At 37.7% G+C, this 66,392-nt stretch overlaps 3 protein-coding genes across 3 annotated transcripts; all 3 read left to right on the top strand.

Annotated features, from left to right (window-relative positions):
- Positions 1-21,254: 21,254 nt before the first annotated feature.
- LOC116325977 (5-hydroxytryptamine receptor 3A-like) lies at positions 21,255-37,763 on the top strand. The gene is made up of 11 exons (XM_031747058.2): positions 21,255-21,291; positions 24,486-24,551; positions 26,224-26,391; positions 29,388-29,428; positions 29,537-29,646; positions 30,746-30,915; positions 31,026-31,183; positions 34,908-35,118; positions 35,187-35,312; positions 35,483-35,556; positions 35,970-37,763. The coding sequence occupies exons 1-11, from the start codon at positions 21,255-21,257 to the stop codon at positions 36,201-36,203; spliced, it is 1,395 nt and encodes a 464-aa protein (XP_031602918.2). The 3' UTR covers positions 36,204-37,763.
- Positions 37,764-48,442: 10,679 nt separating this feature from the next.
- LOC116325978 (5-hydroxytryptamine receptor 3A-like) lies at positions 48,443-50,728 on the top strand. The gene is made up of 7 exons (XM_039616778.1): positions 48,443-48,481; positions 48,971-49,140; positions 49,260-49,420; positions 49,579-49,789; positions 49,885-50,064; positions 50,154-50,257; positions 50,501-50,728. The coding sequence occupies exons 1-7, from the start codon at positions 48,474-48,476 to the stop codon at positions 50,726-50,728; spliced, it is 1,062 nt and encodes a 353-aa protein (XP_039472712.1). The 5' UTR covers positions 48,443-48,473.
- A 2,179-nt stretch (positions 50,729-52,907) lies between these two features.
- Positions 52,908-62,663, top strand: LOC116325979 (5-hydroxytryptamine receptor 3A-like). Its single transcript, XM_039616777.1, has 11 exons — positions 52,908-52,944; positions 54,376-54,444; positions 55,769-55,932; positions 56,206-56,250; positions 56,389-56,498; positions 57,158-57,327; positions 57,456-57,613; positions 59,150-59,360; positions 60,754-60,924; positions 61,108-61,169; positions 62,505-62,663. The coding sequence occupies exons 1-11, from the start codon at positions 52,908-52,910 to the stop codon at positions 62,661-62,663; spliced, it is 1,356 nt and encodes a 451-aa protein (XP_039472711.1).
- The last annotated feature ends 3,729 nt before the right edge of the window (positions 62,664-66,392 follow it).

Here is a 66,392-nt window from a genome sequence, read left to right as displayed (position 1 = left end):
ACGGCCGTGTCTTTTAATCTTGTCAACAAATCCTTAATCACCTAAATGTGCCATTTATCATCTTGTAAAATGTTCCTCTGCTTCTGTTGCACATCTCCCTGACACTCTCTGTTTCACCTGCCCTGTGCAGCTGGTCCAACCCCTGCCTCCTTAAACTGGGATGTTTAAATCTCTTTACCTCTGTTGTGAACTTTACACAAAGTTTGTGGTAACAAAATCAAACTGAGGAGGAGGATCTCGTTTGAAAAACACACACTCAGGAGACAAAATAAAAACAGTCTGCTCAAAGCAAAAGCAGAGCCCTCACAGTTGGTAGTACAATACACTGTGACGACGTACGTATTAGATACCCTCAGTCCCCAAAGCATAAATATGATAAAAATGGGATCACCGAGAATATCCTAAAAATGGCATTGAGGGGGTGTTACAGTGAAAAAAGCAGCCAAATTTTCATCTGAAAATGTTGAATTTTAGTAAAAACAATGCTCTGTAGTTTGATACTGTCTTTACAGACAAAGCGGATGTTTAAAGCCTTTGGACGCCCATTTGATGAAATGCACTCATTCTCCTTATCAGCTGGAAACATTAAAGCCGTAAAATGGCTTTTTTTGAACGGATAAAAACTATTGAACAACATCGATGTTAGTCTGATCCAAAATTTGAATGTACGTGTGTTGAAAGTGTAGGTCTTGTTGAATTATTAAACATACTTTCTTTAATTTTTCGAGCCGCAAAAACCAAAACTTTTAATTTTCTTCTGCTTGAGTCTTGGCCTCAGGGTAGCTCTACTCATCATTGCTGAGTCAGTTGTCTGTTTGTGCTACTTTTTTCAAGGAGCAGTGGATTATTGGTAAAGGGTGACTTTATGTGTTTAGTTACTTAAGTGTAAGTACTGTGGAAAGTTTCACCTTACATACATAGGGCTGACAGTACAGGTTCTGAGGTAACTGTTTACAAAATGTTATAATCTATTCAAAGGTTCTTTGCAATTTTACGTTGATAAACATTATCCTTAACATATTTGGTCCAGCATAAAGTACTATGGCCATCACACTGTCATTTAGAATTGTTTAAATAACTCGTGTCTTAAGTCATTCCATCACACAGAAAATTAAAAAAAAAAACCCACATGGTTCACTTTTATATCACAAAATGTTAGAAATATAAGTCGTTCATAACAACCTGAAAGGTTGAGAGATTAAAATGCAAACCAATGAACGCTGAAGTAGAAGACTATAATGTCACAGAGCACACGGTGTCTATTATTGTGTAGACATGTATAAATAAGAGCTTAATTTCTTAAGAAATAAACAGGTGGAGTGGTTTTTATCAAAAGTAGAAGTTACATCTGTGGCTAAACCATTGTCCCCAAAAACTTTAAAAATCTACTGTGTGTGAGGCTGTGTAAGTAAAGCATGCCCTTCACACCCGCGTGTAACAAACCATTTGTTGGGGGTTGTGGATTTGACACCTCAGCATTGTGAAAGTGGGGAAACATGTTTGTGGCTGAGGATAAGATTTCTGCTTACAACTTAGAATCTCAGTTCTAAATGAAATTCAGATGTTTTTTTGTATTTTTAAGTGTGGCTAATGTATTATTTGACTTCTAAGGCACACACACACACAAGAACAACAACAACAACACAGAGAAGAAGAAGAGGGGGTAGTTTTACTATGCGTCATAAAAATGCAATCATGCATCTTCCAACTGTATCTTTCTGTTCTGGCTTTAGAATCATTGGTTGTTTACTGATCCGTACTTTGGGAGTCATACTGTTGTGATACTGGGGAGAAAAAGGGTAAGGTTTGATAGACTAAAGCATTACACACACACACACACACACACACACACAAAACTTCAAAACCTAGAGAGTGAGTGAGACTGCTAGCTGTGTGGTTCAGCAATAAACTTATCTACAAATGTGTTAGTAAAGAAACTGCAAACTATAAAAGGAATCTGAATTTAAATAGAACACTAGTATAAGGTGTCTATGGAGCAAATCTCCTTCAACGTTCAAAATGACCAAAGTGAGGCCTGCAAGCGTTTCTCTCAGTTGGTTGTGTTTTAGGAAAAAGCAGCTAAATACACTGAGACTGCTCCACATTGTTAGCAAGTTAACTCTGGATGTCTGTGGGTTTGTCAAACTTGTAGTGAACAAAAGCAGAAAAACAGTAAAAGATTCAGACGGTGAAAGTCTGGTTTATTTCATGAACACAATGAAACATTTTACAGTCCACAGAGCAAAGTAGCATACATGATAAATAGATACACATAACACGGACAGTGAGAAGTAAAACTCATCGTCTTACCACATGTTATATTCTGTAAGCTTAAAATAAACCACAGAAATTAGAGTTTAGTGTTTTAAAGTCATCTATTAAAAACATTACTGAAGTGACACTTTAACGATGCTTCATATCACAGTGTTTATGATGATAAAACATGTTCTCTCATTAGCAGATGTCTGCGCTGTCGCTTGTCATGAAAATGTCCAGAGCCTGGGTTCAGCTTCCTCTTCAATTACCAGTGATCATTAATAGGGCCACAAAAGATTTGTTACATTATCCCCATAAACAACATGCTTTTATAGAAATCATTGTGACACAAATATTTAGATTCTTGTTTCACAATTTGCATGAACTCCAAATCTTTAGAGTTTCATATTTATAAAGTATCGCAAATAATACAATAATACCATTGTATGAGCTACACTTCTTGTAAAGATGATTGGAAACACGTTTGAAAAAGCTCCTGCTGTGACCTTCCTTCTGTGAGGGCACCCACACACACACACTCACGCACACACACACAGAGAGAGAGAGAGAGAGAGAGGGGAGATCATTAATACAAAGCATTGGAGTCGGTTTTGGATTTTCACTTGTTGATGGCTTTAATATGAACAGTCACATAAAATTCATTCCAATTTTTTGCCTTTGCTTCAATTAGGATGTTTCTTTAAATCTACAACACCTTCCTTTTCGAAAAGTTTACTGACATAGTAAAGAAGTAGCTAGGGAACTCTGTAAGTATGAGCAACAATAGCTTAAGGACACTATGTCCAATAAAGAGGAATTCATCATCTGCAGTTCGTGAAAAGCGCAATATTAAAAACAATTCAGCAGACCCTCAGAGTGCGGATACATACTGTTTTCAGCTGTAGAGGTACACTTCATGCACTTATCAACATGTAGTTTAGAGGCTTGCATTAGAGTGCTTTGGTGCTTGGGTATCTTTTATTTAGCATGGTTGTACCGTTGTGAATGTAGCTATATAAATAAATACGCTCAAGAGTCTATCGTCGTGTTTGACATGCAACTAAAAATTCGAAAATATATTTTTAAATCAGTAACTTTGCAAATTTAGAGGATTTGTTTTCGGACAACATATGTGTCACATTTTAAACAGGGTTTGTATAATCAGCACTGACATACAGACATTTATGTGCTGGGTATAACAGACATGCTTACCGTGTGAAAGGCCCACCGATGTCTTGGAGCAGAGAAACACGCTGTATTGTTGCTTTTCTCTGTTGTATAAGCAGCGCCCGTAGGTCAGAAACGCTGTGTGCGGGTAGCACAGTCGGCTCCAACGCACATCCAGGCATCCGTCTGAAAGAAAGGTGTCGCTGCAGCTAGGCTCTCAGGATAGTCATGCTTTTATTTATATTTGCATTCTGGTGCATTAAACTAGCAGCCTCTGTGTCCCGCTTGGATCATCATTCGAAAATTCAGATATTTAAATAAAATGGCGAATTGGCTAGTCATGAGGAAAGAATATGTGTTTGTTTGTTTTAGAAGTATCACAGTTTATTTCTAAAGGAATACATGTTATTTGTGACACTGTTTGAAAACTAATAGCCTCTGTGTGTTTCAGAGCCCTAAAGAAAAAAGCAAAATACCCCTAAACTAGTTAAATTAAAAGTAAAATGCTCGTGCTGATGAACGAAAGTGTTATGCTCTCAAGGACCGATGTGAGTAGTGAGAGGAAAATACAGGGTGTTTGATTAGGGCGTTTTTATATAGGTGTGGGGCTTGGTTTCAGCTGGCCTCTGAGATGCAGAGATAAAGGTGTAAACAAAAGGTGATGCCTGTTTGGAGGATGGTCAGTAGAAAGTGTAATGGCATGATAAAAGGTGAAAGTGTAATGGTGGCACCGATGGACCTGGCACCGCCGGACCCCTCAGTGAGTGTGGCTGATTAGGGTATTTTATATAGATGTGGGGCTTGTTTCAGGTGACCTCTGAGATGCAGAGATAAAGGTGTAAACAAAAGGTGATGCCTGTTTGGAGGATGGTCAGTAGAAAGTGTATGGTGGCACCGATGGACCTCTGCCATAAGATAAAGGAGACTGTTTGTATTGAAAACTATGGCAGTACAATTGAGATGCTCTTGATAAGGATGACCTCTTCTGCTGACTGTAGGGGTCTAACTGTAACCCCCTCTGTCTAGCTGTTGCAGAATTAAGAATCCCTGTTTATTTCTAAAGGAATGCCTGCTGTTTGTGGTATTCTGTTTGAAACTATTAGCCTCTGTGTGTGAATATGTGTTTTAGAAGGTGGAAAAACTTTCTGTTTAAAACTATTAGCCTCTGTGTGTTTCAGAGCCCTAAAGAAAAATACCCTAAACTAGTTAAATTAAATCATCTATGTCTAAATAACAGAACTCTGAGACCTATACAATCCTTTAAAAAGAGTTTAATTAAAACACATAATGGTTTCATTAAATAAAACGCTATTAAACACATGTAAACACATATGACCTCTGAACTCACAAGTCCGTTCACGCGCAAAGTCCGTTCGCGCGCAAAGTCCGTTCGCGCGCACACATGGACGCGGAGGGGGATGCGGGTGGGGGGGCAAAAAAAGCTATAGCTATATTACTACTGAGGTGAGCTTAATCATAGCAAACATTCCACAAATCACCCTTGCTTGCAGTTTTAGTTGTGTTGCATTAATCTTTATGCCTAATGTTTTTCCAGAGATTAAGAGACGCAGTCACCATGCCTCTGTTGATGAGGTATCCTCTCATGAAACACCATCTGTGTCTCTGTCCCGAAAGGTTAGGAAAAAATGCAATTTTTTTTTTCTTTTTGTAGGTGCATTTTAGAAGCTCCCGAAAGGGATGCTTGCATTGCAGAGATTATCCTGTATCTTAAACTGTATATCGGAGGCAAACATTTTTTATTAAATCAATATAGAAACAAACCAGTGTGTCAAATGTTAAAGCTATCATGAACCTTATTGGCCTAACATCTTATTGATTGCCTTTCTACAAAACCACTCTTTCAGGGCAGCAGCAGTAAACTGACGGAGGTGTCCTTTGCTCTGGAAAAAGTGTCAGATGAGCTGCAGGAGACAAGGAAAACAATGACTTTGCTCAGCAGCAACAGGAAGTATGGCTACTGGACCAGAATGGCTAAAAAAATCAACAAGGTTTTCATAATTTTTTATTTGACTGCAGTCACTGTGTTCTTAGCAATTATGGTTTCATTGTGGAACAGTGCTGAGGATAAGTAGGGCTAAAGTTAAAAAACCTAAAAAAAAAAAAAAACCTAAAAAAAAAAAAAAAGCAAAAAAGAAAACACACAAACTTATTTCTTGCTCTGTGTTATATATTTGCAGTTAATGTCTATTTGTCCAAAACAAAAACATTTTAGAAACCAGAAAAATTTCTGAAATTGAACTCTGATCCTGAGTGTTAGTAGTGTTGTGATCAGTGTAAGCTCATAGTCAAAAAGTAATGTATTGCACATATTACCCAGAACACTTTTCTTAAAATTAATGCAGTAAATTACTCCAAGGAAAAAATAATTAATTATACTGCTGTTAACATTATTTTAATCTTATTCTGTAAAATGACCTGAAACACACTCTTTCATAATTACCATTTAAAAGTATAAACTGAGGCTACAGTCCGACACAGCAACACAAATCCCTATCGCGACAAGGACACACATATGATCTTTTTCTTAGTATTTAGGTATGAACACAAAGCTGACAGTACAAGCAAAGATGAAATCCAGCACAAAGATTGTAAAAAAAACGATCGCCACAGTGATTCTAGAATTCAGAGAAAAAAGTACGCATTGTTTCATGATTTATGAGATGGAGCATTAGTTGTATATTCATAGAGTTTATTATTTAAGTGTAGCTCCTGACCTGATGCTTCCTTGTACAGTTTGCCCTTGTCGAGTTTGAGTGTATTAGCTAGTTCCAGTTTTATTTTTCCTACTTTATTTATTCTTGTGGTATTGTGTTTAGTTCCCCTCCTGTTTTCACTCTCTGTATTTGCAGTGTATTTATAACCTTGACCTTTCTTTGATTTGTATTAGAGTATTTTGTATCAGTATACTACTTTTTTTACCCAAAGAGCTTTGTTTGTTTAATTAACATGGAAAGCAAAAATCACATCATTTAGTGGTCATTAAAGTGTGTTGAGATTTATTTATTTATCACATTTAATATATTTAACTTATTGATGATGATTTATCTCATAAATTGTGAAACAATGCTGACTTTTTTTCTTGGAATTCTGGATGAAAAAAAGACGTCCCCACTTTTTGTTTTGTTTTTTCCAATGTCTCCAGTTCTCTTTCATACATAAGCTGGTTTTAAAAGTTAAAAAATTCTAAAAAGTTCTAAATCATTAGTTTCAGCCTATCTGAATAAAAGACTGAGTATAACATGTTCTAATATGCTAGTGCTTTCTCAATAGAGAACGCAGGACATAATGTTCAGAGTGAAAATATAGCGGATTGTTATTGTTACATATTTATTACATCATTATTAGAAGAAAATTAGCCTTTTCTCTTACAATTGCAAAAGAAAACAACAAACAAAACAAAACATGTACATATGTATACAAATACATATACGTAACAATTACACATCAGTCATATAAAAAGGTTCTGTTCAAAACAAATCAGAGGTGTTTTCATACTGGCTTTGGCCAAACTTTCCTTGAGCAGTGTCTTTGCATGTTTTATGTACTTGTATACATGTATCCCATAGTCCTTAATTATGAGTCTGTTTGGAGTAGTATGTTTAATATACTCATCTTAAGGATATGATAAAAGGATATGATAATATGCACTTGATAAGAAATATACACAATGTTGATGTTCTTTTAAATACATAATGAATATGTTTAAAGTATACTGTACTGGAAGTTTAGCCTTTAAACTAAAATAAAATAAAATAAACAAGTAAACATAAATACGTGGCAATATGAAGTAATGTACTTGTGTGTGCTGTATATCCTTCATTTACATCTGCATCCTACTAGAACATTGCAGTAAACGTTAGAAACATCTTGCTGCTCCTTTCATTGTATATTTTGTGTGTGTGTGTGTGTGTGTGGCACAACCAACAGATTTAGAGTAATTAGAGTGTAAATTTCCATGAAATGAGGTGCTGCAGGTAAAGGCATGTTTTTAAATACACAAATTGCATAATTTCTCCAAACTTAACTACCTTTCGTAGCAGTACATCCTGGTTTGAATCAAGGTGACGAAGAAAACGTTCATGTTCTCCCGGCTGCTCTCCTTGGAAAGTGACAGTATCATGGAGTGAGTGAGTGTCCGCTGAGTCTATGGTAGCCTGATCGTTCTATCATATACTAATAGAATGATGGACTCACTCATAGGACATGTGATGCGGAAAAAAACTAAACTAGAAATACAGTCTCTAATGCTGTGAGTTGGAGGGCAGAGGAGATGCAGGAGATGCATCTCAGACAGAAAAAAATGCAGGACAGTTTTCCAAATCTTTAATGAATGTATGGTTTTATGATAAAAGGCAAACATTTTCAAATGCGACAGCTTTTACTGATTTTACACACTGGAGAGATGAGACATTTTTAAAAAGGAATAATGGAATGTAGATCATTAATTTAAAATAAGCTGCTCCAGATGTGATGAGCTGAGAAATGATTGGCGCCAAAAATAATGACCTATTTACCTTTAAAAGGTACTTGTAAGGATGTTTGTTTCCTAACATTAGTTTTGTTTTTTGCAACAAAGAATAAAATACAGTCAGTCTCTGATCCTGCACGCCACATCCTCCTTGTTTCATGATTTGGTTTGGTCCAGGTGCCAGCGCTCTTACATTATGCTGAGCATTGGAGCACTAAGACAGTAGGATGGCCCTGTTAAAAGTAAGATCTGTGTTTCAAAAGAGAGAGAGACAGATGGACATTAAAAAATTTCTTAAAAAGAGCAAAATCTCATGAGGTTCATGGATGTACTGTAGTAGGACATGAAGAGGGTTGGTGTGACAAAAGAGGATGCTAAGGATAGAGGTCCACATTCAGAGGTGCAACCTACCCACCAAGTCTGTGGTTACGAAATAAAAACTGTGTGTGTGACGTATAGCAGAACTATAAATATGTATTTTGCCTGGCAAGGCTTTCAGAACTGGGGTACGTCTTGGTCTCTGCGAAGACGTACCCCTGTCGCCAAAAGAATTCAAAAGAACGGAATTTAACACTATCCAGCACAGTGGTGAGCCCATAATATGTTCTGTTTGCATGTGTTTTTCATGGTTTCTTAATCACACCATCATATATCATGACATATATTCCATCTGTAAGATAAACAGAGTTAGAATTAGAATTCATTCAGATTTACCTGCTTAGAGCCTTGTCACATGATGCTGACGTAGACACAGTACAAGTGGCTATTCATCACCATGACAAAGAAATTATACCTGAACCCCCAATTCTGCCATTAGCCACATTTGTTCACACACTACCAAGTTGTGATCACACATATTTCCAATTTAACCTTCATAATGAAAACAAGTTGCTAACAAAAGTTGCTATAATTTAAGTTCATTTGTTTATCCATTTTCTTCTTATTCAATTCAGGATTGTAGGGAGGCTAGTATTTAAATCCTTAAATACATCAAGGTGATGAATTCATGGAATGTAGGTGTGACGGCCAGTTGAAGGATGGGAAAGAGCCAGTCCATCTCTCCACCTAAGAAAGAGGCAAGAGACATAAAACAAAAGGAAATAAAACCAGCCAAAAGTCTATTCATTTTACAGACAAGCCGCGCTCATAAAATTTTCATACTAGCTCTCACAATGGAATTATCTTGTTATTATTAAACCACCAGCTTCTACCTGAATAAAAAACTTATAGGCAATTAATTTAGGTAAAAATCAGATAACTGCAAAGGTAAACAGCTAATGGTAATATGTCTATCTGCCAGGTCATTTTTATTATAACTGCTTCATATTTTAATGTTGTTGAAACAACAACATTGTTTCAACAACTAGTTGATGTTTTCAACATCAGCTAGTTGCACTGCTTGTCACAGGAGTCATTTTTGCTTCCAGCAGGATGCAAGGGGCTGAGTACTGTATGACAGCTGCTTATTCATTTCTACTCCAGGCTTTTTTGTTGTTGTTGTTTTTACTTCAGCATAATGTGTCATTAATTCATTGTAAAATGACATTCTGTAAAAATACAGTACAGTGTACTGTATAAATGTGAAGGAATTTTCTCTGTTAGTTATCTACAGGTGTTTTTCTGTATTTCTTAAATATTGCATTGCGGTAGTAAACCCCGAAAGGAGGCAAATTGTAAGAGGGAGGCCAGCCATTGCACTGACAGGCTTCATTTTAGTGCTAAATATTAAAGCTTTTATTAAAATAACGTTTTTCAAAAGACTCAGTGTTTTTATTTAGAAATAATTGTTAATATCTTTGTTAACTGGATCTGCCAGATAAGTCTGGAATATTTTGCTGTCTCTTTTTGAAAATAATCATGATTTAAGTTTAATATGACTTAGCCAATACTACAATTTTTATTTTATTTTATTGTTTATGATAACACTAGTTTTAGCCGCGAGAGGCTTGTGTTCAGTCATTTTAGCATACAACTCAGAGTAGCATACATTGCATTAATTCGCATATGCATTGTACAATAATTTCACCATGTCAATAGGAGCTATCAGTTCGGCATACAGATGACAGACAGTAAGTAAATTATGTTTATTTTAATATAAGCACATTCTTCTTTGACTTGACAGAACACTGGATAAAGCGCAGTATTCATAAATACTATAATTAGCCACCTGCTTCTCTCTGGGCTTTACACAGCTGTGACTGCAAGCTGGCTAATGAGCTAAAGTCAGTGTTGTAGATCAGTGTTTCCCAACCACTTGTTGTGCCGTGAGAAATGATCAGGTGTGCCGTGGAACATTATCTGGTTCCACCTGATTAGTTCTCTAAGCCAGTGGTTCTCAAACTTTTCACAATGAGTACTACCTTATAAAATATATGGTTCTTCAAGTACCATCCTTATGACCGACATTAAAGTACAGTAGTACCGGCCTATTTGACACCACATTCAGTTTACACAGACAATTTTATTCCATATATAAATGTTATTTATTTTAACTGTCATAAACAGGATGTGACACAGGATGTGACAAGTGATAATAATAACAACTGTACTGCATATCAATATTCACAGCAGGTGGGATTATCCTGGTGAACCCTGCTTCTGGGTCAAAACTACTCTGCATTTATTAAGGCAGTTGTTTAAAAAAAAAACATGTTTTAATGGTTTGTATTTTGTTTTATTTAATCTGAACAAGCTCCTTAGTTTTCTGTCTTCATTTATGTTGGAAATGATAGCAAAGCTGTACGTTTTAATTTATGCCCTGGCAGTTAAGCTGCCGGATTTTTGGCTTCACGCCGCTCCTTCGTGGTTCGCGCACGTCGAAGCTGTTTGCTCTTAGTGGCGTTTCAGCCAATGACATGAAAAAAACATCATGTGGTGGCCTCGCTGGAGCCTCTGTCCACTCGCCATGTGATGACCTTTCTCAGAGATCCCCCCATCCAAGAGAAATACACTGCTCTCCGATGCAGAGCAGGGCGAGAAACTCCTCTCTCTTTCGGGCCTTGGTGATGGTACCGCTCTCGAGCTCATGGAGAGCATGCTGTCCTTAATAGGAACGGAGCGGATTCCTCTTCACTCACGTCTTCCTCCGACAGATGCCGATGCGAGCTGGCCTCGCCAACTCCCCCGCTGCTGGCTGCGAAGGATTACCGCTGACTCGCAGAAGAAGTGGATCGCAGTCTCCTGGCTACTAGGAGATTCGGCATCCAGGCGATAGTTCCCGACTCACCGACGGCACCTCCCGCGCCCCCCGCCCCCCGATTCTTCCGGGGGCCTCCAACTCATCGATGGTGGCTGGGATCGCGGCACGGCGGTACCGCGGAAAAGGGGTGTTTTTACCATCAGCGTGACAGCGCCGTGCCTTTGCAGTTTTAAGGATTAGGGAAACGAGCTCACCAGCTCTCTGTAGCGGCCGCGACGGCAGGCAATAAGGAAAGGCTACTGTTCATAGAGGACTCACACTGGGGGAGATGTTTTCTGGTTGACTCAAGCTCCCAAAAGAGTCTCGGGAACTCTCGTGTCGTCTTTGCATACCTCCACAATGGCATATTATTTAAACTTAAAAAAATATTTGGAAATTTCCCGCGTACCACCAGAGAGAGCCCAAGTACCACTAGCGGTACGTGGTACCACAATTTGACAAAGACTGCTCTAAGCGATCGGCATGAGTAACGGGCAGAACAATTACATTCTCTTCCACTAGAGGGCATTACAACTACCTGCTCTAATTAAATGGGTTGCCAACTGCCAGTAAAACAGAAGAATACAAAGAAGAAATTACATAATAGTCATGCTGTGAGTTAGACAACGCAGCGCGTAATAACAATAGATAAGTATTTGAAAAGAAAAAGTAGCCAATCTGACCTGGGTCCTGGAGAAAATTCCGACCCTACCATGAGTAGTGGTCAGAAGAAAGCAAAACAGGTGTACCAGGGCAAAAACCAAGCCAATTCCGCTATACCTGGTGCGTGGGGAAAAATCATCAATATGCTTTTTGTGACAATTTTTTTTGGGTGGTGTGCCGTGTGATTTTTCTAACGTGAAATATGTGCCATGGCACATATCCCCAAAACACTAATGTAGATAACTGGGAAAAGTTAAAACTTCATGGTTCTACTTAGCTATAGACAGGAAGGAATAGTTTTAGGACTCTAATAAGTTCTATAGTAATACTTGTGATTTACAGTTGCCTCTACTTTAGACTTTAAAGGGTTTTGGGCAGAGTTTCACTAAACCCAGTTTTAGCCTCAGACCTGCCTGGCTGATGCAGTTTTACCTCAGCATATTTATCATTATGTCCATGTTGTAGCACATAGAAATATTTAGTTAACATTTTCAAGCAGACACATTTTCCCTGCAACTATGTCTTCATTCTAACTTTTGCTGAAAATGTGATTTATGTAATGCTAAGCAAGTCATTTGAAGTATGTGGCTTATTTTTGTGACACTGTTAAGCTAATGTAATTGTATTATAAATGTATTGTGATTAAAGTATAATATAAGCATAGTGCTGGTGTGTAGGGCTGTTATATGCCTTATGGGGATACTGCTGACACATTAGAAATTGTTACATCCGTATAAAACTTTTAGCCTAACAGTAAGCAGAGATATTTCAACATTTCGATCCCCTGCACTGGAAAAATATCCCTTACTTCACCTATGATCACAGACTTTGATGAAGAAAAAGCCTGATCACCTTCTATATAACAAGGTGAGTTTAATGTTATTATTGATTGTAGTTTTTCGATGTATATATGTTAGTTTGATTATAAACTGCTTATATTGCAATTGAAAGCTGTTATGTGTATTATAGTAAAATTAATAATGACAATACATAGCAGATCTGCCCAAAACCAAAACACTGTTCTTTCTTGCTGACTTTTAATGGTGACGTATACAAATCCATTAAATTCACTTTATTTTCAAGTCATTTTCCACCTCAATTTTCTCAGTATTAAGCTTTGTAGCTTCACTCAGTCTATTTTTTAGCTTAAAAGTAAACAAGAGCAACAAAAAACTTTTTTCTTTTTGTTGAAGTTTTTTCTGCTGAATAAGTCCTGACCAAGCTTCATTACTGAGATGGGGGAACAAAACAGCGACATGTTCACCCAGAGTGATTAAGTTCCTGTATGAACTAAAAAGCTTTAAACGACCAGGAAAAGCTGAGTTTATTTTCTTTAAAGCTCAGAGGAAACTTGATGGACTGAATATTTAGACTGCCTTCTGGACTTTGTCACACTGGTACCAAGAACACATCTGTGCACACATGTGCGCACACAGCGTCTCACTTCATGCTTGCTCTTCCCCTAGCATCTTGTGTCACTTAGCAGTTTAAAATTATTATTGTCTTATTTGTTGAAATTTAGGGTCTGTGAGCACAAGCAGACATTTTTGCTTGGGAAGTAAACATGACCTCATTTTCAAAGGTGTCTCTAACATTTAATGGTTGTGAAATGTGTCAAACTTTTCTCCCCTCCCTAAAGTTAAACAGCTGAGAGCATCTAGAGCACAGCGGCGAAAAAGGTGTGCACTGAGGATGATTTTGAACCATGGAGTTTAAGGATTGTCACTACTGAGGATTTTTATAGAAAATTAGAAAATAAACCCCAAGTGTGGACACAGATCCTAATTCACTTAACTTTTAAACTGTAAACAGCAGCTTTCATGAGAACAAGCACTTACTGTACTTTGTGCCCCGTTGTCTTTGAAAAGCAAGAGCAGACAAAACAAATCCAGTAAATGCACTTTTATCTTGTTTGGTATAGTAATCTGTCTTTATCTATTTTTATTTTATTGTTTTATTCTGTGTTTTATTATTATATGGGGAACAAGTCAGGCTTGTGTTGAGAGGGCTGTGGTCATCCATCTGTTTTGTTCTAATAACCCATATTTCAGGAGCGCCTTCTTTACATCTGTTCAGTTGTATAATTTTCCATTGTATAGTTGGAGTAAATGTCCATAAATAGTACAGAGAGTGTACTGTACATCTACAGAACTTTCCATTTTACCACTTATGGAAAGGTCAGTGAACTATTCTAAAAACATAATTTTTAATCTATTTTCTACAGTGTAACATATGCACCATTCTTCAAGGGGCATGCAAATGCCATCTCATATCGTATTGCAATTGATTCAACTGTTGTTGTATCCTTCCCGCTATAAGACATGTTTTGCTATTGATAAACCAACATTATATGCTGATGCCTAATGGAAAAGTATTATTTTAATGTCCTTTTAAGATATTTGCCCAGTAACCTAAGTAGAGCCGATAATGTCAGTAATTGACTAAAGTGGATGCATTTATTGTGGTGAAAGTAAATTCCAGCATGAAGGGAACTTGGAAATTGCCGCGAAAAATTTTCTGCTTGAGGAGGGAAAAAAAACATAGCTGTCTTGCCTTTCTTAAACATGACCCAGCTGGCTCTTCTGATGGAGCACTTAACTGTGGTCTCTCCCACTTCCCTGTTCTTTCATGTTGCTATTGGGACTGTATGAACTTCTGAAAGCTTTTACCCACATCCTGAAATCTGTGGCTGAACAGATTTTGAAGTTCTGTATGTGGCTTAGGACCATCGACATGGACACTTTTTACAACCAGTTCCAAAAGAGTTGAGATGTTGTGTATAATGTTAACAGAATCCAAATTTGGAATTATCTCATAAATCCAACTAATGTTTTTCACAACTAAAGATAGATAATATCATGTGTTTAAACTGAGAAACTGTACGATTTTAAGAAAAGAAAACTATTAGGTCATTTTGAAAATGATGGCAGAAACATTGCACAAAAAGTTGGTAGTTTTACACTGTAATAGTACAAAGAAACAGCAGGGGGAAAACTTCTCAAATCATTAGGTTAACTGGCAAAGGGTCAGTAACAGGTTGAGCAGAGATTCAATCAGCAAGAATGGTGTCTATAAATTGTGGAACAGAATAATGTTCTGCAATGTAAAATTGCTAAGACTTACCTAATATCAAAATTCCACTACATTAAAATAGGTATGATTAACTGGGTATCAATACATTGGCAGAGAAACATTTCCAGACACCAGTGGGCTTCATTCACTATTGTTCTTACAAACAAAATAGTTTTCATAGAAAAGTCATCAACAGAAACATGATCTATGTACAATGGCCAGTTTGGTTCTTACAGCTGTGCCTATGTTAATGAATGAGACTCATTCGACTCGATCCACAGGCCTATGCTCTCTGCCTACAATTTGTATTTTATTCCAATTCAAACAGTAGGCAGTGATTTAATACTTGTTGATCTCTAATCTGGAACATTATGTCTGCAGCATAAATAAGTATGATGATCTACCCAAGGGCGTAGATTTGGCATGGACGGAAGGGACATGTCCCCACCAATATCCAGCGATTATTGAATTGTCCCCACCAATAATTTGATCTCTTCGAGTAAAGAAAAACAAACCCGATAGAAAGAAAAAAAAATGATCTGTCAACATCTCATTCACCCAGAAAGAGTTAAATTACGTTCTCTACTGGAGTCCTACCTCATGTGACAAATATGGCCAATGTGATTGGCTGTGCCTTTCGGGGAGCTCTGTTTAGTTTTAGTAGCGGCAAGCCTGCGCTGCGAGGACCTGCAAGGAGGAGAGGAGGATGGCAGCACAAAGGAAGAACCTGGATATAAGAAAGTATTTTTCAAAGAAACCTGTAAGTCACTTAAAGCCAAGTTAACTCATAAAATGTGTCCGTCATAATAACATTACAGGCTATGCTAGGCTTTGGCCCACATCAGTCTAAAATTGTATGTAACCATGAATAACGTGTTTTGGAAACTAACTGCACAACATGCAGCACTATTAATTATCCTAGTCTCCCAGAGTAGCATTTCTAATTTTGATTGAAACTGTCAGAGAAAATGGCAGCCTCGAGCAAGCCAGGATATTAGTTTACAGAGGCTGTTAAAATTAGATGTCTAACGTTAAAATGTTGGTGACAAAATATTGCATCCTAATGGTACTGACATATTCATAGGGTTTATTTTTGAGACAAAATATCATGAGGTAGTCATGATTTTGCAAATATTCCACCTTGTAGTGCAGTTTCCACAAATTGTTTTAAAAATGCACTCACCCTACAAACATTACTGATGAGTCAAGATCTGCACAAATGGACAGAAACACTGAAGCAGCTCCCCATTTTATTCTTATTGTCATGTATATCCTATTTGTCAGGTGACAGAAGAACCAACACAAAGCTCAGAGAGCAATGGTGACACAAGATCACAGGTGAAATTGGATGATGACTTGGTGGTTCATTACTGTATTTGAAGCACATGTGTGACTGCATGTATTTGGAATGTCTCACTGTTATTTATCAGGTGACAGAGGCAGCTCTGCCATTTTGTAGCTCGGACAGAGGTGAAGAGGCAAGGTCACAGGTGACTGACTGATGATTTGGTGCTATAGATTAACTGGTATTTATTATCATGACAATTGTTAGGCTGCTGATGTAAATTGATTCATTAGTGTATATTTGACAAAGAATCTGAATTGACATGTCTCACTTTTTATATGGCACGAATCAATGTGTTATTTTATCAGGTGGCAATATGTCCTAGTGCAGTCAGAGGGGAAGAGCCAGGGCAAAAGGTGAGGCACATCAAGCACATAATAATAATTTTAATCTGAGGATAAAACACATGAACTTTTCAGACCGGAATCTCACTGAACCTGAAAAGAAGGTTTTAGCCAAAGGACTCAATTTCGCCATTTCTCCGCAACAGTTGCCCATAGTGGACCTCATCACAGCCACAGAAACCGCCATACGGATTAATAAATTATCACAGACAGAAGCAGAGCAAATCAGGATGAAAGTCTCAGCCACCCTCTCCAGTGCCAAAGTCCCTCCGTCTAACCTCACACTACAAGAAAAGAAGGCCGTCGCTTCCCTGAGCAAAGACCACAACATCACTATATTACCAGCGGATAAGGGAAGGTGCACCGTGGTCCTAAACACAACAGATTACCACACAAAGATCACTACTCTCCTCAGTGACAACAACACCTACGAGCTTTTAAAGCGAGACCCCACAAGCAGCTACAAAAGAAAGTTATAGCTGCCTTCAAGACCTTGAAAAGACAAAATCATTGACCGCCTCAAATATCACCGCCTTTATCCAGGGGATGCCATACCCTGCATTTATGGACTTCCTAAGATCCACAAGGAAGGGGTCCCACTCAGACCCATAGTCAGTAGCATAAACTCAGCCACTTATAACATTGCGAAACACCTTGCTACCATCCTGGCACCTCTCGTGGGGAACACCCCACACCACATCAAGAACTCCACCGACTTCACCGACAAGGTCCAGAAACTTACCCTGGATCCAGATGAAACCATGGTGTCCTTTGATGTAGTCTCTCTTCACTTGCATACCCACCACGGAAGCAGTGGAGACTGTCAGAAAACGACTACAAGAAGACAGCTCCTTGGAAGACAGGACCAACTTCACACCCGATCAGATTTGCACACTGTTAGACCTCTGCCTTACCACAACATACTTCAAATACAACGAAGGCTTCTACAGACAAAAACATGGCTGTGCCATGGGCTCCCCTGTGTCACCTATTGTAGCCAACCTTTACATGGAGGAAGTGGAAAGAAAGGCTCTTGGCTCTTTTAAAGGGAGAGTACCCAGCCACTGGTACAGATATGTGGACGACACCTGGGTCAAAATCAAGACACAAGAAGTGGAATCCTTCACTGCGCACATTAACGCCGTGGATAAAAACATCAAGTTCACCAGGGAAGACACAAAGGATAACTGTTTGCCTTTCCTGGACTGCGCTGTGCACATTGAAGAGAATGGCAACCTCAACATTGAAGTTTACGGAAGCCCACACACACGGACCAGTACCTCCTCTTTGACTCCCATCACCCTCTGGAACACAAACTTGGAGTAATTAGGACCCTACACCACCGGGCAGAACTTGTTCCTCTAAGCCTGAAGGAAAAAGAAGGAACACACACATGTAAAGGAAGCACTGAAAACATGCGGTTATCCTAACTGGGCGTTCATAAAGTCAGCAAAGAGGCACAGAAAAGAAGATCAGACACCAGCGAGGGAGGATAAGAAAGACAGACGCAACAACGTTGTCATCCCCTATGTAGCGGTGTATCAGAGAAACTCAGGAGAGTTTTCTCCAAGCATGACATCCCAGTGTACTTCAGACCCAGCAACACACTCAGACACAAACTGGTTCACCCGAAAGACAAAACTCCAAAACACAGACTGAACAACGTGGTGTATGCTGTACAGTGCAGTGAGGAATGCCCGGACCTCTACATTGGAGAGACCAAACAGCCACTTCACAAGTGCATGGCACAACATAGAAGAGCCACCTCCACAGGACAAGACTCAGCAGTCCACCTGCATCTTAAGGATAAAGGTCACTCTTTCGAGGATGCCAATGTTCACATTTTGGACAGAGAGGACAGATGGTTTGAAAGAGGAGTGAAAGAGGCCATCTATGTCCACTGTGAGCGACCATCTTTGAACAGAGGCGGTGGTTTACGACACCAACTGTCTGCCATCTATAATCCAGTTTTGAGTTCCCTCCCCAGACGCCTTAACGCCCACTCACATCCTGGGCCATCTGACCTCAGGAAATCACATGATAGGGTGGGGCCAGGTTTCACAATGAGCTCACCCGAAACCCTGGCTGATTAGGTCCCACACCCACTTTCACACCTTGGCGCATGTGATTTGAGGATCACCAGGGGGTCCTTTGTCCCTCCTTGGGGGGATACTCCCACTGGGTTTAAATCTGGGACTCTCGGCCATTTGACCTTAGAACTGAAGAAGCTTCTCGGATGAGAGGTGAAACGTCTTCAAGCAATTCAAAGAAGTCCAGACGCTTTTCTTTGCAAACTCCTTTGACATGTACTGAGGCTGAAAGAAGCTTCAGTGCTCTCAGAAGACTAAAAACATGGCTAAGGTTAACAATGACTCAAATGAGATTAAACAATGCTGCTGTATGCCATGTCCACCAGGAGAGACTGGACAGTATAGATGTAAAACAAATATGCCAGCAGTTTGTCTCAGTTAACGAGAGGAGAAGGCATGTGTTTGGCTCCGTCACATAGTGGACATTGAGTTGTTGTGTGGGGCACCAGTAGTCCATGTCTGTTGCTGTAACAGTAGTTCATGTTTAGAGTAAAAAATCCCAGCTCACTGATTTGATCGGGGCAATAGTGTGGCTAAAATGTTGCATAATTTTGCCGAGAGATCTTTTACTTTGTGGTTATCTTAGATGAGTAGTTTTATGGACAAAAGCCACCAGGTCATTCAGTGTTCCCTTAGCGCTAATGTATCAGAGATGTTGGTGTAGTATAACTGAAGTAATGTTGTTAAGTCCTTAAAGTCATATTCTTTTATTGTCATGACTCTATTTTTATTTTTGTATGATACCTGATTTATATGGAATATGGCTCAAATAAACTAAAGTCTTAAATACTTAAGTAATTTAACATTATATAATTCACATATAAAACTATGAATTGTAATTTTAAATGGTTTAAAAGTATGCAGAATAGCATATGTAGGCAAGTATATTTCTCCTTCTTTTATCAAGAAGCAAAGACAAAAAGGGGGGAAAACAAGAAACAGGGCAGGGTTCGATGGTTGAATCATCCGTCCCCACCAATGCCAAAACCAAATCTATGCCCTTGGATCTACCCCAGTACCCCATCTTTGTGGTGTTGAAAGTTACCTGTTTAACATGAAATCCTGCTGCATAGCACAGACCTCTCAGTGCTGAAAACTATATAAATCACTTTGGCTCGCGTTAATACAGATCTTACTTGCTGTCAAATCTTGTTTATTTAGGGGTTAAGCTAGCTTGGAAGTTGTAGTGGGTTGAGCTAACTTATCTCAACTGTTTATATTTGGTTTTAGCAGCAGGCAAGTTATTTACTTGGAGGTCTTTCTTTTTACCTTTCATTATCAGGTATGTCAAATTTTGTGTTGGTGTTTTTTTTCATCTTGTGTCAAATATGTTTCATGTAAGTTTGTACTTTATGTTTAATGTAAAAATAAATACGAGCCCTTTTCTACAATTCCCCTGCGGGAGAGGAGCTGGAACGGGCAAATTATTTACTTGGAGGTCTTTCTTTTTATCTTTCATCGTCAGACACAACGCAAGAACACATTGGTTACATAAAGACATCAGAGAAATATATGCCTACATCCAGATAATATCTTTTTGGGGGAAATACCTTGCTATTTTACCGAGACAATAGTAAACAACAGTGGTGTGCAATACTGCAGATCTTGGTAATAATTTAGCACCAGATACCAAAACTGATACTTATACTTTTAACTTATAAAGGCAGTTTATGCAGGGTATCTTTCAGGTTTTCATGCATTTTGAAACTGGAATTTTTGGAGACCTGAAATGTAAATGTACCTGTCTCTAAAGCACAACTTATGTTGTTTAAATGCAATACACCTCACAGTCAACACAAAAAGATTTAGACATTTTTCATAACTGATGTTTGAGCAATTTTTTTCATTAAAAAAGCTATTTTGCACAATTCAGCAGGCTATATATATATATATATATATATATATATATATATATATATATATATATATATATATATATATATATATATACACTGTGTGTGTGTGTGGGGGGGGTGTTCAATACAAATACCAATGTTAGTTACGATACTATCAATATTTGAATTGATCTGCCTTCCTCTAGTAAACAACATACTGTATCTATTACAACAGCATGGCCTCATAATAGAAGAGTCAAGGTATTGCAGAATCCAGCAGCTAGAATTCTTTTACATCCATTGAAATTTCACTATGCTACCTCAGTACTGAAGTCACCTTATAAGTATAATATATGAAATGCACTATATAAATAAAATATCCATTGGACAGTCCTGCCTGCAGTCCAGACCTTTCACCAAGTCAAAACATTTTGTGCATCATGCAAAGAAAAGTCCTTGAAAGAGTCAAGAGTGTTAAGAAGATAGAATCTTATACTATGTCTGACAAAAATGGAACAACATTCTGCTCCCAAAAGTCCAATAACTGGTATTTTCAGTTCCTAGATTTATGGACTTTTAAGAGGGGATGCTATACAGTGGTAAACATAGCCCTGTCTCAGCATTTGAGTTGCTGTCATCAAGTTCAATTAATGGATCAAATGCACTGAAAAGGCTGTTTTGTTGGGATCAATAGAGGACAATTGTTTTTTACATTTGCCCTGCCCTAGAAGAGGGCAGGGCACTAACAGTAATAGAACAGCAAGCATCTCGAGAAACCAGAGGACGAGGATGCTCATTAATCTCTGAAAGCCATGATGATAGCAGGTTTCTTCTTTCTGATCTTCTTCACAGGTAAGCTGATAATTCCATCTAGCTTCATAGAGATGATTTATGGTGCTTTTGAAATGTAAGTAATCAACACTTTAGTTTAACTTCATAAAAGTAAGTAGTAATTGTGTAGTTCAGTATAAAGACTGTTTTCCTCTGAAACCAGCCATTTACCACCAAAGGACAGAAATATCCTGTTGGTAAATTACACATTTTTCCGGCTTCTACTAAAACCAGATTTTTAAAAAAGAATATTAATGGGTCAGGGCTTTTAAACACATTAATAAAAACAAAATGCATTTGTGGGAGGAAGACAAAACAAAAAGCAAGATATTTGATTAAAAATTCAAACATGTGAAAATAAAGTAACAAGAAAAAGCACAGAATGGCATGGAAACACACATGCTACCAACTGAGAGGAAGAACAAGACTATTTACACACAGAGTAATCAGTAAGTGAGCAGGAGGTAAACAATAAACAGCTGAAATCAACAGACAATGGCAGGGGAGGAAATATAACTCCATGTAAGACACCGGGGACAAATAATTATGAAAATTTTTTAAAAGGATGTAAACAACCAAGACTAAATAAAGTTTATCTTAACCATGTTGTTTAAAACAAGTGATAGTGTACACTTGGGAACAAAGCAGACATGGAGACAATTAAGGCAGAGCAGACATTCACAGAAGAAAGTGTGAAAAGTCTTTGCTTTTGTCTTTGTTAATCTGTCTTTGTCTCTGTAATGCTGGGGTTTGTCGATCACTTTAAAAATGGACGGTGTGGAGGAGGGGTTGTTTAATCGAGGTGCACAAGTGGTTCACCGAACTGACAGGCTGAAGTTAACTCTGTTCCCTCTAAATGTGCTTTTTGTTCAACGATTTAGCTGTACAGACCAAAAGTGGAATCAGCTGTCAAAGTATATCTCTACAAGATGCGATCAGCACTATTATAAGCAATTTTAAGGTATGACTTAACCACCATTTATATCAGGATTAAGTCTTTTCCTAGTTATACCCAACCAGTTTATAACATAATAGGTTACTACATGTAACTGCACAACCACCTTAAAACTCTACAATTTCTTTGTCTCCAGCTTTGTCTTTTTCTCCTCGTATACCAGCACTGATTTAGAGCTTTTGTCTAAATGACAACACAATCATTCAGGACAACACTGCAACAAGTATGTGAGCCTTCATTGGAGAGTATCACCCTTAAATCAAGGTTGCCTTTTCATTCAGCTGCCTCTCAAACGCACATAAAACCTGTGCTTGCAATTTTGTATTGCTAGGAAGGATGTTTAGCACTGACTGACATAAACTGTACAAACTGCTTGCTTTAGTCAGGCACTACAGAGCGCCATTTATAAAAAAAAACGTCTGTCAAGGAGTTTCTTTCCTAAATAACCCAACTTATATCTCATTCAGTTTTGCAATTATAGGTTGTATCCAGCCTTTAAGTCTGACGTCATCAGCCGTGTCTGGGCCCAAACGCCGCTGCAGGTCCCTAAGTCAAACAATCACTGCAGCATCACTCAGAGTTTAAAAAAAAACTGTCTAAATTCTTTTGTCTGTAATAAAATGATCAGTGTGGCTGCTCTAAGGTGTAACAATTAAGTTTAACATCCAGGCATCAATGAAAACAAAATGTATGAAATTTAACAGCGTTAGAAGTTAGCAGGGAGTTAGTTCGCTAGTTTCCATCCATCCATCCATCCATCCATCCATCCATTCGCTTCCGCTTATCCTTTTCAGGATAAGCGGGGAGGGCGCTGGAGCCTATCCCAGCTGTCATAGGGCGAGAGGCGGGGTACACCCTGGACAGGTCGCCAGTCTGTCGCAGGGCCAACACACAAGGACAGACAACCATTCACACTCACATTCACTCGCACATTCACACCTAGTGACAATTTGGATTATCCAATTAACCTATCCCCTAGTTTCCATCCAAATATAATATACCATGTTCAGACTGAGAGATTTCTGAAACAAATTAAGACGTACAGCTCTGCTATCACTTCCGACATAAATGAAGCCAGGAAGGTTAAACAGCAGTGACGTTTTGTAGGGTTACTCAAGTTGGACTAGCTGGTATATAATGATGTACTGCGTGACCGCTAGCGACACAGCTATGTTAGCATAACATAAACACAGTGAAGCTGGAGGATAAATGCTAACTTTTTTCCACTCAATAAAAGTTAACGTGAGGGTTCCCGATGGTTAGGGACAAGGTTTCATCACATCATCACTTAAAGACCAGATAGTTTTCTTTAGACTTTCTCTATGCACACACACACACACCTACACACACACACAGATATTTATATATGGAATGAAAGTCTGAATATACTGAATGGAAACCGATATTGGAGGCTCTGACACCATCTTGTGTTTATGTAATATTGCTTTGTGTTTGTGTAATATTGAAGCATGTGATGTCGCTACAAGAAGTAGCTCTGTGAATAAGTCAGCAGCATTCAACTTAGGTACTTTACAAGATCAACTGTGGCATACGTGGAATTAAATTTGAATTTCCTTTTCTTTTTCTAAACTTAACAATTTTGTTTTGTGCCAACAGCTAACCAGTAAGTCAATGTATAACGAAAATGGAAATTAAATGAATCATTAAGTGAAATACAAACTATAAAGGTCCAAAAAGAATAACTGTGTAAAGCTATATCTTCCTTGGCCTGTTCAACAGCCAAGTCTTTATAGAGTTAAGAGAATTCATGGGGTCTGTATATTGCAGCCAATATTTCCACTGCCTTTACCACTGCTGAAGGTCAGTTAAAAATTGCATACATTTGAATGAATTCAAGGTAAAAATTCATCACCAGTAACACAATAGTAAACCCTATTAGAAGTATGAGTTTGGTAAGTGGGGGCATCTAGAATTGTATAGAAATATGTATATAATGTTATGGAGGGTCTGGCATCATCTTGTGTTTTATCTGTGTAATATTATATCATGTGATTTCGCTACAAGAACTGTGTATAATGAATTAAGAAATGTGATGAAGTTAAATATAGGATGAGGTAAAAAAAAAAAAAGTAAACCCTACTCATGAAATAAGTTATATATTTTATAAACTCTAAAATTACAAATGTTACAACATTTAATGCAGTAGATGTGTATGTTTTTAATCACTATTTAACGAAACATCCAGATTTCATTAATAAAGGGGAAAAAACTGACATGTTCTTGTACTCTTTTCTGCCAGGTGGAAATGCTTTCACTGTAGACCTACACGATGATCAACAGATGCCCAATGACACCATTACTATGGGTACAGAAAGAGCACTTCAAAAGTTGTCAGGAATTATAAATATATGCATTTTAAATTAATTATATAGCCAGTTAGCTTTTCTGTTTTATAAATGTATTCATTACTTCTTTTGACTATCTAGATTATATTATTAGATTATATTTATTGTTTATATTGTTAATTTAGTACTTTCTATAGTAAGAAACAGTATATATGTCATAAAGACAGTACATGTATATGAGAAGCCTGTTTGTCACACACATATATTTCAGATCATCAAGCAAATACAACATTAACATTACAAACAATAACCAGAGTAACTACAAAATGCAGTTTTTAATGATGATTTCGGGGGGCGGGGGGGGTGTTAAGTTATGGGCAATGTACCATTGTCCCATCCTCAGCAGCAAGAATTGCAATCAAGCGTCAAGCAATCACTCTGGGGGAATTTTGGTTCACTCTTCTTTGCTGAGTTGTTTTAATTCAACCACACTGGGGTCTGATTTAAGTCTGGATTTGCAGTATGCAACTTCAAGTCTTCATTTTATTATTTGAACCATTCAGAGAAGTACTTGTGTGTTTTGGATCAAATACTTCACAGTCCAAGTCTGGTGGCTAGAAATTCTCATTTTGGGTAGAAAACAGAAGTTATGGTTCTATTGATAATGACAAGTAAAGCAGGAAAGCAGCCCCAGACTGTCACACTACCACCACCATGTTTCACTGTTTGTATGATATTGTTGGAAGAGGACCAGGTTTGTTTGGAGAACCTTTTTTCCCCTTGATAGATTTCTTATTTATTCAGGTTACTGATCAGAAACAAGTAAGTGTGACAAATATGCAAAAAACTAAGAAATAAGATGGGAAATAAAGACTTTTTCATGGGATTGTACATACATACAGTTGTTATATACACTCATCATATGCAATAGTATCTATTTATTTATTCCAGGTGGAAATGGTTTATTGCCACAAGATGTTGATCAGCAGACATCCAACGGGACCTTTAACAGAGGTACAGGTCTATTTTTAAATACATGTGCAATAATTTGCTTTCTCTGCCAATTTATTTTTGATTCATTAAGCAGACTATCTGAAAATAAACTTCAGATTCAGTCAAAGATTCAGTTAAATTTTGTGAAAATAAACTGTATTTATAATTTTCCATATTTTGTTGTAGATGACTATCAACAATAAAGGGTAATGTGCAGAGTGGTAATGATTAAATTGATTACTAAAGCCAAGCTATCCCCCCCCCCCCCCGAAGTAATAGTCTCATTACTTCGAGACTAGACTACTGTACCTCCCTTTATTTTATTTTGGCCCCCCACACTCTTTTCTTAACTGTTTCCAATTAGAATAGATAGAATAGAATGCCTTTATTGTCACTATACACTTGTACAATGAGAATCTCCCTATTGCCATTCGTACTTCTGATACTATTCAGTCTTTTAAATCTCACTTAAAGACTCATCTATTTACTTTGGCCTTGACTCAAGTTAGTTGATTATCATTTGGCAGGCTTCTATGTTTGTCTTGTGTTGCTGTTGTCTCACTGTTGGTACTTGCTCTTAATTTGTGAAGCACTTTGATCGACGTTGTTGTTTTTAAATGTGCTATATAAATACATTTTGATTTGATTTAAATTAAATTGTATGGATATCATCATTAAAGTGTCTTGATGATGTTTCAGAAAAAGAAGAGAACAATAATGGAAACTGTGGTTATAACGCTGTTGTAAAGTTTCTAAACCTGAACAAAGACAATAATAACTACACTCTGACAAGGCCTGTGAAAAACTACAAAACTGTTACAGAGGTATTACATCTAATGAAAGTTTTTGGCATCCTAGATATGGTAAGTAGTTCAAGCTGTGTGTGTGTGTGTGTGTGTGTGTGTGTGTGTGTGTGTGTGTGTGTGTGTGTGTGTGTGTGTGTATTCTTTTCTATTTTTGCTCATGAAGCATCATTCCCTTCTGCTAAAAGAGAAAACATTAATTCTTTACTCTAGTTATTTGCTATTATTAATGCTCTATACTTATAGCTATTATTATTACCGTATTTTCACGACCATAAGGCGCACTTAAAAGTCTTAGATTGTCTTCAAAAAGTACGGCGCGCCCTATAGTACAGTGCGCCCTGTGTGTTGTAATGAGGACGTAGTAGAGAACACCATGAGAACGCTAAAGGGTGAAGTGTGGGCGTTGACTGTAGCGGTATATACGATCGCACATACCTGTATAAAAGAACAGGTATGTGCGTTATGCAGGACATCGTTGTTTTAACAACCCTGAAAATGGCAAAGAGACACGCTTACGAAGCACAGTTTAAACTGAAAGCCATCAGCTACGCGGAGGAACATGGAAATCGAGCAGCGGCGAGAGAATTTAAGATTAACGAATCGATGGTTCGCAAATGGAGGAAGCTAGAAAACAAGCTCCGGCAGGTCAAGAAAACGCAGCTGAGTTTCCGCGGACATAAGGCGAGGTGGCCCGAGTTGGAGGAAAGACTCGAGCGGTGGATCATCGAGCAAAGAACGAGCGGGAGAAGCGTTTCGACGGTCACCATTCGGCTAAAAGCAGTTTCACTAGCTGAAGAGATGAACATTGAACATTTCAAGGAGGCCCGTCTTGGTGCTTTCGTTTTATGAAACGGTGCCATTTTTCCATCCGGACCAGGACTACGGTAGCGCAGCAACTTCCAGCGGATTATAAGGAAAAGCTGGTCATCTTCCGCTCCTACTGCAGCAAACACATCGGTGACAAAAACATCCAGCCCAGCCACATCACAAACATGGACGAGGTCCCGCTCACTTTTGACATCCCGGTGAGTCACACTGTGGAGAAGAAGGGGACCAGCACGGTAGCGATACGCACAACGGGGTATGAAAAGTCTTCTTTTACTGTTGTGCTTGGCTGCCATGCTAATGGACAGAAACTGCCACCTATGGTGATTTTTAAGAGAAAGACTTTGCCTAAAGAGAAGTTTCCAGCAGGAATCATCATTAAGGCAAATGAAAAGGGCTGGATGGATGAGGAAATGATGAAAGAGTGGCTGAGGGAGGTGTATGTAAGGAGACCAGGTGGTTTTTTCCACGCATCACCATCGCTCTTAATCTGTGACTCTATGCGTGCCCATCTCACAGCCGAATTCAGACACAGAGGATGAGGACTTCGATGGGTTTGATTGATGATAAAAATGTGAGTACCAAACTTTGTTTTGCTCCTGCTTTATTTTTAAATACGCACACTTGTATGCTTGTGTGTTGTTGATGATGACGATTACCGGTAATAGAAATGTGAGTAAGGTACCGAACTCAGGTTTGCTCCCGCTTTATTTTTAAATACGCATACGGTACTTGTATGCGCCCTATAATCCAGTGCGCCTTATGTGTGTGTTAAATACAGTAATGGCACACATAACTGAGACTGCGCCTTTTAGTACAGTGCGTCTTATGGTCGTGAAAATACGGTAGTTAATACTGTTGTGGGGTGTCTTCAAGTTTTGGCCATCTGCTTGCACTCTGAAGTTTAATGATGAAAGATATACATTGCTAGGTTTTTAGAGCCTTACAAATTTTGAATTTGTATTTTATAATAAGGAAAGGTATTGTGTTTTACATAAGGATGGGTATCGTTTAGGTTTTATCCAATACCAGTGCCAAACTGGTACTTTTGAAACGGTGCCGGTGCTTAAACGGTGCTCGAACTGGTGCTTAAAGAATGGAGAACACAAACTTTGTCCAAAAACCTCTCATGTTTAGCTATTTTGTGTAAAACGATAACAATGTTAGCCTTTTCTGCAGCTTTAGGGCATATATGGTCTCACTCTTGCCTGGAAGCAGTGCTTAAACAATGGGAAAACACAAACTTTGTTCAAAAACCTCTCATGTTTAGCTGTTTTCCACTTTTTCTTTGGTCATTTTAGCCTTTTTGGCCAGGGTGAAGGGAGTATCTGCCATCAAACAACAAGACAGCCGCATGTAACTATGACGGTCTTTGCAAGTTCACCTTACATGCATTAATGTAATAATGTGGTTAGCGTACTCAACGTAAATTACACACGAACAACATTAAGCTACTCGCCCAGAGAAGAACAGCTACTGCTGCTGCCATCATCATCATCATCATTTCTGCTACACTGGCAGGGCTAGGGGCCAGGACTCTACTCTTCGGGTTCTTGGGGGATGTTGATAACTCCGGGTCCGATAACAGGCAACCCACCCGCAGTAGATGTGCTCGGTGTGAGGTCTCGCAACAAGCTATCAAATATGGTGCATTTCTCGGCTTTTAAAAAAATGCTATGCGTCGCCAGGTTTGTCGTCAGATTCAAGGTGTTACCTCCTTTGCACAGTATCAGCTTAAAGCACTTGTTGCAGGCTGCTGAGTTTGCATCTTTTGCTGTGAAGTACAGCCAGACTTTTGACCGCTTCGCCTTGGGCATTTTTAATCTGTAGCTCTGCTCTAAAAGAACGTACGTACCTGGGCCCGCCTACTATCCTTGCAAAGGTAAAATGATTGGCTAGAATCCAAAGTGTATGACATCTCAGGAAAAAAAAAGCACTGAAATAAAGCACCGAAATGTGCGCTGCTTTTCGGTCTGGTTACTACCGTTTATGTCAGAACCGATACCGGTACCCATCCCTAGTTTTACAGCGCTTTTGTTAGCTACAGTTTGCTAATTGCATCGCTGGCAAGATATAAGATCCACTGTAAATAAAGAATTGTTATTTCCATCTGGAATAAAAATTATTTGGGTCTGTTTTTGGGACCTCTTCACCATTTCTGTGACCACATATGGAATACTCAGGCACCTAGTCTAATCTAGTGTCACCCTTGATTTCTTTGCTCACAGAAAGAAACCGAACAGATCTTCATTTCTTATATTTGGGTATTTTTGGTAAGTTTTTCATTAGAAATACACAATTTCAAGCTATTGTTGAAATGTGGATTTCATCTATTTTTCTTGCTTGCATCCCTCCCTTCTCTTTTACAAAACCTTGTGTAGAGATGGAAAAATGAGCACATTTCTTGGAACCCAAAGGAATTCTGTGGACTTGAATCCATAACAATTCCTACTGAACTGTTATGGATGCCAGATTTAATTATCGAAGAAATGTAAGTTTAACATTAATATGCTTAATCTTTATATTCTATCCATACACTCTTAGATGTAGAATAGGAGAATAGAATAAAATAATCATTTAATTGTCCCACAAGGGGAAATTTGGTTGTATCAGCAGCAAAAAAACCCCACACATATACAAAAAGAACAGGACATAGGACAGAAAACACAATTTTTTGCATATTTACATCATGGACAGTAGTTACCAGAGCAGAGTACAGTACAGTTGTTAAAATTAGCGTACATATAGCTTGCAAACAGAGCAGGATTTTGAAAGATGTTTAAATAGTTATGAATATTTAGAATAATTAGAAAAGTGCAGGTTGTGTATTGTACCTGTGCATTAAAAAGTAGACATGTAACTTACAATAAGTTAGTGTATATATAGGCTCAGAAAAAGTAATGTGCAGTTATAACAGGAGAAGTTGTTGCAGCACTGATGTAAACATCTATGTTTGTTGGGAGCAGTTTTGATTGTACAGTGTGACAGCTGCAGGGAGGAAGGACCTGCGGAAACGCTCCTTCATGCATCTAGGATGCAGCAGTCTGTCACTGAAGGAGCTCTGCAGTTCAGCAACATTTACATGCATGGGGTGGGAGACTCTGTCCAGCAGAGATGTTATTTTGGCCAGAGTCCTTCTGTCTCCCACCACCTGCACTGAGTCCAGGGTGCATCCCAGAACAGAGCTGGCCTTCCTAATGAGTTTATCAACACAATTGTCCATAAAATTCTGAGCTCCATTGTGCGGGACAGCAGTCCATAATAGATAAACAAAAACAAGAAACACAAGAACAACAAAGAAACAACTATTAAAGAGAAAAAAGGACTCGGTCACTTGGTCGGAATGTATTCACATTCACAGACCCACCAACAGTTATGGTGATGATGTAACATTGTTATTTCATGGAAACAATATGAAAACTGTGCCTACACTTTGTGTTAAAAAAAAGAGGGAGGGACTGTTAGAAAAAAAAAGTATTTATAAAATGTGCTGCTTGCTTTTGCTTTAATTTCATTTCTCATGGTCTATGATAGATGCTATGGAATTGCACTATACCTTGTGTAATAATTTGTTTTTCATTTTCATTCAGGACAGAGAAGGATAAAGCTACTACAAATCCTTTTCTGACGATTTATTCAAATGGCAATGTCTCATTTAGGAATGATCATGTGGTAGTAAGCACCTGTAAGATGAATGTGTACAAATTCCCCTTTGACATTCAGAGCTGCAACCTCTCCTTCAAGTCAATGACACACACTCGTGAGTTCATAATATATTTTGTTTTTCTTGGTCTCAGGAATAGACGTCATCAGATACCACAGCATATTTTTCTTCCTTACTGATCTGATTACTGCATTTTCCCACTTCAGCTCGAGAAATAAATTTGAAAACACTGGAAAATGATAAAGTGATAACAAGGTGGACCAAAGACTTGATAGAAACACAGGATGAATGGGAGTTCATTGACATTACAGTCAACAACCAAACCAGTGATTTGGACCGTTTTCAATCTATGCTTGTTTACACTGTAAGTATTTTGAAATTTATCCACTTTAGCCACACAGCATCAAGCCAAACCATATTTCTAGTTTAATTCATTTGTCATGAAAACAAAGGTAATCCATTGTGTAGCTTTTTCCCCCCGGCAGCTTTCAATTCCTAGGTTTCTTCACCACATTTAAGATTACTGACACCTACTTCGGTTGCCGTGTTCTTAAACTCCAACAAAGTAATCTTTGCGTGTTGATAAAAAAAATGCACTGAACGTAGCAAATGTTTATTTATTGCTGATTTTTACTTTAATGGTTATGGGAAGAAGTATATTGTCAGAAAAGTCTTTGTGTTCTAATAGTATACTGCAGCAATTCTACAAAACCAACTAGATCATTATCTAATAAAATGATTATTATATGATGTTTTTTAATCCAAAAATATTTAAATGTTATTGAACCTCTCCCAGATGGAGAGCAAACAGCTGGCAAATAATCTCATCCTCACAGAGGGTGTGATCAAACAAGGTATTGTGCCAAAACGTGATTGTCTGCCAAAAAATTTGTACAGGAATGTTGTTTGTAGCTCAAGAATCAATATAATTCATCAGAGATACATTTGATGTTTGTTTCACATATTATAGGCCAACAAGTCATTGAATACAGGCAATCACGTTTTGACAGATGATCGCTTTTGGGCGCAACGATAGCCTGGTTAAGCTTTCAAAATAAACTCAAGATGTTGGGTTAGTTGTTAAATATGCCCAAGGCTAATCTAACAAGTGGTCCCACAAGAAGACCAACCATATGGGAAATCATTTGATAAAGCTCAAGCAGAGAGTTCAACCAACAAGGAGCATTGTAACAAAAAGTGGGAGTAAACTTAGAGTCAATGGCCTGCAGGGTACAATCCATTTGACTAATCTGCTGTGAAGTTAGCTTAAGTTGCTGGACCAAAGCACCGAGAACTTGGTCATACTCACCTAACATGGCCCCATGACGGGTATATGGACTGTTGCCAAGTCTGCTGGGCCTGGAGATTGGCCGGATTGTTCTATCATGGTTACTGGTGAAATAGAATAAGAGTTGTGTTTACAGAGGGGCACATTGGGGCATAGGCAAGAGATACCAAGGGGCACCAAATGGGTGCTGGCAACCAAGGAAAGTCTGTAAGAGAAGGAAATAAAGTGTTCTGGTGCCAACGTGGCTGCGGGAGTTGGTTACATCCAGTCAAGATATTTGCAATTCCTCTAGATGCTCCGCAATGCATTTCAGCAGTGTCTTAAATTACAATCCGGTCTATTTTTTATGGAAGCTGAAGAAGGGCAGGAAGCCAGTCATAGGGCATTGAGAATTTGGTAATTTTCAAAATAAAGGTGCTATACCCATGTATAGGGCTGCTCAATTAATCGAATTTTAATCTTGATTACGATCTGGGTTTTCAACGATCATTAAAAATGACTGAGCCGATTATTAGCACCTCCCTCGTGCTTTACTCTCGCGCTGCTCCGTGTGGCAAATCGAGCGCACCTCTCTGCGTTTCGAACACGCGTCACAACAATTAAGAGGACCCGAGGGAAGCTCGGAAAGCTAAGCAGAAGTTATTTGGAGAGGAGAGGATAATGGCTGCTGAAGAAAGAATGCCATTGGTTGAAAAGAGAGGTAAAACGACTTCAGTGGTGTGGAAACCAATGTTCCCTCTAAGCTGCGCACGTGCGCAATTGCGCACTGCTGGCACGGTCTCTGCGCACAGAAAATCTGCATTGCGCACAAAAAAAATCTAACCTGAATTGAAATTAAAATTAAAACTTTAACAATTCTGTTTTGCAGTGTTAGTCAGTGAGTGACTGGCTGCTCCTGTATGGGATTAGAACGATGCCACCTTATCCTATAGTCCAGCCAATAATGCGATTTACATTCGTATATACGCAGCCAATCAACGTCGTTGACAGGCTATGACAGCGTCCTTATGTGCCGACACCGGTGTTTTAGCTAGCAAAGCAGCGTGGCTGATGTGCAGTGAAGCCACATTAATGACAACGTGTACAACCATTGGAGATGTGAGCAGGACAGACGGAACAATTGACGGAAAAAGTGTGGACTTAATACCAGTTTTTAAATTGTGTTGATAGGCCACGTAAAACCAGAGTTATGATAAAAATATATGCAATGTTTGGTTTTCTTCCTGAATACTATCGTTGTTTATATTTACTGGGGGAAGAAACGGTAAAAACGGCGTTTTATAAGGAAAACGCTCGAAAGCACTCTCCGCCTGTGAGCAAAAACAAAACCCAAACACCCCCCACCCTTTCCTATTGGTCGAAAAAAGTACCGTGTCGACCAATCAAAAAATGGTATGGCAACGTGGCATCTAGTTGTTAAGAAACGGGGGGGAAGTTTTAGGAGTGACGGCGGTGTTCTGAGATGTGAGAGATTTGAGACGTTTAGCGCAAATCTTGTGTAGTTAGTGTGTAGTTAGTGTGTAGTGTAGTCAATAGTTTTGTTGTGTGTGTCAGAACAATGAGGCGGCTGCTGAATGTTACAGGTGTTACAGCAGTGATACATCTCCTGTTGTCAGGCCTGCAGGTATCAGGCTGTTGTTCTCCTTTATCTCATAGTGGACAGAAATTATTTTTTGGAGTGGCACAAATAATTTGTGTGGCATCAGATTTGATGCAGAACAGCTGATTGTTCTGTAAATAGTTTGAAATGTTTATTTAAAAATGCACTGGCTGCATTAAAAAAATAAATAGCTGCAAAAAACTTTGTTGTTTGCCAAACTGAGTTACTTTTTTGAAGTAGTAACTATATAATTAATTGCCCAACATTGGTCATTATATGCTGTATTTGGCAGACAGAGAGTTACAGGACTCTCCCAGACCACAGACTCATACTCATAATACAAGTCAGAGCTTTATGAAAAAAAAGAAAAAGAAAGAAAGTTGTGTTTTCAAAATTGGAGTTCAAGTTATTTTTACTTCCAATAGTGTTAACATACTACACAGGTCATGAACAAGATTTTTTAAATTTTCATTGTAAGTGGGCTAAAACAGTTAATTAAAAGTAGTCTAACAGAAATGTAAATGCTGTAATTTGATTATTTTAATAAACCATGTAACTTGGATGGATTAGATGCTGGCGTGACCACAGTGCACCGCGTCTGATGTCGCTCACAGTGGTCCAAGGGACCGCTCAGGAGTTTGTGTGTTCGCTCAGACACATGAAATATTTGAGGGAACATTGGTGGAAACATTATGGGTTGTGAGTCAGGCGTGGATCAAATGTGCAGTATTTTGAAGTTCACTAAACATAGATGTTTACATTTTCATTTATTTTTATATTGCAAACATTTGCACTGTAATCAGTATTTGCACACTATTTTATATTATTTTTGACAATCTTTAAAGCCATTATTCAATACATTGTTATTGTTAAATAAATATGGTCAAATAATCGAGATCTCAATTTCAGTGAAAATAATCGTGATTATCATTTTTGCCATAATCGAGCAGCCCTACCCATGTATACTATACTATACTTTCTCTGGCTTTCTGAAACATTCTCAGTGTAATTTGAAGTTGTGATGAGGACAGAACAAAAGTCAGTGTCATAAGCATGAAGGTGATTTTTCTCACTCAGCGTTCTCTGCATTTGCATCTTTTCTCTGTGCACACTTGTTTTTCCTTATTTACTTTTTGTGCCTGCCTTAATAGTTAATGTAAAGTAGAAGGATGATTAACCACTTGACACATGATTTCACAGATTACCATGAAGAGGAGATCTGTCCTCTACATTGCCAATTTCATTCTGCCGATCCTCTTCTTCTTGATTCTGGACTTGGTCTCCTTCCTGATCTCAGATAGTGGGGGTGAGAAGCTCAGTTTCAAGGTGACTGTCCTGCTTGCTGTCACCGTGATGCAACTTATTCTCAATGACATTCTGCCCAGCTCTTCAGACAAGGTTCCACTTATAGGTAAAGAAGTAGAGTTTATTCGATGGAACACATTAGTTAATCACATTAACACAACCCACTCTCCTCAGCTCTCTACTGCATTGGGGTTTTTACTCTGATGATGCTCAGCCTCTTGGAAAGCATTTTAGTGATGCATCTGCTTGATAAAGACTCTGCTACAGAAAACAACAAGACAGATGGTGACCAAAGCCTAAGTGAGTAGCAGAGAAAAACCTTACTTAAAACTTAAAATGCTGTTTTTACAGGTGAGCTTAATCATAACAGTTATTCTACTTTTGGATCTAAAAGCTATCATGTATGCAAGTTTACATTTCTGGTTATGGTTTCAATTATGTTGCTTTTTGTGTTTAATATGTCATTCCAGGGATGAAGAAATGTTGTCACTGTGCACCTGTATATGATGCATCGCCTGATGAAACAGAATCTGTGACCAAAGAGGTGAGAATTAACACGTTTTTAAGAAAAAAAAAACAAGTATAAAAAGTTGTCATGTTGCATGAAAGTTAAAATGTGTCTTTGTACATCAGTTAAACTATTATTCCAGTCACAATGGCAACAAACCAGTTTTTAAAATGTACCAGCAGTCATTTCACCATACATGTACGGCAGGTAAAGTATTAAACACATCACCAATTTTCTAAGTATATCTTTTTTTTAAAGGTATTATTGATATGAAATTCTCCACAGATGTTGGTAACAACCCATCCCATCTAAACTGTAGCTGCCCACAAATAAAGTTATATATTTCCTTAGAGATATGGTTATGTGTAAATTAATACTTAATTTATTTCTGTATATAATTTGCAAGCTTGTTCATTTCCTTCTTAAAAAATAAATCTATACTTTTACAGGATAGCAGCAGCAAATTGATGGAGGCATCCCTTAATCTCAAACAAGTCTCAAATGAACCGGAAGAGAACGGGAAAACAATGAATCTGCTTGGCAGTAAAAGGAAAGACGTGAAGTCTGGCTACTGGACTAGAATAGTTAAAAAAATCAATAAGATTTTCTTAATTTTTTATATCACAACACTCACTGTGTTTTTGGGAACTATGTTTTCATTGTGGAACAGTGAAAACTACTAGGGCTGAAGTAAAAAGCAAACAAAAAAAAAACAAAAACATGAAGTGATTAAGATCAGCATGAACTTATTTTTAGTGTGTGTTCACCCCTGCTGTTCTTTTCCATTGGTCCAAATAAAACCCGTTCTATTAAAGTGCAGGTTGATGATGGTTCACAGTAATTTGCTTTAAAACCAATCAGAAGTGTTTAAAGAGGATATGAAACACGACACCTATAAAGACTAATTTACATCATGGAGCCCTACTCTCAAAACTGAAAGGGATGTAACAGTGTCTGTGAAGCTGGATTTAAGAAATAAGTGCTTAAAGTTTTAAAAGGATGTTTAGCACCATCTTCTGTCAGCACAGGATGTTATGTCACCAGGTCGGTCGGTTGGTTGGTTGCAGCAAATACACTTACATTAGTTTATCTTAGCTAACTAGTGACAGAATTGATAACTTGGAGGAAAATAAGGACACTAAACCTAAAAATCAGTTTAAGGGGATCAGTTTCAGGCTGCCTCTGGCTGCGAGAAACCAAGGATATACTGTCCACTTTGACTGTCTTTGTCTCTGGCAGTATTTGGGTCCTTGTTATTTGACTAGTTGCACTGAAAAGGGACAATCCAGTGGTTAGCTGTAATGTAACTAACAGCTTGCAGATACTGCATGTTCGCTGCAATGTAATATCTGGTCCTTAAGCTTCTTAATCATTAGTTTTAGTTTGTATTCTGTTTTTGGTTGGTGTTCAGAGTTGTTCTTTATATTTGATTCTCTTCTTTAGTTTAGTATAGCCTCTCTAGTATCCCCTTGCATCTTATTATCTACTCTATCTCTGTCTTAGGTATTTATGTTGTGTTAATTACATTTAATCCTGTTGGTTTGCCTTTAAAGTCTGTTTTTTTAGCTCCCTTTGAATACAGTTTATAGCATATTTACACAATGGGTGAAGTTAAGACAGTCTAACACATTGTTTGTGTTGTCTGGTATGCAGTGGAATGGACAACTAACTTCTCTACTTCTTTTAAAGATTTTCTTTAAGCTTACTTAAACTTTGTATTCATATGGAGAGGAACTTGAGCAATGTCAGCCTATAATGGAACATTTCATTTCATTAATTTTGACACAAATTACTGATATATGTACATGTTTGATAAATAATAAACAAAATGCTAATGTTCTGTCAATTCTAACCATTGAATATATTTAAAGTACAGTGTACTGGAAGTGTAGCTCTTTTATGACTTGTGTCAAATATGGTAAATGGACTGGATCTTAAATGGTACTTTTCTACTCTACCTGAGCAATTGAAATGTTTTATACAACTTGCCTTATTTAGGCAAAAGAGAAGGCAACTTGGGGTTAGGATATTTAGCATGGAGACTGGAGCAGTCTCTCGAACCACCAACCTTCCAAACAGTAGATGCTCTACCTCCTGAGCTACAATAGCCACACCTTGCTTATTTCTTGCAACATCAAGCATTGTAGCTCATGTTTCCTGTAAATCTATTTGCTTCCTAGATACTTTGTGTATTAGCATGAAATAATCAGTCCTGTCATCTGGTTCTAAAAATGTAAAAATAAATAAACAAACTTCTCCTTTCTCTGTATGTTTCTTGCACAACTAACACACCTTTCCTGCAAATTTAGAATTACCGATGAGACTGTCATGTTAAAGTGGCTAGCTTCATCTATAAAAGTCAATATATTTACAGACTAGTACAAACTTTTGATGTCTATACCGAACTCCCCTTCATGGCAACTGTACTGTGTGTAAAGAGACCCACAGTATAGTGAATATAGTTATTTAAATTGTTACAAGTTGTTTAAGGTTTAAATTTCAGGGTCGCAACGCTTGAATCGACAGGTGTGGCAGCTCATGTCTCTATCTGTCACTATTCTGTTAGTTTGTTAATTAACAGTAGCTAATAGATTTCTGTGTCTACTGTATTCTTTATGGATGCAGTTAGTCTCTAATAAATTGTGTGTAGATATGGTCACTTATGGCTATAAAAATATAAAAACAAATAGATAAACTTCTATCTATCACTGAATCTGTCCTCACCTCCATCATCATTTGGAGTATTGCTGCCATGGCTAAGGACAATAGATTCCACTCTTTATTTTTGTACCACTGTTTGCACCATGATATCAAGACAAATTCCTTGTTTGTGTGAAAAACTTTGGCAATAAATGTAATTTTGAGGTTCTGCCATATTAATGTGGGCAACCAATGTTATTGGCAGCCAGAGCAGCTGACGTCTTACTGCCTCATGAACGCACATGTATTATTAAATGTATTTAGTGGTTTAATAATCTACAGTAACACAATATTGTACTAAATTCAATAATCCAATTACAGTTGTTACTTCCATTACAAAGGTTCTTAAGTTATCTGCATGATGGGGGGATAGAAAAAAAAAACATGGCCTTTTCCTTGATTTACACTTGTACCACAATCAGCTGAGTTTGATTCATGTGCAGGAGGAGGAAAATGGTAGAGTGGTATACACCTTTTGAGGTGTATAGCTACACTATGGAGAATACCTTTATTTTAAAGACACAGAATTACCACACTGTAACTGTTCAGACATATTTTTCATTTAATTCCCACCACCAGCACCAAGTAAACAGTGGAAGGAGGGGTTTGTAATAAGACTGGCCCTCATGAAATGTCATGCATTCCCCTCCAATACTTTCCAATCATATGAAGCAGCATCACTATCATCTACAAGGGAATTTTACACCTCACACATATGCAATGCTTATTGATGGTTTCAGTTCACGAAAAACAGTCTCTGCATCACCACTGAGTCCGTAATCCTCAGATATAGTATAACCACATCCATCCTACACTCCTATTCCTACAAAGCACTTCAGCTGAGTCAAGTGCACCCTTTAAATCACATAGAGGTGGAAGAGGAAGAGGTTTCTTTATTACCAGTTCCAGAGGGAGAACTGTGGTGTTGCCTGTAAAAGAAATCTATACACCCACATATCTCTCTCGGTCTCTATCTCTCTTTTGCTCTCTCTCACACACACACACCACCTACCATTTGTCGCTGCAGTGCTCTCCAGTCTTCCCACTGAATAAAAATCAAGGATGACAGGGTAAGGGTTCAACCTCCAGCTTTCTGGTGGTCCAGAAATAGTGACAATAATCAGCTCCTGCCAATGTCCACCCTCCTAGTGAGAGTACTTTAACTTTTAACTTAAAACACACCCACTGGGAGGAGTCTTGTGACCTAGGGGTGGAGCAATACAAAAAGGAAAGGGCAAAACAACCACACACTCATGTGCTTATATGTGTGTGTGTGTGTGTGTGTGTGTGTGTGTGTGTGTGTGTGTGTGTGTGTGTGCCCCCCAAATTGGACTTACGCGGGTATGTGTGTGTGTGTGTGTGTGTGTGTGTGTGTGGAGGGGGGGGGTTAATTATCAGGTGACTTTTTTTCATTATGTCCCAATACATAGCACTTTACTGTGCAAATGGGCTACACATAACTGTATGAACACAAATCAGTGTAAATGCATGTGACTGTATCATTTGGATGCCTGATGACAAGCCGGGTTCTGATGTTTTTAATGAGAAAAAAAAATGAAAGCATGGAAATTGCTTCATTGTTTTCATGTCATGAATTTAATCTCAGACAGAGCATGTGTGATATGATTTCAGAAGAAATGGAAATGGAGCAAAGACAGTCAGAAGAGACCTATTATGATCCAACCTATTAAGAACCACACTCATTATATTGCAGAAGTAATCACTGAAATGAGTGTTTTTTGGTCAGGCTATTTTTTGATGGTTTTCATAATGATATTAACTTTGCCAAATATTTTGTGTGTTTCTTTTGCTTATAAAACAAAGGATGTTAATGGTGTCAAGAACACATACAACCATTTACCACAATATATATATTCGGTTATTTTTACATTCCTGTTTACATGTAGGACGTGATAGTTAGAGTATCTCTTCATTAACATGTCAGTCACTAATAACAGTGTCAACCATTTTGGCTTCAGTCAGTCTATTGTTGTTTACACTGTAAGTATACCTGGAAATGTCATTGTCCATGTTCTACCTACTTCACTGTAAATGCAAAACCTAATTGCATACCTTAACATCCATTCAGCATGGTTGCACTACTCACAACTCTGAATGTACGAATGTGTACTGTTCCTATTAGGGTCAGACTACACTGTCACATAATAATTCTTTCTTTTAACATAAATGTATTTGTTTTGCTTTTTTTCTAGTGCAAGGAAAACACAATTTTCATGCTTGATTTTTTTAAAGCACTGATTGCTTAATGGATAAAAATGGATGCTGACATTGGAACAGCAGTACATAATGAACTTGAATATTTTCAGTGTCTGATCACTGATTACTGATAAAGCAAAATAAGATCACAGTTATTAACTTTCTCATTTTTCCAAATGGGATCTAACTGCGTCTCCTGATCAAGCACTGAAATATGTTTTTCTTCTCCTCACATTCATATTTTGTTGCTTTGATTGATAAATATCAGAACATCTGAAAGCTTTTTAACTCACATCCTGTTTCTACCAAAGATGATAAAGAAATGTGTGGCTGTCTAGATACAATTCAGTTTTGTATATTCCGGTGACATAGGATCTGTTGTTTGCAAGTCTGATACAGTTTTACAACATTTACACAACCTGGACATGAATTGTGGATTCACATCCCTTTTTTGCCTGGATGCTCTAAAATGCTCTAAAATCATCTCTAGATTCTCATAAAGCACGCCAATTCCACAAACAAGACCAGTACAATGAACATTAGTGATATTTTAACTGTAGAAACATCTATTTAAAGAGACATGCAGAAGGAAATAGACAATACATTTAGAAAAAATGTTTTGTTTTCTTAATTCAATCATCCATAATACCAACACATTTTCAATTGTTTTCTATTAATGTTTTTAATTAAAAGCCATGTAATGAGTCTGATTCAATTACTTTTAATGATTAAATATTGATACTGTTAAAAAAAAAAATACAATAAATAACCAGATTAATGATAGGAAGGTAAACGTTTGAGCTGGAAAATAGGATATCATGAGTTTGGTTGAATGCAGGAAAAATATTAATTCTATGGCTTTTTTTTAAACAAAAGCTTAAACAAATTAGTGTTATGTCAGCTAAAGGAACCACTCTGTTAGGATAGATACAAGCACAATTAGCCTTTACATTTGCCCCACCCTCTGTCGGGCAGGGCTATGACATCAATAGAGGAAAACAGAAAAATCTCTAGACACCACAGGGAGGATGAAAATGCTCTCTGGTCTCTCCAGGCTACAATGATTGCAAGTTTCTTCTTCCTGCTGTTACTTGCGGGTAAGCTGAGATTATTCTAATTAAATGGAGATGACAATTTATACTATTTAATTTATTTTATTTCTGCTGTTTTATATTTTATTTTATTTTAATCAGTAACACTGCTTTACTTGTAATAGATTGTATTTCAGTGCAAGAACAGGATCCTCTATAATTTCCCAGTAAATATATCTTGTTTACTAAATTAAATTCCACTTTTGTGTAATTAATAGATCAGTTTACAGAGATATAAAATAAAAAGAAAGAGAGAAAGAAAGAAAAAACATCTGGTATCTAGTAACTCAGATGGATTTAAACTCGAAGTATATTTAATAAAGTATATTTAATATGAAGATGTACAAAATGTTTTCAGATGGACTGCAGGCAGGCCAGTTTGGAACCTGGACTCTTAAGCTACAAATATGTTGGTATAGATACGTCTTAAATTACCAGGTATTTAAGATTCTTAGAATCTTTTGATGATATTATGTCCTATAGATGATGAGACATTCAAATTCTTCACAATTTTATATTGAGGAATATTATTTTGAATTTGTTCTACTATTTAAAAGACAGTTTTTTGTAGATTATTGATTTTCTGAGAAAATCTGCTTTTCTAATATCTAATCATGCTCACTGACTTCCTGCTATTAACCTAATGGTTTGCAAAATGTTTCTCCAGCTAGTTCTTTTTTGTTCTTGTACTTTTTCAGCCGTTTGTTGCCCCATCCCAGCTTTTTTCAGATGTGTTGCAATCAAACTGAACTGATAATTGTCATGAAACTGTAAAATGACTCAATTTAAACGTTTGATATATTTTCCTGTGATTTTCATCAACATATCTAACATCCATGAGTGTCATAATCCCTGAGTCTTAAATCCGAGGTTTTCAGTTTTGTGGGTTCAAGGTTTGTTTTGGGCTTTGTGAAAGGATTTTATCAAAGTTGCCTGCCTGCCACACAGCTATTCATGACACTGCATTTTTAAATAAAAACTCAAATTAATTCTAACTGCATATTAAAGTAAAGGAAGTCATATTAATACATTTTTTTATTTTTAAAACTTAGTGCACTCATTGTCAGCTGAAAATGCATCCAGTTCAGAGCTGCAGGAAGATCAACAGATGACCAATGAGACCACTATAAGAGGTACATAGCTAAGCAAAGTTTCTCTCTCTCTCTCTCTCTCTCTCTCTCTGAAAGTCTTTAGCCACCTCTCATTTCCAGTCTCTCAAAGTTTTTCTCTCCCCGGGAGTCGTTTTCATTCCAGTGCTTCCACCTAACCATTTTCAGAGGCACGTTTTCTTGTTTTCTTAAGCCTATGACAGAAGATAACACAGTTTGACTGACATAAAATAGCATTTTTGCACCAACAAAGCAATTCTCAAAGAGCTACTAGTCAAAAACCTGGCATATCGCAGCATGCTGCATAGTCTGCTCTTAAAAATTTTAAGAAAACTGTAGAAGTGTAAGACAAAGGTTGAATTGGCAAGTCTAGAAAAACATCCGAACATGAGCACACAAACAGTATCTTAAGTTCATGGCTTTAAGAAACAGAAAAGAATCCAACAAAGATCTGATATAGGGCTAAGAGATGCATCTGGCCCTTCAGTCCCACCTGCCATTCACCAAAGCCTCAACAGAAATGGTCTCATTGGAATGGAGGCTGTCAAGAGGCTCAGGGTGAAAAGGCTGAGGTATGTCAAATTACACAAGAACTGATAATCAGTCGCAACAAGTCTTGACTGAAGAATCCAAAATTTGTACTTTTGGATCGAAACCTTTGTCTATATGTATAGAGGAGCTCAGCAGAGAGGTACCACAGCCAGCTGTGAAACATGATGGAGGTTTTGTTCAATTAAGCCAGTGGGGTTCGGGAGCCAGTCAAAACTATTTGAAGTATGAATGCAGAAAAGTACTGTGAGATCAGGTATACAGGAGCAGCTGATCAGCATCTTTATTTTTTTTTTTTAGCTTGGCAACCACACTGCTAGTGCAGTAAAAGAATAAATGGATACAAAAGCACAGAATGGAAAACTAACAGTCAAGAATAGACCTCGAAAGAAATTAAATAATGTGAAATCATTATGACAGATAATAGAACAAAAGGCCACTAACATCCAAAGAAGAGCTTTGAATGTCCTTAAAGAAGACTGGAAAACTACTACTGAGGACTACTTTAAAAAAATTACAAGAAAGTTTGCCTAAGAGAGCTCAGACTATGTTGGATAATATTGTTCTTTATACGAAGTGTTGAATTTCAAGCTGGTTAGAATTGTATAAATGAAGTTTTTGCTTCATATACAGTAATTACATGTATGCTTGCTAATCTTTCAATGAATCTCTTCACTTTTAATAGCAAAATATGAAGAAAATAAAGATGACTGAAGGCTTTTCCACAGTACTGTACATGCCAACAAGTGATATCGTCTGTTGTTGTTGTTTGTTTTTTGTTTTCTTGACACAGTTATCCAGACCTGATCCAATAAATTGAAAATCAGAAATGAAAGCACAGAAGCTGCTTTATTTTTTTCATATCATAAAATCAATCTCAAGAATGTCTTTTTATGTGTCATTTTAGATAATGAAGTGGAAGTGGAGAAACTCTGCAATTTTCAGGCTATTGTACAGCACCTAGATCTAAATAAAGACAGTATTAAATACACTATGAGCCGGCCCATTATAAACAACACTCATCATACAGATGTTGTGCTTGACATGAAACTCTACGCTATCCTGGATATGGTAAGTTGTTCAAGCTACTTGTGTATGTTTGTGTGTTTTAGTTTGAATAAATGATAATGGATATTTTTGTTACCAAATAATTTGTTTGTTTCTTTCGATAATAAAATAATGTCAAAAGCCTGCTCAATTGGTGCATCTTTGTCTGCTTCATTTGCATAATTTCAGTTTTCCATTTCATTTATTCTCTCGGTTTGGCAGTCTTAATTATCGAGATCCATAAGCTTCATTTATGAATTCTTATACATCACAGGCCTGTCTTTTTTGTGGCCTTCTATGCTTCTGTTAGTTGGCTAAGACCATTTAAGACTTCCCAGATGTTGGGTTTTTCTTGTCTATTTGAGGCTGCATATTGTTGATCTTACCCAGGTCTTTCTAGGATTACTGTGGCACAAGTCAGGCTCAACCACTTGAGCTTGAACACTGCTTGATTTCTTTGTTCACAGAGAGAAATTGACCAGACCTTAATTTCTTACATTTGGGTTTATTTGGTGAGTTTTCTCTTACAAGTACATCAATTTTCACAGTATTGTTGAAATTGAAATTGCTTGAAATTACGTGTTTTCATCTTTTGTCTTTTTCTCCTTGTTTGTATCTCTTTCCTCTTATGACTAGTCATGGAAAAACGAGTACACTAAGTGGGAACCAGATCAATTCTGTGGAATTAAACAAATAACAATTCCTACAGAATATTTGTGGATGCCAGATATAACTATTGAAGAGATGTAAGTTTAACATATATGCACATAAACTCACACATTCAATTCAATTCAGTTCAATTTTATTTATATAGCGCCAAATCACAACAAAAGTCGCCTCGAGGCGTTTTATACATACAGAGAAAAACCCAACAATCATATGACCCCCTATGAGCAAGCACTTTGGCGACAGTGGGAAGGAAAAACTCCCTTTTAACAGGAGGAAACCTCCGGCAGAACCAGGCTCAGGGAGGGGCGGGGCCATCTGCTGCGACCGGTTGGGGTGAAAGAAGGAAAACAGGATGAAAGACATGCTGTGGAAGAGAGACAGAGGTTAATAACAGATATGATTCAATGCAGAGAGGTCTATTAACACATACTGAGTGAGAAAGGTGACTGGAAAGGAAAAACTCAATGCATCATGGGAATCCCCGGCAGCCTATGTCTATTGCAGCATAACTAAGGGAGGATTCAGGGTCACCTGGTCCAGCCCTAACTATATGTTTTAGCAAAAAGGAAAGTTTTAAGCCTAATCTTGAAAGTAGAGATAGTGTCTGTCTCCCGAATCCAAACTGGAAGCTGGTTCCACAGAAGAGGGCCTGAAAACTGAAGGCTCTGCCTCCCATTCTACTTTTAAATACTCTAGGAACAACAAGTAAGCCTGCAGGCGAGGCGAGCGAAGTGCTCTAATAGGGTGATATGATACCACAAGGTCATTAAGATAAGATGGGGCCTGATTATTTAAGACCTTGTATGTGAGAGCAGGATTTTGAATTCAATTCTGGATTTAACAGGAAGCCAATGAAGGAAGCCAAAACAGGAGAAATATGCTCTCTCTTTCTAGTCCCTGTCAGTACTCTTGCTGCAGCATTTTGGATTAACTGAAGGCTTTTCAGCGAGTTTTTAGGACATCCTGATAATAAAGAATTACAGTAGTCCAGCCTGGAAGTAATAAATGCATGAACTAGTTTTTCAGTGTCACTCTGAGACAGGATATTTCTAATTTTAGAGATGTTGCGCAAATGGAAGAAAGCAGTCTTACATATTTGTTTAATATGTGAATTGAAGGACATGTCCTGGTCAAAAATGACTCCAAGGTTCCTCACAGTGTTACTGGAGGCCAAGGTAATGCCATCCAGAGTAATAATCTGCTTAGATACCATATTTCTAAGATTTTCAGGGCCGAGTACAATAACCTCAGTTTTATCTGAATTAAGAAGCAGAAAGTTAGTGGCCATCCAAGTCTTTATGTCTTTAAGACATTCCTGCAGTTTAACTAATTGGTGTGTGTTACCTGGCTTCATGGATAGATAGAGCTGCGTGTCATCTGCATAGCAGTGAAAATTTATGCTATGTCTTCTAATGATGCTGCCTAGGGGAAGCATGTATAATGTAAATAGAATTGGTCCTAGCACTGAACCCTGTGGAACTCCATAATTGACCTTAGTGTCTGAAGAGGACTCTCCATTTACATGTACAAATTGGAGTGTATTAGATAGATATGATACAAACCACTGCAGTGCAGTACCTGTAATACCTACAGCATGTTCTAATCGCTCTAATAGGATATTATGATCAACAGTATCAAACGCAGCACTAAGGTCTAGCAGGACAAGCACAGAGATGAGTCCACTGTCAGAGGCCATAAGAAGATCATTTGTAACCTTCACTAAAGCTGTTTCTGTGCTGTGATGAGCTCTGAAACCTGACTGAAACTCTTCAGATAAGCCATTCCTCTGCAGATGATCTGTTAGCTGTTTGACAACTACTCTTTCAAGGATTTTTGATATGAAAGGAAGGTTGGAGATTGGCCTATAATTAGCTAAGACAGCTGGGTCTAGAGATGGCTTTTTGAGTAAAGGTTTAACTACAGCCACCTTGAAGGCCTGTGGTACATAGCCGATTATTAGAGATAGGTTGATCATATTTAAGATCGAAGAATTAATTAATGGCAGGACTTCTTTGAGCAGTTTTGTAGGAATGGGGTCTAAAAGACACATTGATGGTTTGGAGGAAGTAATTATTGAAGTTAACTCAGAAAGATCAATTGGAGAAAAAGAGTCTAACTTAACATCAATGGTACTAAGAGTAGCTGTAGATAATATTACATCTGTGGGATGATTATTGGTAATTTTTTCTCTAATGATAAAAATTTTATTTGTGAAGAAGTTCATGAAGTCATTACTCAAAAGATTCAAAAGAGCTCTGACTTTTTGTCAGCCTGGCTACAGTGCTGAAGAGAAACCTGGGATTGTTCTTATTTTCTTCAATCAGTGACAAATAGTAAAATGTTCTGGCTTTGCGGAGGGCTTTCTTATAAAGCAGCAAACTATTTCTCCAGGCTAAATGATGATCCTCTAAATTTGTGACACGCCATTTCCTCTCCAGCTTACGAGTTATCTGCTTGAGGCTACGTGTTTGAGAATTATACCACGGAGTCAGGTACTTCGGATTTGAGACCTTAGTTTTCACAGGAGCTACAATATCCAGAGTCATACGTAGTGAGGAGGTAAAATTATACATACATACAGTCACTAGCAATAAGGCATTAAGCTACAGCTAAAAATAAAAAATAAAAACAAAGCTAAACCTTTATAATTCATTATTAGAAACTTATATGCTGCTCTTCAAAATCTTAACATCATTATTTTTTTTATCCTTGAAGATATTGTGTAATTCATTAAATATGTTGCAAAGTGAGCAGCAAGCCCTTCAAGTCCATGTGGTCAAGTTGAGCCCTCCAAGACATTAATAAGGACTATATCTATGCTGACCATCCCATTAAAGAAGAATAGCAACTAAATGCTGTTTTTTTCTCAAAACTGTCCTGGATAATTTTTGAGATGTGCACTGGATAATTGTTTTGACATGGCGCAATCAGCTCAAACCAAGCAGGATTCATGAGGTACATCGTGGCTTTGAAACATGAAATGATAACCTTCCTTTTCCAAGATCCATTTTGTCCAGCACATATCGGTGCACCTGAATATTCAGTTATTTGGATATCCCTTTGTCATTTAGATAATCTTGCAGTGATATTCCTGCACTTGTTCATCCTTGTGTTGCTAAAGTTTTAGTGCTAAAGAATCCTTTGCAAAACCGCCCCAAACCTATGGACAGTTCTAGATTGCTTGCCCATGCTCTATTTCTCTTTACACACCTAAAACAACACATCCAAAAGATATTGTGTTAGATCTGCCTTTTCCTACAGACCAGTGGCTACTTTTTCAGTGATGAAGAGTTACACATTCTGCACAGGGAGGAATGCAAGTTTGAGTAGCTCCTTTAAGTGAAAAAAGAAAGACCATGTCTGAATCAAGGAGGAGGCCTAGGTGTACATCTTTCACCATCTTACAGCCATTTCCCAACTTTCTCTGAATGGTACTCATGGCTTATCCAGTAACTACAGGATAAATCCTTAGTTTTTCTTATACTACGAAAGTGGGTCAGTTCTTAATGGGATACATTGCCATAGCAACAGATGCTGTATTCTCCAGAGCATATTAGTTTCCAGAGCAGAGATGAAACGGTATGATTTGCTCTTGAGGGCAACAAAGGGCAAAACTTCTGTGGTCCATATGTAGGTATTACCAGTTAGACTCTGTGTGGAACAGCCCTAGGGTTCATTATGGGCCCACGCGGGCATGTTTGTGTGGGTCATTCGTATTGATCCTGGTGGTCTGAACTTGATGAGGTGTGGATAAAGGTGTGTCTGAGGACAGTTGGGAGGGGAGACGTCATTGGTTACCAAACTTTGTCATAATTTCTAGTCCATCATTTCCAGCTGAAATTATTAAGTAATTTATCACAAACTCTGGTGTCAGTCGCCACTTGATGTTGCAGTTTTTATCTGGATTGTAACATAAGTAATTAAGACATGGTGGCTTAATACATTAATCCTCCTCAGCTGGAGAGTAAGATTTGAGTAGGACTCTGCCTACTTATTTGTCATAACTGATGCTGCTTTTTGAGTTGCTATTATTTGTGCCATAACTGATTGTAATTTTCTGTCTTACAGGACAGAGAAGGACAAAGCCTCTCCGAGTCCTTATCTCTCCATTGAAAGCGGTGGTTTGGTTGAATACAGAAATGACCAGGTGATCGTAAGCACCTGCAAGCTGCACGTGTACAAATTCCCTTTTGATGTTCAGAGGTGCAACCTCTCCTTCAAGTCTATCATGCACTCTGGTGAGCCCATAGCAAATTCTCTTTATGCGTGCCATTCATGAAGTCATAAACCCAAACCATCAGATACCAAAATATATACTTCTTTCTTGCTGATCTTTTTTTTTTATGTTCCACTTCAGATGAAGAAATAAAGTTACAATTCAACGAGACCAATAATACAGTCACAGAATGGTCTCGAAATGTGATGCAGACACAATACGAGTGGCTGTTTATCAACATGTCAGTTACCACCAAAACTGTCAATGAATTTGACTTCAACCAGCTTATGATTGTTTACACTGTGAGTATTTCTGGGAGCACCTGCACAGGAATGGAAAAAAAAAAAAAAGCGTTAATCAATTTCGTTGCTTTTTCGTTACTTTCCTTTTTGTGACCATAATACATGTCCAATATAGAGTAGGAGTAGGATGATTAACCATCTCACATGCAAATTGACAGATTACCATGAAGAGGAGGTCTGTCCTCTACATCGCCAATTTCTTGCTGCCAGTCTTCTTCTTCTTGGTTCTGGACTTAGCCTCTTTCCTGATATTAGACAGTGGAGGTGAGAAGCTCGGCTTCAAGATCACTGTCCTGCTTGCTGTCACAGTGATGCAGCTTCTTCTCAACGAGATTCTGCCCAGCTCTTCAGACAGTATTCCACTTATAGGTAAAAAAGAGCATATTTGACTTCATGTAGTGAATTAATCAAGCTATCGAGTCATCAAGTGATTTGTCCACTTTCATGCTGGATACCCTCCTCAGCTGTCTATTGCATTGGGGTTTTTGCTCTGATGCTGCTCAGCCTCCTGGAGACAATTTTGGTGATGCATCTGATTGAGAAAGACTCTCCAGCCCAGGATAATGAGACAGATGGAAACCAAAGCCTGGTGGAGTACTGTGAGGAGAAACAGGACATATCCAACTTTCACAGCTGTTTTAGAGGTGTGCTTAATTGTAGCAGTCATTCTCTGTCACCTATCTATGTAATTCTAGCTGTGTTGGATTGATCTTTCTAATTTTTTTTATTCCAGACATGAAGAGATGTAGTCATTGTGCATCTGTTTATGATGTATCTGTGGATGAAAGACCAACTGTGTCTACATCAATCAACAGTCGGCCACCACTGACTATAAAGGTTGGAGTTAAATTGGACTTTTAAGTGTTTTGTGTTTCAAGTGAAATATAAAAACTGATTAAAGAGATCATGTTTGCATGCGAGAGAGATTATCCCAAACCCTAACATGGGTGTTGAAAGCAAACACTTTTACTAAATCAATGTGAAAACAATCAGTGTGTGAAATGTAGCAGCAACTAGTAGACTATATATGGCTCTGTATGTAATCTTATTGATTACATTTCTACAAAACTATTTTTTCAGGGTTGTAGCTGCAACCTGATGAAGATGTTCTTTCCACTGGAAAAAGTCTCAGATGAGCTGTGGGAGACTAGGAAAACCGTGACTCTGCACAGTGCCAACAAGAAGTCCGGCTACTGGACCAATATAGTAAAACATATCAACAGGGTTTTTGTCATTTTTTATTTGACAGCAGTGACTGTGTTTTTGGCAATTATGATTTTATTGTGGAGTAGTGCTGAAGATGAGTAGGCCTAAAGTTAATTTAAAAAAAAAAAAAACAACAACAACAACAACACCCCACCAAACAAAAAAACAACTTTAAATCATTAGCATTAAGATGAACTTTACTTAACTAAAAGGTTCTGTTCATTTATTAAGTCCAAGTCTAAAGTATGCATTTAGGCCCCTTTTCCTACACTTTATAACATTTGTACTTTACTGTGTGATGGACCTCATATTTAAGTCCACTTTGAACTCACATTTATTCACTGTAACTTTAGTTCACATCATATTATATGCATGGCAATATAAAGCAATGCAGTTCATGAGTGTTGTATATCTTTCATTTACATCTGTATCCTGTTGGAATATAAGGCTGTTGGAATAAACATTAAAAAGCTTTTAATTTTTTTATTTTGTATATCTTTGTGTGTTTGTTGCACAACCAACTGACTCTTTGAATTATAAAGTGGACTCCATGTAAAGGTAATGATCGTGGAAGTTTGTTTCCCATTTTCGCTCAGCATTTCTATAACTTCTTCTATGATTATATTGGAATCACAAATATAAGTTGAAGGATTTGCAGATGGGACTAGTCTAGGGTCAAACCTTAGACCAGTTCTTTTTTTATTTATATGTTACATTTGAGCCACCTCCTTAAACATTTTATTAGTATGATTCACCTAACAAACTAAAAAAGGTAACTTACCTCAGTGAATGTTAATTATCATCAAAAAATTGATGTTTAACTTCATTAAACTTTGAATACAGTAAAAATGTCAGTTCGCTAAGGAAGTCAGTCCCTTCAATGCAAAAAAGTCATATAGTTAAGCTCGTCCCGGCTTCCCTTCAGCTGGTCCAAAATAAATTATTCTGGCTGCTAAAAAAAGAACAACCAAAAGCCTGGTTGTTGCATTTCAGTCCATTAATTTTCAAATCAGGACCAGGAGTTTAACCCCTATTCCTATTTCCCTTTATTGATTGAATGACTGACAATAAACTAATTTTTTACCTCTAATTCAGGTCAACAAGTCTTCATTAAAGGGCTTCCAACAGCTTCCAGCAAGTGTGCAGTCAGTTTAGCAGAAAAAAATTGTCAATTTCAAATTCTGAAAGACATATCATTTGCTCATTTGTCATGTAGATTAACTACTCAACACAGCTAAGAGGGGAAAAATGGAGGTACAAACTTCACAAAAATCTTGCTGTGGTTTTTATATGTGTGATTGTGAGTATGTTGGGGTTGGCGTTGCTGTGGCTCAGGATGTAGAGCAGATCACCTACTAGTTGGAAAGTTGGTGATTTGACCCCTGTCTACTCCAGTCTGCATGCCAAACATCCTTGGACAAGATAGAAAGCAGTTACATATGAAAAGCATTTTTTTTAAAAGTGCTTATATGAAAGGGTGAATGAGGGAAGTTGTATAAAAAAGTGCATTAAGCTCTCAGAGTAGAAAAGTGCTAAAGAACCAGTCCATTTGTGTTTGTGTGTTTCAAGGTTAACTTTATTTATACCCATAGGCAAGGTAAATTTGCTTTACAGAAAAATGATAGCATTTGGCATCCCTTCAAAAACACACATACCTAATAAAAAAAAATATAAACCTCACTGTAGCACATGTATAGTAATTTAAACGTTTCGAATCAAAAACAAAAACAGTCCTTATTTAATTCAGTGACAGCAACAGGGACAAAGCTGTTTTTATAACGCTTTGTCCTGCATCTTGGAAATAGAAACCTCCATCCCGAGGAAAGAAGCTGAAATTCACCCCTTAGAGGATGGGAACCATTTTTAAGGATTGATAAAGCCATCCTCTGTACCTGTTTGGAGTACAGGGAGGCTAAACAAGACTGTGGCTCACAAGACATGGCTGTGGTTTGTCATGATAGAAGGTACAACAATGGCTCTGCTGGGTCTCAGTTACCCAGTTGTTTTAGTTTTTTATCTTTAAAATGTAAAAAAAAAAAAGTTTCAGTGTTTGCTACAGGGAGTGCTGTTCACTGACTTTGTAACAGCAAAAGTTGGCAGTTGCTGCTGTTTTGACTGATGGTGGTGATTACTCTCTAAGGATGGATGCGGTAGGCACACAGTTGGTGATTACATTTGCCCTCCCCCTTTTCCAGTATGTGGCAGTGACATTAGCAGAACAGGAAGCCTCTCCAGACAGCACATAGAGCATGACAGGGCTCATTGATCTCTCACAGCTATGATGATTGTATCTCTCTTCTTTCTCCTCATCCTCAAAGGTAAGTTTCACTATTTCTGTACAATGCATGCAGCTTATCATTTAATTCAATTAAGAACCACTGTTTGTTTTTGCTTTTGACCAATAAAATCTTTTTCAGTGTAAGACAATGTCTTATGTTACCATCTAGTAGCTACCAGCTGACAGCCGTTAATTAAATGTTTCAATCTGTTGTGTTGTGACCTTCATTCTTTAACACAATTTTAATTGGTTGTTAGGAGGATCAGGACAACATAATGATGAGGTGGTAACATTCAGATACTCAGCTTCACCAAGAAAGTTTTATTATTTTCTTTTTTTCTCCATAGAAACATTTATTTAGTTTGAATAGGAGCTCTCCTGCTTGATCTGCTTGGTATGAAACTGATATAAAACCTACTGTCCAAATAATCTTCCTACTTTTCTCAAATAATTAAAAACACAAAAATTGTGAAAAAATTAAAACTAATTAAAAACAACCAGGCCATGATTGAAGAACCCAGGAAACTGAGAAGGAGATCACGAAACATGTTATTTCAGTCTTTATTATCACTAAAAGAAAACAGGAGAATCTGTGACTGGAGATGAGCTGGGACGGTGCAGGCTGGACTGAACACTTGGGCTGGTACAGGGGAACATTAGGAGTTAATCTTTGCAGTAATTGGAAACCAGAAGTGAGACTCGGGGAAGCCAAGCAAGGATTCATCGATGTTGCCAGGTCTCATATTGTATGAAACCTAGCCACAAGTGCTTTTTTTGTGAGCCCTTTTGTGTATACCCCTTGCACATTTAGGCATGTCAGGCCTATCCAGCATTTTTTACTTACCACCAGTTAGCTGACAGCTGAACTGTTCTCTTTACTTGAGTCTCCAGTACATCCAGCTGCACATCCGATGGTACAATTGCAAAACTAAACTTCAGTCTTTGTCTGACGGTTTTGGGTGCCAAGTGAGGTTTAGCAACAGCCTTATAGTCAAACTGTGATTAGTACAGAAGTTTTATAATAGAAATAGTAGATAATAGGAGAGAGGAACTGCTGAGTGGAATAGAGTCTAGCTATTTTACAGCTGAATTGTTTCAGAACCATGCTATGAGCTGAGATCAGATTAACTAACCTTTGATAAATAAAAGTCAGCTCACCACTGCTATATACAAATAGATCCACATAGCACCAAATTTCTACCATTCATCATGTAACTGGTATGCCCACTGGAGGGCAGGCTCATGTTGCTATTCCAGTCTGGATCCAGCTCAGGCACACAAAAACACTGCGGGAACATTAAAAGGGTGATTCTTGAGGTGACTTTTTAACATTTAATAGCCCATACCTCGTGAAGATTATCTGTCGAAATTTAAAATAAATAGTGTTAAAAGATGACATAATATATATTGCAACACAGTAGTTACGTTTTTAAAAAAACAAAACAAAAACAGGTACATTATTTTCTTTCAGGTGGAAATACCTCCACTTTAGAGCTGCAAGATGATGCTCAACTGATGCCCAATGAGACCATGACCAGAGGTAAGTAAAACTGTCCTGTCAGTTTGGCTTGTTGTTATTTCCTGGAAAATGAAACATCAGCACTCTTGTGAGAAAGGAGCCTGACCTAATGCAAAGGTTGAGAGACGGTGACTAGATATAGTCAGGCTCACCTCAGTACACAACTTCGGCTCTGGAAGCAATCTGGAGCTATCTAGATTATGTTTCCAATGTGGAGTTGCCCTTGGTGAGAGGTATGTTTGTTTGCTGCCAGTATGTTGGGGTTTTCCCCAGGGGTTATGGAATAACCAAAGTTAGTCAGAGGACTAACCAAGAAGACTAACTTATTCTATGGACTAACCATAGTTAGTCCATATTTACCTTATGGACTAACTATGGTTTGGCCATAGTTAGTCCACCTATGAATAAGAGGTTACCCTATTAGGACTAATCTATCAGACCAACTTAGTCTATGGACTAAACATGTTTGAGCATAAGGGTGTTCCTAAGTCCACAGGTTGCTGAATGATTTAGTAATAATTTCATCAGTCCAGCAACCACATTTCTTGGACTTGGTTAGAGAGACAAGCTGAGCTGTCAAACAGTCACCACCTGGTCTTAAGTTGGATCAGGTGGGGAAGGATGCAGGAGACTCCTGGCACTCCAAAACTTATTATGAGGGTCACAAGACCTCAAGACTCACAACACTTTGATACCAATCTAACAGAGACATCGTCTGTGAGTGGACAATGTTCACAATTCCATCGCTGAAGCAGCTGTAAAAAGCTCCAGCTGTAAGGTGGTACTAATAGCAGGCAGTTTGGGGGCAGCTCTGACAGTAGCTGTGGGGGGAATATGGTGAAGCCATGAAACAAGACTCTTGTTCAGCCTCATCGCAATTTAATTATTATGCCAGGATTTTGTTGTGTATAGTATTGAGTTGCTGATATTAATTTTAATATTAATAATAAATAGATTATTAAAGAACCCTTTCTGAATGTCTGTATAGATCTTTACATTTCAAATAATGTAATTAGAGAACTGATGAGACACATCCTGCAACCCAAGCCTTTTAGTGACCACAAGAATCAGGATATCGGCTTTCATTTGTGAGTCAGTGCTTTTAATAGATTGATAAAAGGTTTCTGAAGCAGTCAATATCTACCCACAGAGATTACTGTGTTTGTCATGTTTAATACGACGTAAGTTCAGCAGATCTGAAGAGAACATATATCAATTTTAAAGCCTGGATAATCACCAGGACACTGCAGTTCTTATTGAAAAGCATAACTGAGTGTGTTCAAGTTTCCATTTTTTATGCATTTCTCTCATTTCCTCACTAATACAGAATCTAATCTCATTTCAGATAAAAAAGTAGAAATTGATGAACTTTGCATTTTCCTGGCTGTTGCAAACCACCTGAACTTGACTAAAGACAATAATAAGTACACCATGAGCCGGCCCGTTAGACACCACACTCACCCTTTGACAGTAGTGCTTGAAATGAAAATCTATGCCATCTTAGATATGGTAAGTTGTACTTCTTTGGAGTTTTTTTTAATAATTTTTTTTCTTTAATTAACATATTAATTTGACAAATGACATTTATTAAAATAAATGTGGTGTGTGTATTTTCCATGTTCCAGTTAAATGGGCAGCTGGAAAGCTTTTCATACATGTTGTATTGTACTTGAGACCACTGCGGTACAATTAAAAGAAAAGTATTTTCATAAGAAATAACTTATATTGTATTTATGTATATTGTATTTTATTAAGCTTGACTTGTGACTTCTTTGCTGACAGAGGGAAATTGACCAGACTTTAATTTCTTACATTTGGGTTTCTTTGGTCAGTATTCTCTTCTTTTAAAAATACACAATATTTTACTGTAATGTGGAAATTCAAATTATTTATTTGAAAACGTGTCTATTTGCCCTGTCTTTCTGTATTTCTCCTCTTATGTATCTGGTACGTCTTCATGGGTAGAAATGGAAAAATGAGTACATTTGGTGGGACCCATATCAGTTCTGTGGACTTAAATACATAACTGTCCCTACCGGATATTTGTGGATACCAGACATAACAATTGAAGAGATGTAAGTGTAATATATTTGCACATGCACTCACACTGAAAGATCCACATGCAGTAATGAGAGAACATTGATTTATTTTTTAAAATGTCAACAAAGCTAAAACATTATTGATTCACTTGTATAAAACATAAAATAATACACTACTGCTCCAAACTCAAAAAAGCCTATCCATTTATTCATGAAGGTGCATACTGAATCTAGAATATGGACAAGACCAGACTGTATAAAAACTATTATTTGAAATATTAATTTGGTCCAAACTAATAGTTTGTCTCTTGTGTAGATATGCTTAAGCCTGTTCTTTGGCCTACTTGCATGCTGTACGTGCAAACTGACAAAAATAACAACTTTTCAAAATGGTATATGTTACCCTGACACCCCTTTCAGCAATTCATTTAGCCTATAGTTTAAAGTGATTAACTCACAACTCCTTATCCAGATCTAAGTACCAGTCAGTGACACCCTGGTAACCAGAAAAAAATTGTGTATTGTTGTATTGATCTAGTTTGTGTTTGTTGGGTTTTTTATTAGATCTTTAGAATTGCCTCCTGGAGCTTTACATTGTAAACTGCATGTCACACCACAATGTTACTTGTTTTTCATGGTCTGTAATATGGTAAACTACAAGTGATCTCATTTGTCCCATATTTGCTCTCTTACAGGACAGAGAAGGACAAAGCTACTCCGAGTCCCTATCTCAGCATTAGCTCAGATGGCTGGGTTGAATTCAGAAATGACCAGGTTGTGCTAAGCACCTGCAAAATGCATGTTTACAAATTTCCCTTCGATATTCAGAGCTGCAACCTTTCGTTCAAGTCTATCCTGCACACTGGTGAGTCCGTAACATGTTTTGTTGAGGTGAACCCACACCATCAGATACCATATAGGTACAATATAAATTAGATACAACATATTTCTTCATGTTTGAGTTGGTCACAGTTATTTTTATATTCACTTCAGATGAAGATATACAGTTACACTACCAGGAAAACAACACTTTGATCACACGGTTGTCTCGGGAAGTGATGCACACACAGTACGAGTGGCTGTTCATCAACATGATAGTCACCAACAAAACCAACCGCTTGGACGTCAACCAAACTTCTGTTGTTTATACTGTAAGTATTTTTTCAAGCAAAGACACATCAATGGAAACTGTCCTGTTTGCCTATGTTACAGGCCTTCAACTGGGTCTGTTTTACACAGAAAAAGTAACTCAAATATATCTCAATGGTTCCAACTAAAAACCAGTGCATTCGGTATGTAGGCTCTTCTTCATCTGTTTATTAATAAGAATTTTACACCATCCTTTTCTGTTTATTTACACATTCTTCTGTCTTTTCTTTATAGTTTTGTCTTGTAACAAAAACCACAATAACCCAGGTTCACATCTTAACCCTACTTGCTGACCTTATTTTTTTATGCATCACTATACAATTATAATTACCTTATATCTATCACAATTTGTGAGGGCAGATCGTGTGGAGAGAATGAGGTGTGGACCCAATCGCAGACAAACAGAGATGGAGGTGGATTTTTAAAAAAAGCAAGCCTTTATTGTTGGCTGCACAAAACACTGCAAAGCAAAAGGCCACGAGGAGCTGAGATAAACTAAGAAAAACCTAAACTGGAAAAGCTAAACATGAAACATCAAACACAAAACCTGAAATATAGAACTAGAAAAACCTGAAACATGGAAACACGGAGGGAAGAATAGCAGACAAAATGCATTTCAGAGGGAGATACACAGACGATCCAACGAGGAACAAAAGAAAACATACACCATATATACACACAGAGGGTAATGAGGAAATAGGAGAGAGGAAATACACGAACATAGAAATAAGGATGACTAGAAGTAACACAGGGGACACAAGGAAGGCACAGAAACAAAAGCTAAAGACTAGAAATCAACAAAACACTAATGTTCCCAGGACAGCTGAGAGATCTCTTCAGCAAGTCATGAGGCTGCGCCTGGGCCCCCTCCAAGTAGGCTCTACCCAAGAAACCTGACCGAGGAGGCATCAATTAAACACCCTGTTCGGATTCCCAAGTCACCTCAACTTGCTCCATGGAGGAGCAAGTTGTTAGTCAGTCTGTTAGTCTGTCTGTAAGGCTGAGCCTAGTAACCCTTCATATGAACTCCACGTGTACCCAAAATCTTCTTATATTAGTCACCAGAGCTAGTTAACATAAATGAAGATAGGAACAAAGACCAACAAGTAAATCAACAGCTTCCCCACATGAAACTTTAAGATGTGGTTGAATGTAGTCTTCAAGTCCACAAAATATAAACTATCCAGTACAAACGGAGGTGTTTCTTTGTCATTAATAATTGATTAATTATCCCTATATCACTAGATAAATATGGAAAAACTGCTTTTTTTGATGTAATTGAATAATTCAGTTCAGACTGAAAAAAGCCTGCTTCTCCGTAGTTATTTTAAACATTTAGACACTATAGTATATCATTTAATACGCACAATTTTGTTAAATTTCCCCTTCTGGTAATCTTAACATTCACTACTCTTACTCTGGTCATGGTAAAACCCTAATCCACAAAGAGCTAGTTTATACAGGGTAAACATGTTATAGTCAGAAATATATGAGGATAACCAATGTATCTGATTAACCAATTGAACATAATTTCACAGATTACCATGAAGAGGAGGTCTATCCTGTACATTGTGAATTTCATTCTGCCAGTCCTCTTCTTCTTGTGTCTGGACTTGGCATCATTCCTCATCTCAGATACTGGGGGTGAGAAGCTCAGCTTCAAAGTCACTGTCCTGCTGGCCGTCACAGTGATGCAGCTTATCCTCAATGACATTCTGCCCTGTTCTTCAAACAAGGTTCCACTCATAGGTAAAGACATGTATTTAACTGCACATAGTTACAGCAGTTGTACGTTCATGTCACAGTTAATAATAAAGACTTACATATCAGAAGATAGTAAACAGAAAATCATCTGGTCCGGACCAGTTAGTAAAAGTAAGTTAATAGAACCTCAGATGAACAGCAATACATGACATATTTCACTGTCATTATTTATCTACTCAACTAAGAAACTAAGCCAGTAGCTTGTAGTTCCCCCTTTAGCAGCCAGAACTTGAATTGTTTTCTCTCTGACTTTATCAGTCTCTCACATCATTGTGGAGGAATCCTGGCTGACTTGCTTACATCATTGCTTTAGTTCATCAAGGTTTACAGGCATTCATTTATGCATAGTTCTCTTAAGATCTTGCCACAGCATTTCAGTCAGGTTGAGGTTTTTGACTGGAACATTGTAGCACTAATTCTTTTTCAGCCATTCTGTCGTAGAAATGCTTGGGATCATTGACCTGTTATCATTCAGTTTCAGCCAAGATCTGACTGTCAAACAGATAATCTCATATTTGACTCTATAATACTTTGGTATCCAGGAATTCATGGTGGACTCAAAGACTACAAGGTGCCTATGTCCTGTGGCTGCAAAACAAGCCTGAATCATGATCCCCCCACTGTGCTTGACAGTTGACATGAGATGTTTACACTAACATGCTCTGTTTGTTCATTTTCCAAACGTAGTACTGGCCCAAGGACAGTGTTCCAGAAGTCTTGCGGTTTCTTTAGATGCAACAGGCTTTGCGTTGGCAACCATTCTAAGCTTGTTTGGTCTTTTTCTGACTGTACTCTCGTGAAGTCATGCTAACTGAGGCCTGTGACTGAGTCTGAGATGTAATTCTTGGGTGTTTTGCAGTTTCTCTGAGCACTACATTGTCTGACCTCGGGATGAATTGGGACATCCACTCCTGGCAACACTGCCAATTATCTTAAAAGTTTCCACTTGTAAATAACATTTCTTACTCTAGAATGTTGGACTTCAAAAAGTTTTTTTCCCAGACTGATGGGCAGCAGCAATTGCTTCTTGTCTGAAGTTACCCTCAACCAGTCGTGGCAGATGACTGCCCCTCCCTGTTTTCCTCCTGTTACAAAATGAGTTTTTCCTTCCCACTGTCACCAAGTGCTTGCTCATACGCGGTTATCTGATTGTTCCGGTGTCCTCTGTAATACTGTGGAGTCTTTACCTTATTTTGCAACGTAGTGTAAAATGTCATGCATTATTGTTCATCTGACCCATTTATCTACTTATAAGACCTGGTAAGAACCACATTACTTTTTATTATCTCTGTATGTAAAACCTTATTAGTAAAAACCATGTACTTCCTTTTTACAATGACTGTATATCCACATTAATGACACAGCCTGCTCTCCTCAGCTGTCTACTGCATTGGGATATTTGCTCTGATGCTGCTCAGCCTCCTGGAGACAATTTTGGTGATGCATCTGATTGAGAAAGACTCTACAGTTCAAGATAATGAGACAAGTAGAGACCAAAGCACAGATGTGAACTGTGGTGACAAATCCAACCCACACAGAAACTTTAGTGGTGAGTATAATCACAGTAATCATTTCACTTACCTCTGAAATTTCAGGTATATTTTGGATGTATAGTTGCTTTATATGCTTTATATACTCAAAGACAAATTAATAATGGTTCATTGTACAACTAATTCTTTATATAAATTTAAATTGTGTTGCCTTTATCTTTATGTCTAATATGTTTTTCCAGATAGTAACTGTGCATCTGTCTGTGATGCACCTGCTGAAGAAACACAATCTGTGATCAAAGAGGTGAGAATTATATTACACTTTCAAAGAATTTTTTTAATTTGTAATTTTTTAAGTATAAAAAATCTTAACAGACATTGTGTTTGCATGGAAGAGATTATTCTTTAACATTTTTGTATATTTGGAATGATTTCTTTTATTCCAAATGCAGTGTGGAAAAAAATCATCTGCAAAAATGCACTGCTAATGTTAGTTATCTTTCTCCAAAACCACTTTCAGGGGAACAGCAGTAAACTGACGGATGTGTCCTTTGCTGTGGAAAAACTTTCAGATGAAGGGGCAACTGAGAAACCAATGAATCTACTCAGCAGTAACAGGAAGGAAGAAATGAAGTCAGGCTATTGGACCAGAATGGTTAAAATCATTAACAGGGCTTTCTTGATTTTTTATGTCTCAGCAGTCACTCTGTTTTTAGGGGTTATGTTTATAATGTGGAACAGTTCTGAAGACAATGATGGGTAGAAGAAAACCCCTCAAATAAATTCTTAGTTTAAAAACAAAGTTAAACATTTTGAAATCATTATGTACCGTCTGTTTTCACACCTGTAGTTTCCATTCAAACCAAAGAAGACAAAACAGTCATTGATGCAATGTAGGCTGGTGAGAGTTCATACTGGCATGTTACAAAGTAATCCAAAGATGTAAACGTGGAGTCTGATCCACACTGATAATGTAGTTATGTTTAGTTATCTATTATGCATCATCAAATTTAAAATGACCCACTGTATGAAATACTGGCTTTTAAAGCATTATTACAAAAGCTTGGCAGACACAGCACTGTCCTCAGTCTTCTATCGATCTCTTTTTTTATACTTTGTGTATGTATATGTGTATGTATATGCATATTTTTATGTGATAATGGCTTTTCTTGCTGGGTTAAGGTTAATTATATGATTGGAAGAATGATTTAGCCAAATATGGAAAATGAGAATTTAGCCATATACAGTACTTCTTGTGGATGACATTGCCTTGGCTTCAAAGTTACACTGTGAGGAAACCTGACGTTAGTTTTGCTCAGGACATCCTTTAAAGTTTTGCTTTCTGACTCACTGTTTTCTTTCATCTCTGCCATATCAATAAAATCAGAAACATTCTATCTCAGAATGATACTAGTTCAACCTAGTTCATCCATGAATCACTTCTAGACCACACTGTCATAATTCTGTATTATTTGAATGATCATATTTCCCTCTATATCTGTTTACGGGGTTAGGGTTAGGTTAAGGTTAAATCCAGAAATGACACACTCTCCATTGTTATCAAAAGGATAAAACTTTCCGTTTTCAACCACACTATTTCTGGTTACATAACATATATCTTCTGATGTAACTTGGACAGAGTCATCGAGACATCAGACACCCTCAGCCAGCCTGCGATGATGAGGCCCTGGCTTGTGTCCAATTAATCTTCCAGACCAACACTTTGGACAAGCTAGCATCTTGTAAGGCCTTGGAAAGCTTCCAAACCCTGCTCACCCTGATGCCACTTTTCCCATAAACTTGCTGTGCTGCAACCACAATTCAGCCTGGTTGACTGCCTCACATGTCTTCCACTTTTGGTTGGTTCTGACCTCAATGCCTGCTGCAGAGACTTTGTTGTTGCTGGAGTCCCTGTACACCAGGGGTCCCCAATCCCAGTCCACGAGGGCCGGTGTCCCTGCAGGTTTTAGATATCACCCTGGGTCAACACACCTGAATCACATGATTAGTTCATTACCAGGCCTCTGGAGAACTTCAAGACATGTTGAGAAGGTAATTTATCCATTTAAATCAGCTGTGATGGATCAAGGACACATCTAAAACCTGCAGGGACACCGGCCCTCGTGGACTGGGATTGGGGACCCCTGCTGTACAGCATCACTTGCTTGGCAGGGTGACCATTAAATATGGGCAGAAATCTGTGCCATCAGAAACTGAATTTGAATAAGTCAAATTTGAATTTGAATTGCTCAGATTGAATCTGAATTGTAACTTGAATAAATGTTTTTGAAAACTGAATTTGAATTAGTCTAATTTGAAATTGAATTTATGGTTTGAAAATGATCATCACTAAATTGAAATTGAATTTTATATTTTGAAAATGAATTGATTTGCCTTGAAACTGCATTTTATCTTTTAAAAATTCAGCTCTCGAATAATTTCAGTTTCACCATTCAGTTTCAGTTCTACAATTCAATTTCAGTTCCAAAATTCAGTTTTTTGGAACTTACATCCGGTTCCGGTTCAAGCGCAGATTAATAGAACTACGTTTTACTAGCGGACTGAAAGTGTTACTGAAGGGAAGCTACAGCATCTTGAGCTGAATTAAGACTTCAGAAGTCATTCGTCATGTCGAATGACCAGCGGATAAACTCTCAGGTTGGTAATAAATATATTACATGTATAAGAACAAGCGTCATGTTAACAAATGATAGCCGTACAGTAACTTTTATGCTTATTGTAGCTGTTAGCTAAAAACGCTAATTTAGCCTAGTTTGCTCTGGATTTAGCTTTGACAAACAAATATGATCGACTGTTTCTAGTAGAATTCCAAAGTTGTCATCTTGTACCCTCTCAGAGCCCTGTATGCTTGCAGAGACCCCTACAGTAGGGAAACATGCAAAACGGTGTCCAAACCTTTGTATTTTAGCTTTATTTATGTCTTACACAGCATCCCAACTCTTTAGCTAACTTAATAACTTTAGCTAAAGTGAATAGTTAGTCTAATTCATTAGTGCAGCATTACTGGATCACCTCTGTTTGAAGTGATATAACATGATATACAACTATCACTGAAACAGCAAACTTTGTAAATAAACAAACAACACTTCTCATTTTCTAAACGTTTGGCCACAGCTGTAGATTACATTATCAGTGCTTGTTCACTCTTGACAATAATTACATTTCTAAATTTTCTTTGTGCATTTACAGGTAAACAATATCTAATATTTTATCTAAATGACTGCTTTGTCTTTGAAAAGGTGAAGAGCCTGAGGCCGGTGACAGTCCAGTTCTACTCTAAGTACATCCTTACGGTGGCTCACAGGACAAGGCCACATTCCTGTCCTGCCAGAAGAGAAAAGAAACTTCAGAGTCTTCATGCAGTTCAACCACACCTGTCATATTCCATATGACAGGGGTCTCAAACTCCAGTCCTCAAGGGCGGTGTCATGCAATTTTCCATGCCCTCGAGGACTGGAGTTTGAGACCCCGCCGTATGGTGTTCATGCTGTTTTCTACCCCACAGTTACAGCATGTCTGACTGCCTGTTCAGAATATGCAAAAATATATGATGAGTTTAAGCATGTAATGACAAAGGCCTTCCATTATGGTGTTTGTCATCACACGTCACAGACATCTGGATGATCATTTGGAATAAACAAAAAACTAAAAACTTGTTACTTCATCTTTATTATTATTATTGTTCTTATTTTACATTTTTCATTGTTAGGCATTAGGTTTATTTGTAGTAGTCCTTTCCAACTTCTTTCCCTCTTCCATGTTACTGTGTCAGCTTGTCAGCATCTGTTTGGGTTTGGGAGTAGAACAGAAAGTAAGGAAATCCAAAGTGCCATTAAAACCAGGAGAGGTTCTTATATTTCAGAAGAAGGGATTAATTCAAAAGAAATGACCTCAATGCCATATTTTATTTAGGAACCCTAGAGAGCACTTTGCAAAATAACACATTCTTATAATTTCACCCTCAGATGAGCCAAGCTACGACTGTCAGGGAAGATGATGTAGGTACAGAGCATGTGAGAGTGGTTAAGTTAATGTCTCTTGTCTAGATGAAGGCACAAGAGGGATCAATGGCAAGGCGTAGAGATTCAGTATCTTCAGTCTTCAGTGGACACTCCATTTCTGGCACAAAACACCTGTAAAAGATGGTCGATTTAGGAGGTGACCTGACAACTTCAGCCTGTCAAACATAGCAATGGAGCAGTATGTTTTTTAAAAAAAAAAATCTAATTAAGCATGCACTCAGTACCCTAAGAATTATTATGGTAGTTAAACACAGTGATAGTTGTATATTATATTATATCACTTCAAACAGAGGTGATCCAGTAATGCTGCACTAACAAATTAACTATTCACTTTAGCTAAAGTTAGCTAAAGAGTTGGGATGCTGTGTAAGACATAAATAAAGCTAAAATACAAAGGTTTGGACACCGTTTTGCATGTTTCCCTACTGTAGGGGTCTCTGCAAGCATACAGGGCTCTGACAGGGTACAAGATGACAACTTTGGAATTCTACTAGAAACAGTCGATCATATTTGTTTGTCAGAGCTGAATTCAGAGCAAACTAGGCTAAATTAGCGTTTTTAGCTAACAGCTACAATAAGCATAAAAGTTACTGTACGGCTATCATTTGTTAACATGACGCTTGTTCTTATACATGTAATACATTTATTACCAACCTGAGAGTTTATCCGCTGGTCATTCGACGTGACGAATGACTTCTGAAATCTTAATTCAGCTCAAGATGCTGTAGCTTCCCTTCAGTAACACTTTCAGTCCGCTAGTAAAACGTAGTTCTATTAATCTCGCTTGAACCGGAACCGGATGTAAGTTCCAAAAAACTGAATTTTGGAACTGAAATTGAATTGTAGAACTGAAACTGAATGGTGAGAGTGAAACTGAAATTATTCGAGAGCTGAATTTTTAAAAGATAAAATGCAGTTTCAAGGCAAATCAATTCATTTTCAAAATATAAAATTCAATTTCAATTTAGTGATGATTATTTTCAAACCATAAATTCAATTTCAAATTAGACTAATTCAAATTCAGTTTTCAAAAGCATTTATTCGAGTTACAATTCAGATTCAATCTGAGCAATTCAAATTCAAATTTAACTTATTCAAATTCAGTTTCTGATGGCACAGATTTCTGCCCATACATTAATACCAACACACTAGTGAATGGAAGTTTTTGGCTTGTTCTTGCTGCCATAAAGTTCAATGCTGCTGAGACAATCTGTGCAGGTAGTGCCTCCTCTCAAACCCCTTAACATGGGTCATTGGAAACTCATAGACCTGCAGTGGCCAGATGAGTTGAGTTGTATTTAGGTCTGGATTAGGTGACCCTGAAACACCTTTAGTTATTCTGGTTTTTAGTTATCACTGCTTTTCACTTTCCATGTCTTTATATGTCACTACAATAAATTATCTCTACTCTCTCCATAGTATGTACTTTGTCTTTCTCTCTGCGCTCAAGCCACTGCTGAATTTGCACACATGGACTATGACAA

The sequence above is a fragment of the Oreochromis aureus genome, linkage group 8 (assembly GCF_013358895.1).
Source record: "Oreochromis aureus strain Israel breed Guangdong linkage group 8, ZZ_aureus, whole genome shotgun sequence".
In the NCBI taxonomy this organism is placed as follows: domain Eukaryota; kingdom Metazoa; phylum Chordata; class Actinopteri; order Cichliformes; family Cichlidae; genus Oreochromis; species Oreochromis aureus.
The sequence above is the reverse complement of the archived record's forward strand: the minus strand, read 5'-3'. Positions and strand labels throughout refer to the sequence as shown.

Bases quoted from the DNA above. Each gene is read 5' to 3' on its own strand.
- LOC116325977 (XM_031747058.2), top strand. From the start codon at position 21,255: ATGATAGCAGGTTTCTTCTTTCTGATCTTCTTCACAG. The intron at 31,184-34,907 runs GTAAGTATTTTG...ATGATTTCACAG, and splicing joins AATCTATGCTTGTTTACACT to ATTACCATGAAGAGGAGATC. The intron at 35,557-35,969 runs GTGAGAATTAAC...ATACTTTTACAG, and splicing joins CAGAATCTGTGACCAAAGAG to GATAGCAGCAGCAAATTGAT.
- LOC116325978 (XM_039616778.1), top strand. The intron at 49,421-49,578 runs GTGAGTATTTCT...GCAAATTGACAG, and splicing joins AGCTTATGATTGTTTACACT to ATTACCATGAAGAGGAGGTC. The intron at 49,790-49,884 runs GTAAAAAAGAGC...TACCCTCCTCAG, and splicing joins AGACAGTATTCCACTTATAG to CTGTCTATTGCATTGGGGTT.
- LOC116325979 (XM_039616777.1), top strand. From the start codon at position 52,908: ATGATTGTATCTCTCTTCTTTCTCCTCATCCTCAAAG. The intron at 55,933-56,205 runs GTAAGTTGTACT...CTTTGCTGACAG, and splicing joins TCTATGCCATCTTAGATATG to AGGGAAATTGACCAGACTTT. The intron at 60,925-61,107 runs GTGAGTATAATC...ATGTTTTTCCAG, and splicing joins CCCACACAGAAACTTTAGTG to ATAGTAACTGTGCATCTGTC.